General features: G+C 35.2%; 3 protein-coding genes across 3 annotated transcripts; all 3 read right to left on the bottom strand.

The window, feature by feature from the left end:
* Positions 1–41,784: 41,784 nt before the first annotated feature.
* Positions 41,785–43,849, bottom strand: LOC112037303 (protein PIN-LIKES 2). Its single transcript, XM_024070115.2, has one exon. The coding sequence runs from the start codon at positions 43,323–43,325 to the stop codon at positions 41,967–41,969; it is 1,359 nt and encodes a 452-aa protein (XP_023925883.1). The 5' UTR covers positions 43,326–43,849; the 3' UTR covers positions 41,785–41,966.
* A 7,304-nt stretch (positions 43,850–51,153) lies between these two features.
* Positions 51,154–52,440, bottom strand: LOC112026959 (disease resistance protein At4g27190-like). Its single transcript, XM_065774879.1, has one exon. It carries the CDS (start codon positions 52,438–52,440, stop codon positions 51,154–51,156), a length of 1,287 nt encoding a protein of 428 aa, XP_065630951.1.
* LOC112026958 (probable disease resistance protein At1g61190) lies at positions 51,467–53,515 on the bottom strand. The gene is made up of 2 exons (XM_065774915.1): positions 53,417–53,515; positions 51,467–53,335 (listed from the first exon to the last, which is right to left on the bottom strand). Exon 2 carries the CDS (start codon positions 53,328–53,330, stop codon positions 52,581–52,583), a length of 750 nt encoding a protein of 249 aa, XP_065630987.1. The 5' UTR covers positions 53,331–53,335; positions 53,417–53,515; the 3' UTR covers positions 51,467–52,580.
* Positions 53,516–72,089: the final 18,574 nt, after the last annotated feature.

Genomic DNA, 72,089 nt, shown 5'->3' with positions numbered 1-72,089 from the left:
ACATGAAAATGATTAAAGGGAAGAGAGATGTAAATACAAAGACAACATAGTGATGTGTTATAGTAGAGGAAACCAAAGTACTCGGCGTAAAACCTCTCCATTGCACTCCAAGTGGTCAATAATCCACTAAAGAATGAAGTTGGGATACATGAATAGTAGAAGACCCTTCAAGCCTAATCTACCCAGTGTACCTAAGCCCTCCAAGCTTCTTGCTCCAACGAGGTTAAGCCGAACCTTTGTCTTCTCTAGCTTATCGGATCCCGTTATAGCCCATAGCATCAACCAATATCAATTGGTCCCTTCCTAACTACTTTCCAAGCTCCAAATAACCTTCTCACTGATGTGGGTATGGTGAGATAAGGATGTAACAATGGAGATGGTGAGAGTAGAGGAATTTGGAGAATAAAGGATGAGGATTATGGATGAGCCAATCTTGTTTTTCTCTAGGGTTTCTCTCTCAAAATTCTCTTTGGAAGCTCTTTACAATACGCGGGTGTAAGAGGTATTTATGTGTTTGGAATGCGAAAGGTTAGTTTTTCCCAAACAGAGTGGTCTAGCGACTTGGCCTCGCGACTTGATTGAGTCACGAGCTAATTGCCTGGCCAAACTGAAAGTTTTGTCTTGTAGTGCTCCAGCTGGTGTGACTCTTTAGCTCCTCTACATGCTTCACACGTGTGCCTCTTTTGGCGACTTGCCAACTGCGAGATCCAGTCGTGAGGCCCTGCTGAGTGCACACTTTTGAGCTTTTCTTCACACTCTTTCACACACTACCCTTAAATGATTCCCACCTAAATACAGGGTTTCTAAATGCTGAATTACAAGCAAGTTGGCATGGAATAAAGCCAACAAAATGGTTGATTAAATTCAACCTTACAATCTTGCCACTTTAAATACCTCCATTTGATGTTGGATCCCCTCAATAATATTAGCAATAGTTACTGCCCTTAAACACCGCATTACGTATACCAACCTCCTAGGCAAAACAAACTCTGTTTGCCAAGGCCATTGCTTCTGTTTCCAAGGGCCCCAACGGCATGTGCAGAGTCTTACTCATAGCCACTTCAATTCTTCCAGCTGAGTCATGGATAACCACTCCTACTCCTCAGGTGAGTAGCTATGTGAAGACAAACCCATCAACGTTAATCTTGTAGTATGGTGTTGATGGTGGTGTCCATTGTGGTATCTCATCACTGACCAGTGCTACTAGTTTGAAGTTGGCGAACTGAAATTTTGCAATCAAGGCTCTAGCTTTGTGTAACTACTAAGGCTGCTTGTTGCCAATCTTTTCCTTGCCTAACTACATTCCGATTGTACCACAAGCTCCATGCAATGGTGACTATCAAACTTAGGAGCTCAATGTCGACATGCTGGATAAGTGCCAGATCATGTCCACAAACTCATTGAAGTGAGCCCCATGGTTGTCAAAAGGAATCCCAGATAACTGCCATACCTCTCGTGCTTTCTCACAATTCCAAAACACATGACCACTAGTTTCAACTTCCAATCCGCAAGCTTCACAGGTAAAGCTGTCAATGACTCGTTGGTGGTGGAGGTTAGCCTTTGTTGGCAGAATATTCTTGCAAGCTCACCACGTGAAGACCTCAATCTTATTAGGTACATGGAGGCTCCAAACAGTTTTTTAACAGTCTTATGGTGCACTAGTTGCCGAACTAGGGGATGAGGCCATGATACCTTTATAAGCACTACGAACTGTGAGCTCACCCCTGGATGTATATGCCCAGACTAATATGTCCCGAAATAATCGTGGGTTCAATGGAATGTTAAGTATAGCATTTTTATCATCAACAGAGAAAAATAGCTAGATCATAAATGTACGCTAGGTTCCACTTTGAGGGTCAATAAGTGAACTAACCTTTTCATTTGTAAGCAAAACTGGTGAGGTTGTTGTAAGCCAAAATGTAGGCGTTTGATGTAGCCACTTGTCTCTCCATATCTCTATTGATTCACCGTTGCCCACCTGCCATCGATGACCTTTTTGGACAACTTCTTGTGCAGCCATAATGCTTCTCCATGTGTGGATGGTTAGTGACCAATCTTGGCACTTAGGAAATATCCATTGGGAACATAATGTTCTTTAAAGACCTTGTGGACTAGGGAATCTGTGCATTTTGTAAACACCAACCTTGTTTTGTCAAAAGGGCCAAATTGAAAGCTTTCTAGTGTCAGAAGCCCAGTTCACCTTCTTGCTTTAGGGCACACATCTTGTCCCAACTAAGCCAAACCATTTTGTTCTGTTAGTTGGATTGGTCCCAACAAAACTTTCAAACCATGCTTGTAATTTTCTCACACAAAGCATTAGGTAATTGAAAAATACTCATAGTATAAGTTGAAAATGCTTTTGCAACAGTCTTGATGAGGATCTCCTTCCCTGCATTAGATAATAATTTTTATTTCCAACCAGATAATTTCATATCAAGTCTTTCAATTAATTGGCGAAAGATGTTGCATTTGTTCTTACCCACCAAGGATGGAAGGCCAAGATATTTCTCATTTTGTTGAATCACTTATGCTCCAAATTGGGCTTTGATGTCCTCCTAGATAAATTGAGCAATGTTCCGACTAAAGTATAAGGTTGTCTTGTCTCTATTCAATTTTTTGCTTGATGCTTGTTCATAAGCTTCCAAGATTCACATGAGGTTGGAGCACTTCTCCCTTGTAGCTCGACAAAATATGAGACTATCATTAGCAAAGAATAGGTGTGAAATCTCAGGACGTCTTACGCATGCCACAACTCCTTTAAGAGCCCTTGATCAACTGAGGATCGAATAAGTGTATGTTTGGATTACACTAAAAATTGGGGGCTTGCACATCTACATTTTTCTGTGTGGGTCCTGTGCACTGTTCACAGGACCTGCAAGTATGAATTTCAGCAAAATTTTCTTTAGAACTAGGTCCCATGGCACTATTCATACATTTAAAAATTATTTTGCTGCAGTATTTTCAGTTTTCAATTTTTAGCAATAAGCGGTATCCAAACAAACCCTAAATGTCAAAAGACCTTCTGCACAAATTAAGAACAAGTATGGAGATAGTGATCACCTTGGCACAACCCTTTTGGGATAATTTTGCCTCTAGGTTTTCCATTAAGCTTCACTGAGGAAGATACAGATGAAACACACCTCATCATTAAATTCACCCATTGTGTATGAAAACCCATCTTGAGCACAATTTTTTCCAAGCACTCATATTCTACCCGATCATAAGCCTTACTCATATCCAATTTGAGAGCCATCTCTTCCACTTTCCCGGTTCTTTTTTGGCTCATATGATGCATAGTTTCAAAAGCAACAAGAACATTATCCATTATAAGACGTTTAGACATAAAAGCACTTTGATTCTACTAATAATTTATGGGAAAAAAGGACTTTAATCTTATTGGCTAGAACCTTCGAAGCAATCCTAGAAACAACATTACTAAGGCTAATGGGTCTGTATTAAGTAATCTTTGTTGGGTTCTTTACCTTAGGGATAAGGATAATATGTCTCATTGAAGCTAGGGGGAGCAATGCCAAGGTTAAGAAAATCGAGTACAGTTTGTATTAAACAATTACCAACTAAAGACCAATAATACTGATAGAAAAGAGGGAGCATACCATCAGGGCCTGGTACTTTTTTTGGGTGCATCTCCTTCAGTGCTCTTGAGACTTCTTGAGCTCTAAACTCTTGGGTTATGGATCCATTCATCAATTCAAAGACCTTTGGTTTGATAGCCTTTACTACGGTAGTGGCCTCAATGGGGCCTTGGGACCAAAAAATTGAGGAATAATATTTCATCACAATGCCCTCCACGAGACTATCATCCTCCTACCAATTTTCATTCTCATCACATAGGCCATGTATGGTGTTTCTCTGTTGGCGATTAGAAGCTTTTGTATGGGAAAAACTAGTGTTTCGATCCCCGTTGACTAGCCACATATTCCTAGAACGTTGGTTCCACATTGTATTTTCAGCATCCAACCAAGTGTTTAAACTAGTTCGAACCTCCTAGATTTCAGCTTCAATGTCTCTCGTGGTCTCTTGAATTTCTAGCTGCTATAATCTTTTTTGTAGCCCAGCTATGTTGCGGCCAACATGCCCAAACTCCAATTTGTTCCAAGTTATAATCCATTAGTTTGCCCAATGTCACTGTCTCCACTTCTAATTTTTGTCTCTTATCACTCTAAATCCAGTAGCATTTATTGTTCCCCAGACATGCATTTTGACCCCAGAGAAGGCATGCTATAATCCATTGTATGATTGTATCCATAGGCTGCTGTGTGGGGGTCAACCGTTTCCATGTAGGTTTTTTGGGCACCAAATGTGGGGGGTTAAGACTTTTTATAGATATAAATATAAACTATTGAAAAATAAAATCCTGAGAAATAAAGAATAAGTTTCGACTATAGTTTCTAAAACTCAAGATATTGGAGTTTGCTTTCCTTGACATGTAACTTGCATGTCTTTACATACATGTATTACATAAGTATAGTATAATAAAAGTAAGACACAGATATATATATATATATATATATAAACACGCACATATATGTTAGCATGAGGCTAAACTAGTGAAACAATGTGGTAATTGACTTCATCTATGATTATATTTTAGCTTGTATAAAGAAGATTGAAAATCGTTTACATATATATATACACACTAATATCTGTTAATCCTTTCATATATGTCAGCACGAGGCTAAGCTAGTGGACAAATGTAGTTATTGACTTAATCTATGATTATACGTCATTAGCTTGTATAAAGAAGATTGACAATTGCTTAAATTACATAAACCTTTAATTTGTCGGTTTAAAGATGACAATTAGATGAACCATCGCCTACTTAGAAAATAATTAAAAGAATAAATTAGGTAGAAAGAGTTGGGGACATGAAACAAGATGAACCTAACCCAAAAAAACAGATACATTATTAGTTGTAGACAGACATTATTGCAATGGAAACTACGTGTCCAAACTCCAAATGTAGAGCTAAGAGCGAGACTGAGAGAAAATGATCAATGAGAATAATGCTTATGTTTAGATGTGGCATGGCTTTAATTAATTAACTAGTCGCTAACTCGTGCGATGCATCAGAAACTAATAAAAATGAGATCTAAAGAAATAGTGTTAATTTTTTTTTTCTTCTATTTAACTATCACGGATTTCAATAATAACTTTTTCTATTTTATCTACAAAGCAACTATATTGGATTTTCTAGAATTCTCATTTAACTTCATCTAGCGAAGATGCCATGGTTGAAAAACATACAAACACAGATATTAACCCAACATACACTCAATGTTGCAACTCTGACACACAAAACAAATCAAGAATTGAAGTGAAATAAACCAAAATACTCATCTCATCTTCTTCATCACTAGGGTAATATAACCTTGGACTGTACAACTTCTTATGTTATTCAATTTCAATTTCAAAGAGATGGAGAGTCATCATTACATCAACAAAAACCTAAAGAAATTTTTTTTTAGAATTAAGATACAGAAGAAAACAAATAGGGTAGAGACAGAAAGCATGATATCATAACTTAAAGATGGGAAAAAATTAGGTGCTCCGAGAGTAATGCTCCCTCCTCTCACATGAGGGGTAGGCCCCACGTGTGGGTCCCACCCCTCATGTGAGAGAAGAGAGTATTGCTCCTGGAGCATGTAAGAATTACCCCGTAAAGACTACTTCTAGAAAGTTCTATCACCATAGTAAAGTCAGCTACAGAAAGCATAGTGATGTGAAGGTCTATTGGCATTTCAAAGACTTGCAATAACCTTTTTCTTTATGCCTAACAATATAAAGAGAAAAACATGACTTAATATAAAAAAGAAGACAGAAAGAAACTATGTTTGCAAATTTTGGAGGTTATACAATTAGTTTAAAACTTAAAGGTGCCATTCAAATGTAGAGAAGAAACATTTAAGGATTGCTATTAAATTTTGAGTGTTAAAGCCTAAAAGTTCAGTCCAAAACGTAGAAAAGGGTCCTAGTAGTTCACTGATTCTGAATATGAAGGAAACAATGTCAAAGAAATTCAGATTAACATCTGCCAAGATAATACTGAAGTTTTCCTGCACATTATATATTCAGTATGTTCAATGTATTCACTAAGAAGTTTAAATTGTAAGGTTGAATATAATTAACCATCTTGTTGGCTTTATTCCGTGTCAATTTGCTTGTATTTTAGTACTTAGAAACCCTGTATTTAGGTGGGATTCATGTAAGGGTAGTGAGTGAGAGAGTGTGAAGAAATGCTCAAGAAAGTGCAAGAATGCAAGGCTTCGCGGCTGGGACTCGCAGGTTACTCACAACTGGTAAGCCGCCAAATTCAGCACACGAGTGAAGCGTGCAAGAAGATAAACAGTCACGCCAGCTGGAGCACTACAGGACAAAAAGTCCAACCTGGCTGTTCTGTTAGCTCACGACTCAGCCAAGTCGCGAAGCCAAGTCGCCAACCAGCCCTGTTTTGAAAAACCTGACTCTTCGCATTCCTATCTCACCCTAGTATAAATACCCCTCATACCCATGAAATGTAGAGAGCTTCCAGAGAGAATTGTGAGAGAGAAACCCTAGAGAAAAACAAGATTGATTCATCCACAATCTTCACTTAAGAGACTTTTCAAATTCCTCTACTCTATTCCTCTCCATTGATACATCCTTAAGAGGTTCTTAACCAGATCCTTTTCTCACCATACCCATGTCTGTGAGAAGGTTCTTTTGGTGCTAAGGGAAGTATTTTGGAAGGGACCAATAGTTATTGGTTGATGCTATGGGCTACAGCGGAATCCAGTAAGTTAGAGAAGAAAAATGTTCGGCATAACCTCGTTAGAGCAAGAAGCTTTGAGGGTTTAGGTACCTGGGTAGATTATGCTTGGAGGGTCTATTGCTGTTCATGTATCCCAGCTACATTTTCTAGTGGATTATTGATCGCTTGGAGGGCGGCGGAGAGGTTTTACACCGAGGGCTTCGGTTTCCTCTTCAATAAGACATCACCTTGTTGTCTTTGTATTTGCATCTCTCTTCCCTTAATTTTTACCATTTAATTTTTGTTGTGGATGTGATTTTAATTGGTTTAGATTGTTTATCAATTTTGTTATAAGCTTGTTATCATTTTCTGTACATACATTGTCTGATATAAAGCTTGAATTAGGAATTTGTTGTTTAGGGGTCTAAACATTCATAGTGTTTTCAACGCTATTTGAACTTTCAATTGGTATCAGAGCAAGTGCACTTGTTGTAGTTTAAACACCTAAGTGCGATCCTAGACCCCTTTGGATATGGATGTTGCTATGGAAAAGGCCATACTGAATTGTGGTTTAAATGTTTATGACAATGAGTCTATAAGTATGTTTGAAGGGTGTCCTAACAATGAACTCTTAGAGTTGTTAAAAACTAAGAAACATGCAAGGATGTTTGCTCACATGCTGAAATATTTCAAAATTAAGAATTACATCTTACATAATAGTCTATGTGAGTCTAACTCCTTGATTAAGAAGTACAAAAGAAGAAATAGAATTTTGTGTGAAAAGGTTGATAATCTGAAAAAGAAGATTCAATCTAACAGATGAATCAAAGGGTTGATGGTCAAGAATGCTTGTCTCATGCTTGTTTATTTGTGCACACCTCATTGAAGGTTTTCAACTCATGCTTATGGTATCTTGATAGAGGTTGTTCTCGTCACATGATAGGAGATAAATCACTATTTAAGACTCTCAAAAAGAAAGTTGGTGACTATGTGACATTTGGTGATGGGAGTCATGCTCAAGTTCTCGGCAAAGGGACTATTGAAATACCGAGATTACCTTTATTAAAAGATGTGTTATACATCAAAGGGTTGAAGGCAAATCTCTTAAGCATCACTTAAATATGTGATGAGGATTTTCTTGTCCAGTTCTCAAAGAAGGGGTGCTTAATCATTAACGAAGAAGGGATTCATGTCTTGGAGGGAAATAGGACTACCAATAATTGCTATGGAGTAGTTCCTACAGCACCTATTTCGTGTAGAAGTGCTCGTGTTGACATGCTGGAACTTTGGCATCACAAATCTGGGCATGCAAATTTCAAACAAGTAGCTAAAGTTTCTAAACTCAAAATAGTTGAGGGACTTCCAGAGTTTGGAAAGGTGAAGAAGACTATTTGTGGACCAAATGGGAAAACAAACAAAGGCAAGTCATCATAAGGTGAATGTTATTGCTACTTCACGGTGTTTAGAGCTTCTCCATGTTGATCTAATGGGGCCTACAAGAACGGAAAGTCTAGGAGAAAAGAGATACATTATGGTCATTGTTGATGATTTCTCAAGATACAATTGGATTGAATTTCTTAGAGAAAAATCAGAATCATGTGAAAAATTGGAAATTCTACAAAACGAGAAAGGAGTTCCCATTGTCAAGATAAGGAGTGATCATGGCAAGGAGTTTGAGAATGCAAGATTTGAGTCATTTTGTGAAAAGAAAGGAATTAAAAGGGAATTTTCAGCTCCCAAAACTCCTCAGCAAAATGGAGTGGTTGAAAGGAAGAATCGAGTGATTCAAGAAATGCCTAGAGTGATGCTATTCAACAAGCAAATTCTTCAAAAGTTTTGGGGAGAAGCCATGAACACTTCATGCCACATTGGTAATAGAATATTCTTCTGATGGGAACAAAGAAGATCGCTTATGAGATTTGGAATAGAAAGAAGCCGAAAGTAAAGTACTTCCGAGTGTTTGGAAGCAAGTGCTACATTCTAAATGATTGAGAGAACCTTGAGAAATTTGATGCTAAAAGTGATGAAGGTATTTTTCTTAGGTATTCTACTACTAGCCGAGCATATAGGGTCTTCAATAAGAGAACTAAGATGGTAATGGAGTCCATCAATGTGAAAATTGGTGATGCCATAACTAAGGTAGAAATGGTTGATGATGGGGAAGGACAGCACACCAAAGAACCCATTGTTGAGGCAGAAACTCTTGATATAGAAGTTGAAGGAACTACACCAGAAAAGGAATCAACTCCCTTGAACACAAGAATGTAAACGAGATTAATGTCTAGAACATCAAGTCCTCTTACTCCTCTAGAAGTTCATCCTCCTATCTCTCGAAATGATGAAGTCTCCACATCAAAGAAGTCATCTTTAAGAGTGATTAAGAACCATCCTGATAGCAATATCATTGGATCTTTAGATGAAGGTCTTCGTCTTAGAAAAATGAACATACTCCTGGCCAATCATGTAACATATCATTGCTACCTTACCTAATTTGAGCCAAAAAGGGGTAGAAGAAGCTCTCCAGGATGAAAATCGGGTAGAATCAATGCATGAAGAGCTGAATCAATTTGTAAGAAATGATGCATGGGAACTTACTCCAGGGCCTAAAAATGTTTATGTCATCGGCACTAAATGGATATTCAAAAACATGACAGATGAAGATGGAGACATAATCAGGAATAAATCTCGGTTGGTGGCACAATGATACGCTCAAGTAGAAGAAGTAGATTTTGATGAATCCTTCGCTCCTGTGGCAAGACTTGAGTCTATTCGAATTCTTATGTCCATCGCATGCACCATGAACTTCAAACTCTATCAAATGGATGTAAAATGTGCATTTCTAAGTGGATATCTTAATGAAGAAGTGTTTGTTGAACAACCCAAGGGCTTTGAGGATCCTCACTTTCCTGATCATGTGTTGAGATTGAAGAAAGCCCTTTATGGCTTAAAACAACCCCCTAGAGCTTGGTATGATCGGCTTACCCATTATCTCCTGGAAAGAGGATTCAAAAGAGGCTATGCTGATCGAACTTTGTTTGTTAAGAATGATGAAGATTACCTTCTGATGGCTCAAGTATATGTTGATGACATAGTATTTAGAGCTACAATTGATGATTGTGCTATAGAATTTTCTGAGGAGATGAAGAAAGAATTTGAGATGAGTATGGTGGGGGAGCTTACATTTTTCTTGAGGCTTCAAGTCAAACAAACGAAGGAAGGCATCTTTGTTTCACAAGAAAAGTATGCTAGGAATATTGTTAAGAAGTTTGGACTAAACTCCAAAAAGCATGCCTCCACTCCCATGAGTTCTTCCACAAAGCTGAATGTTGATTCTTCTGGGGTGGAAATGAGTCCAACCTTGTATAAGAGCATTATTGGGAGTTTACTCTATCTTACTGCAAGTAGACCGGATATTGCATTTAGTGTTGGTGTTTGTGCTAGATATCAAGCTGCTCCAAAGCAATCTCACCTAATTGCGGTAAAGAGAAATATATGGTATATCAATGGTACTCCAGATTATGGATTGTGGTATTCCAAGGATTCAAATGCTTGTCTTGCTAGTTATTCAGATGCAGATTTGGCTAGTAGTGTGGATGATCGAAAGAGTATCTCAGGAGGTTGCTTCTACCTTGTTAACAATCTTGTCTCTTGGATGAGCAAGAAACAAAATTTCGTGTCCCTCTCTACAACTGAAGCTGAATACATAGCCATTGGAAGTTGCTGCACACAACTCCTTTGGATGAAGAAGCTACTTCATGATTACGGGATTCCTCAAGATACAATGTGTGTCTTCTCTGATAACACCAGTGCCATAAATCTCTCTAAGAATCCAGTTCAGCATTCGAAGTCAAAACACATAGAGATACGTTACCATTTCATTAGGGACTTGGTGGAAGAAAAAGTTGTATGTCTTGAATTCATACACATAGACAATCAAAAGCCAGACATCTTCACCAAACCTCTCGATGGTCCACAGTTTGAATCTCTGTAAGACCATTGGTGTTGGTACAATCCCTTGAATCTCATGTGTGTTGTGTGCTTTACCTCTTTATACAGTATCATCTTGGTTGTAGGGCACACATTACTTTGTTCGTTTATTGCATAGCATTCTTTTTGTTGTTTTAAAATGTTTTTACATTGTTAACATGTTTTTGCCTTGTACCTTTGTACTTATGGCCTTGTGCATCTATGAGCTTAGCTTGTTCCCTATGCACTCATATCTTTGTGGGAGAAATCTTGACTTCAATGTGACTATTGTAAATAGATTTTCAATCTTGTCATGAATGATTAGTGAATGATTTTGCTGATCATGAGACATGCATAGACCTGTGCCTATATATCTTCCCACTCTTTATTTTGTTGTTCTTGCTTAAAGAGCTCATCAAATGTAAATCTCTAAATGAAAAGAAATTTTGAGCTGCAAAAGCCTGTCGCACATACTAGTATTTATCTAGGAAAAAGGAAAAGCGACCAAAATAAAATGTATGATGCCCAAAAAAGCCAAAGGCTAACTCATCAAATTTGAAATATTAAAAATTTCAGACATTGATCTCACAATGAGATGTATTAATTCAAATTGATCAAATGATATGATGTATATGGAGCCAAATGAAAAGCTTCAAAGAAATGTACTCAAGTTTTTGTGGGAGGTTATATATGCATACTTCTATAATCGAGATGGATCACATTATCTAGTGCTAGGTGTGTATGCCTTGGTTGAATTGATCATTGAAGCTTCACATTAGACTAAGGACTATCTCATTTTTGATACCCACATACATCACACAAGTCTATGTTCAATGAATGCCAAATTCATTTGTGTTATTGTACTTGTTTAAACGTGTTTTCACATGATCAATTTTTGTTGATCAAACACAAAAATATTTTTGAGTGTTTTAGTTATTTTTGGAAAGTGTTTTGTTTTTACAAAAATGTCAAAATTTTCAAAAAACAGTGTTGTCCTGTTTTGGTGACTCAGTCATGGGTTGGCCCAATAGCGAGCCCACTCTGAGATTTTTCGCAGCTTACTGGCGAGTCAAGGTGTCATTTCAAGAAAAATACTTAGAATATTTTTCAAAATTTAAGTTTTTATGCTTTTCGTGACTTAGTGTGGCGATTTGTTCGCGGGTAGAAGGTCCAATCGCGAAGGGTACATAGAGATTTTTGCGGCTCACCTGGTGACTGTCTTTCCAGTAGTTCTTCCCGTCGCAAAAAACACTTAGAAAATTTTTCAAAAATCGTAATTTCAAAGTGTTTCATGGCTTACCCTGGCGACTAACTGGCTACTTGAATCAATCGTAAAAAACGCAACTTCGCTTTTTAAAGATAATTTTTAAAACCATTTCAGTTTTCCCTCGATCTATTATGACTATTCATTATCTTCATCATTTGAACTTTTCTCAATCTCAACGTGTTTGTGCATACATCACCATTGTTGTCCATCATTTCTAATTCAATCCTCAAGAAAAGGCATGGGCTTTGTCTCTTACACAGTATTGTTCACATTTACTGCTTATTCCTCTTGATTTGTATGGTTTACTGATATTTGTATATCTCTTATTTGATCTTGTCTCTGATATCATGTTTGAAATTACTTTGTTTTGTTGGTTGTTATGTATGGATCTACTCTATCTTGAGTACACATTATGATGTTTGTGGCACACACACACCCATTTTCATGTTTGGAACCTAAATCCAAATTTTTTAGGGTTTCCCTCATTAACCATATTTTGGAACTTTCCCAATGCTAATATTGTTTGGTACCTTGTTTGGTTTTCTCTTTCGATAAAACATGACACAGGGCGAAAATGTCTCCATTCAAGAGAGTAGCTATAAAAAGGAGAAACAACAAAGGGAAGGAACATGTCATTGATGTTGATGAACTCTCACCTAGAGCAAAAAGGACCCACTCATCATCTCCCAACAAGTTCAAATCCTATGCTGTCTTTCAGAATCATGAAATTTTTTCAAAAATGCTACACCGTTACTCGAAAGGGTCGTTGATCAACCTTCTCTTTTTGACACCAACATTCCTAAATGGTTTGCTCACAAAGATTGGAATTACTTTCTCTCTGGTATTGATGAAGCATATGAGGATTTGGTCAAAGAGTTTTATGCCAATGCAATTGTTGAAGGTGAAGAACTCAAATGCTGGGTTAGATGAAGGAGTTTCTCAGTCTCTCCAGCATATCTAGTTGAGATTCTTCACATCAATCGACCGATGTTTAAAAAATCACCGGTTTACGATGATTTATGCCCAGATGAGGACCTACTCTAGGATGCTCTTGGAAAAGACCTGGAATTCTCATCAAATGGGAACTCCGTCAGTGTTTCCTCTCTTCCTCCGAAATTGAGGGTGCTTACAATCATCATGTTTCACAACTTGTACCCGTTATCTAGCACCAGGTACATGAACCTTGGTTGTGCCTTGTTTCTTCACGATCTAATTTTTGATGTTGAGATTGACATTATGCACACATCTTTCATGTCTTGCGCAAAACAGTTCTTCGAACTGAATCATGGATATGCATTCTGTTTTGCTGCCTTATTTCTAGGATACTAAAGCTCAAAGGTATTCATCCTTTAACAGATGAGTCCCCCTGCACAAAACTGGCACCAATCAACATGCATACGTACAACGCTAGCATTGGTCATAGTCGAAAGGGAATCAAAACAGAGACTTCAGCCTCTCACAGTGGTTCGCGATCTAGCTCATCCACATCTAATGAGAAACTAGACAACATTGTGAAATCTATCCATGAATTGAGTGCCAAGATGTCCGGCCTTACATCTATTTTGCACCATCTCAACATTCGATGGGATATGAAGTTCACCTTTATCCAAACTCAATTGGATCAAATTCAAAGAAAACTAGAAAATGATGAGGACTAGCTATTCCATGACAAAAATGGGGAGATGATGTTGGCAGGGGGAGTACAATGATAGGGGGAGAAATAGCTGGATCAAAGGGGGAGATTTCAGCAAGAAGGACTATGTTTATTTTTTGTTTTATATTAACTTTGTTCAGTGTTTATTTACTCTATTTGTGCCTATTGCTTTTGTAAGCTTTTAAGGGTTTTAGATCTTTGTACCCATGCTATGTATCTTTTGTACTTGATGGTAAATGTCATACATTTCCCTCAGGGGCGGAGCCACATAGTGGCTTGGGGGGGCCGTGGCCCCTGCAAAAAAAAATTGGAGTGATCAAGGGATGATCAAGGAAGGGTAGTTGCTACAATGAGCAAGAAACTGATGCTTCCCTTGGGGGCGTTGGAAGATGAAGCTAAAGCACTTGAAATGGCTGCTGTTTTTGCTAGAGACATTGCTATCCAAAAGGTGGCCTTTGAAAGTGACGATCTACTTGTCTGTTTTGCAATGCAGGGAGTCACTGAACCACCTACAGCCATTGCCAACATTATCTCTGGCACCAACCAATATATGTCACAACTACACCAGTTTAAAGTCCAACACACTCGAAGAGAGGGCAATAAGGCAGCCCATGGTCTCGCACAATATGCTCAATTTATAGATGACAATGTAACATGGTTGGAGGAAACTCCAACCATTATAGAATCTGCAGTTGCTTCAGATGTAAACCAATTGTTTCAGACTTGAATGGTTAATGAAGTGCTGGTTTTTTGTATCAAACAAAAAAAAAAAAAAAAAAAAAATTCTATGATTACGTACTATATAGCTAGCCCATCTTTTTTTGTGGGTAATTACTAATTATAAAGTCCTCCAAGCTTTGTCAAAATGCATGAAAATTGGAAAGAAGAGATGAAAATGTGTCTTTATGACCATTAGGTTAATGACCAAAGAACCTCTTTTGGATATAGGGGCAGAGCCACGTAGTGGCTAGGGGGGGCCGTGGCCCCTACAAAAAAAAAAAAAAAATTCATTAAACTATGAAGAAAAAACAAATGGGCCCCTCCAACATTAGACAGCCGGCCCCCCTACCCATTTCTCACCTATTCTCCCAGCCCACTCCCAGCCCCAGCTTTAGTTTTACGTAACTCCAAATAAAACAAACCTGCTGGCCCACGGAAATACTCATAAGTCCAACATTTAAATACTCTTAAATCCAAATAACAACAAAAATACACTTTCCTTTCATCTCAAAAAGCCCACCCTGACCCACGGAATCCCTTGCCCTTTTTACTTTTTATTCTTTTATTTTGGCTTCTTTGATACACTTTCAAGATTGGTACAACAGCCTACCAGCCCCCAAAACTCCAATCCTTAGTTCTGTTCTCACAGTCCGAAGAAAAAAAAAATTCTGACCAATTTTTTCTTTCTTCATCAGCTGATTCAGCTTCAGTGTTGGAACTTGGTCGTTTTGTCTTCTTTGATACACTTTCAGCACTGGTACCACTACCTACCAGCCCCCAACACTCCAGTCCTTTGTTTTGTCCTCACAATCCAGAAAAAAAAAAAAAAAAAAAATTTGACCAATTTTTTCTTTCTTCATCAACTGATTCGACTTTAGTTTTGGAACTTGGTGATTGCCTGGTGAGTTTTCTTCTCTTTCTTAAGCATTAGACATTCATGATTCATCTCTTTATAGTGTCTTTTTTTTTTTTTTTTTCTCAACTATCTACACCTAAATATTCACATGCTCTTTATATTTTCATAAATTTTTAGAGAAATACGTGATTGAAGGCATGGGGAGATTGTTTGTGATGAGTCTTGAAGTGAAGATCTTTTGGAGGCACAGGCAATAGGCATTGCCACCTGGGTACCCATCTTTGCAAAGTTTCTAAGGTAAAATTGTTTTGATTTATTACCTATTTTTGATTAGTTAGATATCATGTTGCTGTGGGTGTTGTTAAATTGTTTGGTTTATGTTGTATACCAATACTTATGTGTTTAATTTCTGTTTTTGTTTGAGGGGTTATTATTAATTAAAGTCATATTAAAAATGGGTTGACTGTTTAAATTATAGTGGAAATTTTATTTTTTCTTAAGTATGAATAACAATCATATAACTAAGTAAAAATTTCTAATTAAAATTTTATTTTTTAAAGTTCTTTTCAGGTTAATTTTTGAGTCATATTCTTAAAGCTAAAAGAATTATGAGCAAACGAAAAACAACTGATGCATTCTTTAAAAAAAAAAAAGATGTTAGCAATTCAAAAATTAGGACACCTGTGGCAGGAAAATGAAGTTAGACCAACATTGACAATTGATAACATGCGTGGTGTGTTGCGTGTCTTCATTAATGGCAAGCTTATAGGTAATTAGGCGTTGTCTCACAATATTACTTCCTCTTATCTCAGTCTCCTTTTCTCCGTTGAATTCTTCCTCACCATTCATTTGCACATTGGATTATATTTTTGTACTACCTTTTTTTTTAGATATCTCTGACTTAATTGAGTATTGAGAAATGATGAAATTAATATGTTTGTTGAATGTTGACAATGTCATAATTAGCCAAATGCAGAATTAGTACCCAAGAAGAAAAAAAGACTCAAACTGCTTAGGTTATATATCAAAACTACTCTCTCTCTCTCTCTCTCTCTCTCTCTCTCTCTCTCTCTCAAATTTTTGAGTCATATTCTTAAAGCTAAAAGAATTATGAGCAAATGAAAAAAAAAAAAAATTGATGCATTCTTTAAGAAAAAAGATGTTAGCAATTCAGAAATTAAGACACCTGTGGCTGTATAAACAAATGTTAATACTTCAATGCCTGATGAACACCCCTCCAAATGTCCAAAAATTCAATTTGAAGAGATAGATTGTGATCTAGGATCACGTAAACAAATATATGAATTCCTTATCAACAAACAAGATGAAATCCGATGAGCTTATCTTAAAGAATGTCCATATCAACCTAAAAATATAGACTATTCATACAATGATGATACTCATCATCGTCGATTTCAACCTTTATGGTTTGAATCATATAAGGATTGGTTGAAATACTCACCTTCAATGGATGCAATATATTGTCTACCTTTGCTACCTTTTTAGTATATCTTTGTTACAACCCAGTCCCCCCAAGTAATTATTCTTGGCTACACCCCTGATTTCTCTTTCAGTACACCACTCTTGTGCCCTTGTAGGATCATGTTCCTAGTTGCACATATGTTTTGTGCATTGGTTGAGTGTTAGACATGCAAATGATACTTTGCAAATAAGCTTATTAGCTTGCATGTTCGGATGTTCATTCCTTGAGCAAATGACTATTGTGATCACTAGTATATAGTGATTGCTGTTTTGGTCAAGTCATGGTTTATTGTTTTATCCCACTTTTGCTTGATTGTATTGCGCTTGCTCCATATGCATTACAAGTTTTTTGCATACAATGAACTTATTGTGTTATTGTGTTTCAGGAGATTTTTTGGTCTTATGGTTCAAGAGCTTTGCAGATTCTAGAGTTAGGTGTGAGTAAGTTTTCCAAATGTTCCCAACTTACACGTTAAGTCTAAAGTTTGTTGTAGGATTTTGTCACGGAATAGCCAAACAGGGAGATTGAAGTATTTAGATGGGATTCATGTAAGGGTAGTGAGTGAGAGAGTGTGAAGAAACGCTCAAGAAAGTGCAAGAATGTAGGGCTTCGCAGTTGGGACTTGTGATTGGCAAGCTGCCAAATTCAGTACATAAGTGAAGCGTGTGAAAAGATGAATAGTCGCGCCAACTGGAGCACTATAGGACAAAAGTCCAGCCTGGCCGTTATGTTAGCTTGCGGCTTGAACTCAAGACTCAGCCAAGTCGCGAGGCCAAGCCGTCGACTAGCTCTGTTTTGAAAAACCTGACTCTTCGCATTCCTATCTCACCCTGGTATAAATACCCCTCATACCCACAAAATTTGGAGAGCTTCAAGAGATAATTTTGAGAGAGAAACCCTAGAGAAAAACAAGATTGATTTATCCACAATCTTCACCTAAGAGACTCTTCAAATTCCTCTACTCCCTTATTCTCTATTGATACATCCTTGAGAGGTTCTTAACCAAATCATTTTCTCACCACACCCACGTCTGTGAGAAGGTTCTTTTGGTGCTAAAGGAAGCAATTTGGAAGGGACCGATAGTTATTGGTTAATGCTATGGGCTATAGTGGAATCCGATAAGTTAGAGAAAAAAAAGGTTCGGCGTAACCTCGTTAGAGCAAGAAGCTTGGAGGGCTTAGGTACCTAGGTAGATTAGGCTTGGATGGTCTATTGTTGTTCATGTATCCTAACTACATTTTCTAGTGGATTATTGACCGCTTCGGCAGAGCGGTTTTACGCCGAGAGCTTCGGTTTCCTCATCGATAACACATCGTCGTGTTGTCTTTGTGTTTGCATCTCTCTTCCCTTAATCTTTACTATTTAATTTCTATTGTGGATGTGATTTTAATTGATTTAGATTGTTTATTAATTCTGTTATAAGCTTGTTATCATTTTCTGCACATACATTGTTTGATATAAAACTTGAATTGGAAATTTGTTGTTTGGGGGTCTAAACGTTCATAGTGTTTTCAATACTATTTAAACTTTCATAAATAAACAGAAAGACAGCAATATTAATACACCAAGACTTCAAATCCACATTGCTGATCAATACGAAGAATCAAAGGTAGAAAATAGGCTCACGGATCAATGTTTATACAGATTTTTTAAAAAAAAATTGAAAAACAAAGAAGTTATTTGTCAATCGAACTAATTGTGAAAAGGAGAAACAATATATCTCTGTTCTACTTAAATCACTTACTGTTGTGGGGAAGATATAGTGGGGACTCCAAAAGGTCTAGCTAGTAATTTATGTCTAGATTATGCTACTTACATCTAGAACAACATTAACATTGTTCATAGCATTATTTATCATTTGTAGCATGGGTTCTTGGTTCGTGATAGGCAATGTGGGCATGTAAGATATACATTGGTGCATGAAAATCTACAAAATCACCTACATAAAAACAGAAAAAGAGATAGTTTAAAATTAATGATTGTGTAATAATCATAGTTCAGTGTAGGTAGAGATGAATTCTAAAGGTCTATTTGAGATCTGCTTATTTTGTTAAAATTGAAAACTTTTTGGTAAAAGTACTGTAGATAAAGGTTAAAGTTAGCTGAAATAGTATAGTAGGATCCATTAATAGTACCAAAAAGTGCAGTGCGACCCATGAATAGTACCAAAAATAAGCTGAATAGTAAAATAAGTTTATAAAATTAATCATGCCAAACGGACACTAAATGTAGGTTTGGTCTCCTCCTTTTTTAGGTCTATAAAATTTACAAAATCATAGATGCTGCAAACAAATACCAACTAATTTGGTCTTTCTATCATCAAATTAGAATGATGTTTAGATTATGCTATTCTTTTTTATTTATTAAATAAATTAACATTGTTCCTAATACCTAAACAACATAGACTTTAAAAAAAGAAAAAAGTGAGAGGCCAACCACAATAAATTAATTGGTTTCCTGATATTTAGTTTTCTAAAAGTTGGCAATATCTTGCAAAGGTTTGCATTTTGAATTTCTTAGCTCCAAATATTTGCCTTGTTAATGGCCTTTAGTTGTTTTTGTATATAATACAACAATTGCGCTCATTTCTTAAAATTAGGACTCAGATTCATTAACTTAAAATTAGAAGCTTTTTAATGCAGCACCTATCAAAATGAATACTCATGGTAGTCTCCATTTTCAATCAATCTTGTATTCCCAAAATAAGGCTACATTGAACAGAGTGGAAATCTAACTGAAAGTTCAAATAGCGTATAAAACACTATGAACGTTTAGACCCCCAATTACAAAATTATCAATTCAAGCTTAATGTCAAACAGTATATGTATGAAAAATGAACAAAAGCTAATAAAAGAATTTATAAACAGTCTAAACCAATTAAAATCACATCCACAGTAGAAATTAAATGGCAAAGATTAAAGGAATAAAGATGCAAATACAAAGACAACACAACGATTTGTTATCGAAGAGGAAATCGAAGCCCTCGGCGTAAAACCTCTCCGCCACCTTTCAAGCGGTCAATAATCCACTAGAAAATGTAGTTGGGATACATGAACAATAATAGACCCTCCAAGCCTAATCTACCCAGTGTACCTAAACCCTCTAAGCTTCTTGCTCCAACGAGATTATGCCGAACCATTGTCTTTTCTATCATACCGGATTTCGCTATAGCCCATAGCATCAACCAATAACCATTGGTCCCTTCCTAATTGCTTTCCAAAGCACCAAAAAGCCTTCTCACAAATATGGGTATGGTGAGATAAGGATTTGGCTAATGAATCTCTCAAGGATGTAACAATGGAGAGGGCGAGAGTAGAAGAATTTGAAGAGTCTCTATGTAAAGAATGTGGATGAGTTAATCTTGTTTTTCTCTAGGGTTTCTCTCTCAAAATTCTCTCAAGAAGCTCTCTACATTTCGTGGGTATAAGGGATATTTATACTGGGGTGAAAAAGGAATGTGAAGAGTCAGTTTTTCCAAAACAGAGCAGGTTGGTGACTTGGTCTCTGACTTGACTGAGTTGTGAGTTCAAGCCACAAGCTAACTAAATGGCTAGTCTGGACTTTTTGTCCTGTAGTGCTACAGTTGGCAAGACGGTTCGACTTCTTTGCATGCTTCGCTTGTGTGCATCATCTGGTGGCTTACAAGTCGCGAACCACCCGCGAGATCTAGTCTTAAGTCCCTGCTTCACTGCACAGTCTTGAGCATTTCTTCACTCTCTCACACACTACCCTTATATGATTCCCACCTAAATACAGGATTTCTAAGTGCTGAATCTCAAGCAAATTTGGCATAGAATAAAGCCAACAAGATGGTTGATTAAATTCAACCTTACAATCTCTCCCTTTGGCTATTCCGTGACAAAACCCTACAACAAACTCTAGACTTAACGCGTGAGTTGGGAACGGTTGAATAAAACTCACTCACACCTAACTCTAGAATCTGTGAAGCTCTTGAACCATAAGAACAAGTATCTCCTAAAAGACAACAACATAGCATGATCATTGTATGCCGAAAACTTGTAATACATATGGAGCAAGCATAATGCAATCAAGCAAAAAGGAATAAAGCAATAGACCATAGCCTGACCAAAAATGAACAATCACTATAAAAGATGACCACAATGCTCATTTACACATGAAATGAACATCTGGACATGCAAGCTAATAAGCTCATTGCAAAATGTCATTTGCATGTCCAACACTCAACCAATGCATAAACACTAAGTAAATGTATCAAGGATAAAAATCCAACAAGGGCACAAGAGTGATGTATTTAAAGAAAATGCAAAACATTTAATAAGTACTAAAACTACAAAGCACGGGTACAAAACAAGCTACATAAGCAAAGGTACAAAAACAGCATAATATAAATGCACAACATAAGTCCTGATTTTCAACATCAATACTCCCCCTTTGATCAAGCTCTTCCTCCTCCTATCATATCACTCCCTCTATCATGAATCATAGGAGCTGTGATGAACTTGGAACATATATACATGTAACTTGAAATACTTGCACAAAGCATATTAGACCCTCAAGGTAAAGCAAGTAAGGACAAGTATAATGTAACAAGTAAATTGCGATCAAGTGAACATTATGTAAAACATGTAAGCAACTTGATCAAACACCAAAACAGTCATATAGGAATGACAAAACTCTCCGGTATACTCTCGCCCTTTTTGACACAAATAGAAAATGGGGTCAAGAAGAAACAAAGGCAAGAGATAAAGGAATGAACAAGGATAAAGATGCATGAGGGAAGCAAGATGAATGAGAAAATGAAGCTCAAACAAAAGGAAAAAAAAAATGCTACAAAGCATAAAGTAAACATGACATGCTAGGATGAAGAAACAAGGTATAGACCAATGCATGACAAGGGTAGTAAAGGTGTGTACAAGAGGTGACTATGTGCAATGCATGACCAATGCATGGAAAAAGCACATATGGGGCAAGGTGTGTTAAATACACAACCAATGAACGAAACATGTTCCTAGTGAGAAAATATGAGAAACCCCAAAGTTTGATATGTTGGTTAAATCTGGTTTTGTATCTCATACAAAACACGTAGCGGAAGCAATAAACAAAGATCTATTTCATTCATGATTGATAACTTGCATTATGTAAATTTCAGAATTAGTGTACCTTGGTGCGGTAAAATTCAAAACAAAAGATTATAAGTCCTTGGGAACACTTTCAATCTTCACTCCAATTCCACTTTACGCCCAAGAAGTGTGGTCTTTCAATCAATTTCCAAGGGAGAATAATTGAGTGGTTTCACTCGCACATACACACCACTTCACAATGGTGTCTCACTTTTTCTCTAATCTCTAATAAAAATTCTGTATGTCTCTCCCTTTATATATAACTGATTATCTAATTGGGCCGGCCTATTGGACCTTTCATGAAAATATAATGAGATGTTGGTGGTTAATACATATATATTTCAGGAACCAAGATTAATATTCTTTTTTAGTATTTGAAGCATTCGCTCCAACTGGTAAGGCTTTGTTAATGTCACTTTGTCTTGAATCTGCAAGGTTGCTATGTGTAAAACTATAAGTATGTAATTTTTATTTTTTGACGGTCATATATATATATATATATATATGAATTTTTATTTTATTTTTATTCAGCTTGGTTGATAAAGCAAGACTTGGAGAAGTGAATCATCTTCGTTGATAAGACAAAATACAAGGAGGGTGGAAAGTCATGTTCATGATCAAACATTAAAGGTACAAATTATATGATTCATGCGCAATTTAAATTTCAACTTGATGATGGATTTTCAATTTTAGAATTTTGCATGTGTTGCAAATCTATATTTAAAGTGAGAAAATTTTACATGGAAAGATTTTTAGAATGATGATTAATTTTCTATGGTTAAAATGAATCTTTGTATATAGAAGTTTAATAAATTCTTTTGTTTTAATGGCTGCTTAAAATGGTTTAATTGATCTGTTACGTCGTTGACCATTGCTACAAAGTACAAACATATACAAAATAAACAATTTTAGATCTAAAATTATTTGCTAACCAGTAATGTTGGCCTATTATAGTTTATTAGTTGCATATGTGTAGAGTTTAAATATAGTAATTGTCATTGTATATTTAAAACTTTTATGATTGACCTCTTATAGTATGGTTTTCATGTTAAATTATGTATGAACTCGGTACAAACAATCATAATATTCATCCACATGTCTCTTATATTTTAACTTCTTTGTGCTCATGTAGAAAATGAGTATCATCTAATATTCTAGATTACAGAGTATAAGAAATATATTTATTAAATAAAAAATAATATATTTGCCTATCATGATTTGTATAGAGGAAGCATTCATTTATTACATTTTTTTTTCATCTACATATTTTGCAGTAATTGTATACAATTGTTTAATTTTCCTTTAATGTTTGATTATATTTCAAATGTAATTATACTTTTGTAGCATGCTTAAAGTAAATATATATAATTTTTGAAAAACTATCTTGTGTATCACACGGGTTAGCGACTAGTTATTATTATTATTATTATTATTTGAGGGATATTATTATTATTATTAAGAATGTGAAATCATCATAAGTATGAAAAAACCATATATATATAAGTGATATCTATTAACAATATTGTCTATTAACAGTTTTTACCAAACACTTTGCTTTTTAATGAAACCCAATTTCATTAAGCCCTATTCAAAACCGTTATCTTTTAAGAAAGCACAATTTTAAAAAAATGATCAATAATGTAGGTTCATTTATTATGGATGCGGGACCTTAAGTTCTTGGATTAGAATAACCAACACGCATATGATAGACTTGGCATAATCCAATAATCATTCCGTCAATTTTGGCCAAAAAGTAAAAAATGATGCACACCACCACTTGGATAGAAATTACTTGATGCCAAAAAGTAAACGAACAGTCAAGATGATAGAAATAACTTTAATTTATTTATTTGAGAGATTGTATTTATTTATTTATTTTATAACATATAATTCCTTCTTTTTTTTAAGCGGAGCAGAAAATTTTTATTTATTATTTATATAGATACATAAATACAGTAGAATTTAAATTTATAGCGTTCACTCTTAATTATTGTTCTTATTAATAAGTTAAGATACAAGCTATTTTTTGGCACAAGCAAGGAATTTGGAGTAAACAACACATTTAGGTAGTATTTTCCAAGAATCATTCGATTTGATTGGCTAAAAGCAATTAATGATGGGAAATAATATTAATGATGCACCCCTACCACTTGGATAATCGTGTCGAAGAACTGCTAAAGTAGTAGTAAATTGTTTGTCTCTCAAGTTTAAAGAAATTTCTTCTTAAAAAAAAAATTATTACTATTAAGAAGGTGAAATCATCATAAGTATGAAAAAGTCATATATATATATATATATATATAAAAGTGATATCTATTAACAATATTGTCTATTAACAGTTTTTACCAAACATTTTGTTTTTTAAAGTAACCTAATTTCATTAAACCCTTTTCAAAACCGTTATCTTTTAAGAAAGCACAATTTTAAAAAGCTGATGAATAATGCAGGTTCATTATTATGGATGCGGGACCTTAAGTTGTTGGATTAGAATAACCAACACGCCTTTCTCAAAAAAAAAAAAAAAAAGAATAACCAACACGCATATGATAGACTTGGCATAGCAATCATTCCATCAATTTTGGCCAAAAAGTAAAAAATGATGTACACCACCACTTGGATAGAAATTACTTGATGCCAAAAAGTAAAAGAATCGTCAAGTTGGTAGAAATTGCTTTAATTTATTTATTTGATAGATTGTATTTATTTATTTAATCTATAACATGTAATTCTTTTTCTTTTTCATTTTTAAGCAAAGCATAAAATTTTAATTTATTATTTATATAGATAAAAAAAATACGGTTGAATTTAAATTAAATTTATAGTGTTTACTCTTGATAATTGTCCTTATTAATAAGTTAAGATACAGACTAGTTTTTTTGCGTAAGCGAGGGATTTAGAGTAAACAACACGTTTGGGGTAGTATTTTCCAAGAATCATTCGGTTTGATTGGCTAAAAGTAATTAGTGATGGGAAAAACTATTAATGATGCACCCCCACCACTTGAATAGGTGTGTTGAAGAACTGTTAATTAAAGTAGTAGTAAATTGTTCTTGTCTCACAAGTTTACAAAAATTTCTTCTTAGACAGTTTGAAAGAAATTTCTTCTAACAATTTTGAGTAGGCATGGTGGATTTAGCTTTGAAGTAGCTAGATATTCTAGAAATTGGAAAATTTTGCTACTGTAGTGTGAAATTATGCTTACAACGTTTTGAAATCAAAGTTGTGCCACCGCGCACCTTTTGTACGATGGTCACTCTACAAGTATAAACACTCATAGGGTGTGAGGGGCAAGGATTGTGATTCAAGTCTCTAGGAGGGAGTTTCACACACATATACACTTAGATTAGGCTAGAGTAGGAATTCTATCTTGTAAAAAAAAAAAAAAAAATCAAAGTCGTGCCAATGGGACAAATCCGATTTCATTCAAGGCCAGCTCAACAGGTGATGCAAGTGATGCAATCTCCTCAGGCCCCCAAATAAAAAAAGGCCCCCAATTGTAAAAAGAAATTATATATATAATATATTTATTTATACATTTTATTTTTAAAAAAATTTAAGTACTTTTATTAATCAATAAAATACATTAAAAAGACCCCATTATATCCTAAAATGCAAAAGCTTCTCTACCCCTCTTTGTACCTTCTCTGCCATGATAATTGATAGGAGTAGGAGTGTAGGACACGTTTTTTGTTTAAAACTTAGCCATAAGCATAGGATGATAGGACTTAAGAGTAGTGGAGTACAGCTGTACAGGCTGGTCAGCTTCCAGCATTTTTTTTTTTTTTTTTTATCTTACACTTTATCTATTATTATAAATTATTATACCAATTAATAATTTAATGTGTATTATATCAACTCATTTATATTATAGTAATACTAATTTATTAAATCATGTATTAAATTAATTTTTATTTGTGCAAGTTTAAACTTTAAAGTGGTAACGGCTTTAGAAAAATTATAATAACTAGGTTCTACTATGTCAAAAGAAAAATTAAGTGGATTAACTATATTATCAATTGAAAAAAAAATAATATCAACTCATTTATATTATAGTAATACTAATTTATTAAATCATGTATTAAATTAATTTTTATTTGTGCAAGTTTAAACTTTAAAGTGGTAACGGCTTTAGAAAAATTATAATAACTAGGTTCTACTATGTCAAAAGAAAAATTAAGTGGATTAACTATATTATCAATTGAAAAAAAAATGTTAGAGGAATTTAAATACAAAAACTTAATTAGTAATTTTGCATCTCAAAAAGCAAGAAAAATAGATTTTAAATAAAAAAATTCAATATATATATTATTTGATTAATATTTAATTATAAAAATGTCCTATTTAAAATTTTCACCTAAGACCCCAAAAGTTGTTAAGCCGGCCTAGTTTCATCACAGATATTTCATCAGGCCGCTTCTTATGCCACGGAATATAAGAATATGCATCTAGTATTGAAATAGTATTGTCCAGTGGAAGGTGTTTTCAAAGTTAATTTGGTTGTTGTTGCTTATAAAAACTGTACCTTTATCGGTTTTGGCATCTTGCTGTGGGATTATGAAGGGACTGTGGCGGTAGCAAATGCATGAGACTCCAGGGGTGCATCTATTCTATATGATTATGGAGCTTGGCTTCTTGCTGTGTTCAAGCTCTCCAATTTTGTCAATTTCCCCAACTCATATTGCTCATAAGCTTCTTAGACCATTGCTCCGTCATATCAAAAAGTGTAAATTTTATAGGTATTTCCAATTTTAATTACAATCACTTTTTGAGCCACCACTTAGTAATTAAATGAGTGTTGAAAGCACATCCCCATAAAATCAATAAATATGATATGATAATCGAGAGGGAAAAAAAAAAACTATTTTGAGGAGGTGAGAGCAAAACGAATTCATAAATGACAATTAAGGACATGATAAATAATCCCAAGAACAAATACCAACTTGAACAAAGGTTTGGGAAATAAACCTATACTTGCAATACTATTCCTGCGTTCAAACTCACCAAGTTGGAGGCCTCTCCTCTATTTCTTCTGAATGGCATGGTGCAATCCCAAAAGAAATCCCTTAGAATTTATGTTCTGAGTCAATTTTTGGACTGAGGTCTTCATAATTGATCATCTATCCCATTTGTTTCTCTTAAACTTGTAATCATTGTAGGTTATCAATTATCAAAGACAAAGTTCACATTTTATGTACAACACACAACCAGAAAAATAATATTAAAAAACATTTTCTGCCATTTAAATATATCCCAGCAAAATTAAGTGCTTAATAATTTCTGTAAGCACACTATAACCAAATTGTAGATGATCTAGAAATACTAACATAAAAATGTTAGCATTATAATGTGTAAAATTTTCCTTCTATTTTACACTAAAAATCTACCTTTTTTATTTTACACAAATTATTTACAAAAACACCCACGTCAAATTATCTATAATACACCATCTTTTATTTAAATAATACTTTCTTACATTTTTTTTTAATTATTTCACACTTACCCATGCATGGTCCCACCATCTTACCACACACTCCACTTCTCTTCTTTGAACACTCTCTCTCTCTTCTCTCTTTTTTTTTTTTTTCTCCTTCTTTCTTCTCTCTTCTCCTCGTTTCTTCTTCTGCATTTTTCTTCTACGGCATCTTCTTCTTTTTCTTTTTCTATTCTTTTTCATTTCTAAAAAAAAATCTCTTCTCCCCCCCCTTCTCTCTCTCTCTATCAAATCGATGCTCTCTTCAAATCTGAAAAAAAATCTCTCTACCAAGCCTCCATGGCTCAATACACTCACACCTCACACTTTCTCTCTCATGGCAGCAGCAAGCATTCCATGGTAGCAGTGGCTTGGTTTTGAGTTGATTTGTATTTCACCAAATGGGTTTTTTTGTTGTGTTTTATTTTGAGTTGATTTTGAGATTATTTCATAATTTTGGTGTGATTGTGTTTGGATTAAATTGATGTTGTAATGTGGTTGTGGTGTGGTGGTGGTGTGGTTATAATTGTGATGGTGGTGGATGTTGCGGTTGAATGGTGGTTGTTGTGATGATGGGTGGATGTTGGTGGCCATCGTCATCGTCTTCTTCTTCTTCTTCTTCTTAACATTGAAGAGAGGGTGAGAGAGAGGTCTAACAAGCAAGGGAGAGGAGAGAGAAAAAAGTTTAAAATAATAGGATAAAAAGATACAATAACCGTGTAAATTACACAGTTATTGTAGCAATTTGCATATGAACAGAATTATAGATTGACTGATATGGGTAATATTGAGCAAAAATGTGCAAAAATGTGTAAAAATTGAACACTTTTTCTACTTGCACCAACTGATTTAAGTGCTCTTATGTAGCCACAAAAGGATTTTAACATTTAAATAAAATATTAAATAAAAAACCCCACAACTGGCAAGGAGAAATTTAATTCAGTTGAGCAACACATCCTTGTCCCCAAAACACACATTTGTGGGGGAGCATCTGCATCACACCCAATCATGACAGTCAAAATAGGTGCTTAATAATTTCTAAAACACACTAAAACCAAATTGCAAATCATTCAGAAATAATAATAGAAGAATAGTGTAGCCATAAAAAGAGTTTTAACATAAACAGCTACAATCATTTTCACATCATAAACTAATTCCACAGTAAGACAAAACACCACCAAAGCTTTGTCACATCTTTTGTTTTGCTGAGTTAAATTCTATTTCTACATCTCATCACCAATCATGATCGCATAAAGTCCTTCAAGAAATTAAAACCTGTAAGTGCAATTGTGTTTGTGATTAATGTAACAGCACAAGTAGATAAAATAACACCAATTAGTGTAGTAATTAAAAAAAAAAATTAAAAAAAAAACCTAATACTGATATTTGTGTTTTTTGGAATGTACATATTAAAAGCACTCCATGCCGTTACCACATGAACATGTGTACTAGGAGGAATGGGGCACCAAGGTAAATGATCTAAGCATATTCCCATGCCAACAATTACATAATAAGAAGATATCACAGATCTCATTGCTACAAAACTAAAATCATTCTTACGAACCTAAGATTGCTTTCTTCATTAGCATGTTTTCAATTACAGAAAATAAAAGGCTAAAAAGATGTTGAATTCTTATGAACTTCAATAATTTTCCCTTCCAATTGAGGTAATATATTCATCATTGAGCTCAAATGGAGGCAAGATAAGCATACTGATGCCTAGTAACTATACTTGCCAATAATCCTTTATACCCAAATTTTTTAGCATGTATGCACATTTTATGCACGAAAAAAGAAGGTGGAGACAAAGAAAAATACATAGTACGAAAAATAAGAGAACATAAGGATAATACATGAAAGTGAATGGCATTAAAAAATAATAACAACCTTTAAAAGTCCTAACAGATGCTCTAAGTCTTATATTTCATATGATTACTCCATATACCACACACGCAAGATTGTATTTAACCATAATAGTTGGTCATCAAATCAGATCAAACAACCAACTGCAGAGCAACACCAAACCAAAGGTACCATATCAAACACACTAGGGTTTTGAGTTCCATTTGAGACACAAGTGGCACATACACACGTCTGAGCAACCAAAATACAAGCTTAGGCAGACCAACATTCTAGTCCAAGCCAACCCCAAAAACAATTTAACTAAAAAGATTAGGCCAAATGGCACAATAGTACTGTTTACTGAAATATATATCAATCTACCACTGTTTCGAAAATATGTAGGAATCTACCAATTTTTGGGTACTCGAGTTTCCCAAACTCGAGTACCCAAAAAGTGGTAGATCCCTACATATTTTGGAAACTCGAGTACCCAAAATTGGTAGATTCCTACATATTTCCAAAATAGTGATAGATTGATATATATTTCGGTAAACAGTTCTATTTGCCATTTGGCCAAAAAGATTAAACTCTCCAAAAGTTCAGAAACAAATTAAAAATTGATACAGAAAGATTACAAATACTTAACATTTGGTGAAATCTTGAGGTGAAAAAAGGGTGCAACTTGTTTTCAAAAAATGTGAAAAGCACCTCTACATATGAATGATGAGGATATGCATTCAGAAAGCTAAATAATGGCATAAAGAGGCCAGCTGATGCAATAAGCACAACATTATTTCAAAATTTATAAAGAGGTGCTAGAAATAGTTCGAGGCATTGCATTTTGAATAACAATTTTCTGGTCAAGAATTTTCTCAACTAAGTGGTGATACACTCATGTCGATAAAATGATTTGAAACCTTTATATTTTAATATTTTATATTATAATATTTTATTTTTTTCAATATTTATTGAAAAATCAAGCACCCTTAGGTGGTAAACCTAGTAACCCTAAGGTTTTCCTTTCTGTTAATTATTTTTACTTTCCTTCACTACGTTCTGCATTATTTAAGTTAACATATTAATGCTTCATATTATTATCAGAAGTGACAGAAGACAGCCCTTATCCTCAGTATTGAGCAATCCAGTTCTTATCATCCTTATTTCACACAGCTACATAGAATTTCATGGCACTTCCACCACGGGTGACCTCATCCATTCCAAAACATTGCCTTGATTTCAGGCTTGATCCAACATGGAAATAAAAGGTAATATGGGAGACCATAACTGATAAGATACAATTTAGATTATGTAACAAAGGCATTAAAACTACTCATTGAAATTGGCACAAGAAGCAATGAAATTTTTTGCAAGTGCTTGGGTTATTATTCATGAGTGAACAAACAAGCAAACAAAATGATTAAGGCTTGCATTGGACCTTGTGCAGCAGGCTGGCCAAAGATCGCTCACCCCTCATTAATACACTCTTATGCAAGAATTTGGGGTTTAGTTTTACATTAGCTTTTATGGGAATAGAAAATACCAACTCATTCACAAGAGATTAAGATAGGGAAAAGAGATAGGATGGAATGAAAGGAGACAAAACAAAACACCTAAACATAACTACTTTATTGGGAATAAAAATAAAATAACGCAAGTCATGCTAGGGAAGGAAAAAATAACAAAATAGATCCAGAGGAGTATAAACAGTCATTTTTAATTCTTATTTCTTAACCACCCAAAGCAAGCAATACTGTCTGCTGAGCTGCTTTCTCTATGAACATGGAAGGTTTTATATGTACAAGCAAATCCTTTGGCATAAACAGATCACATTGGACAGAATGAGAAACTTTTAAGATAAATAATACAAGGAGAATATGAAGAACATTTAGAATGAGTGTGAAAACATGATGTTAAAAGTGGTCACCATAAAATTGCCAACATAGAAAAGTTGAGCACTTCTATATGCTATGTAAATAGAAGCGGCACAAAACATGAAATTTGCTTGATAAATAAGATTGCTCAAAGATGACGGCCAACACTAACCACTTTTTTAATGCAAGTAATAAATAAGAGTATGTGTATTAAAGAAAATTTGAAATGACGACAAACAATTTTATGTATAAATGCTACATAGACAACTATCAACTCAATATAACCGAAAGCAACTACAATCTTGATAAGCTCATAATCCTGAAGACAAAGCCATTTAATTAAGGATCAACAATGATAAGAATTTATAGGACGACGCCATATCAAACAGTATCTACTCATATCGAATATATGATATGATCAATACCAAGTATATGTAAAGAACAAAATGAAAAAACAATTAAAAAAAAAAACATGAAATAAACTTAGTCTGTACTCTGTATTTTACTAGTCTTGCCTTAAAAACTGTTTTAAGGTAATTTGTGCATATGAATAATAAATAAACTGTTTTAACCAAATAATTGTGGATGGAACAGCCCAAGTAGAAAGAAATGGAATTAGGTATCTGTAGGGAATATATTAACCTGAAATTCCCAACCTGTGAGAAACAAAAAAAAAAAAAAAAAAAAAAAAAAAAACAATCACATGCACAAGACAATATTTACGTGGTTCGGTAATTTGCCTACGTTCACGGAGTTGCAGGGATTTCACTATTATCAGAAAAAAATACAAAGTATAGCAGTACAGTGTTTCAATCTCTCAAGAACGACGACAATGACAACAAACCCTCTGCTACACGGACTAAGCCTCAAAAAATCTCTCATTAAAAATCATGTAACATTATTTGGGTTGGGTCGGGTCGTCAATCGGATCAAACATAACTAGGCTCCACAAAGCCCAACAAATCTCCCACTTGGAGACTAGTTCAATTACCAACATTAACCGCAATCCTCCAAAAACAATCCCTCATCCCTGCAACTCATCCTCCTGTACTCAAGCTAGAAGGCCAACTAAAGCTGCAAACATCTTCAGCTTCTCAATAGTGACACCCTTAGTCAACATGTTTGCAGGGTTCTTAGATCCATAAATCTTCTCAAGTGTTACCAACTTATCTTTAACAAGGTAACAGATAAAGTTGTATTTTGTTTGTATATGCTTCGACTTTGAATGAAAAGCCGAATTTTTAACAAGAAAAATTTCACTCTGACTGTCACTGTGTAGAATGCCTATCTCTTGCTTCTTGCCCAATTCATCTAAGAAACCATGTAGTCAAATCATCTCCTTTGCAGCTTCAATTGCTACAACATACTCAACTTTTGTAGTAGACAAAGTAACAATTTTTTGTAGATTTGAAACCCATGATATAGCTGTACCACCCAGAGTAAATACAAACCCAGTAGTACTCTTTCTACTATCAATATTACCAGCAAAATCAGCATCTACATAACCTTGCAGTTTCAAACTTGCACTTGTGAAGTAGAGACATATATCTGATGAACTCTTCAAATATCTCAAAATCCACTTGACTGCCTCCCAATGCTACTTTCCAGGCCTACTCATGAATCTGCTCACAACTCTCATTACATATGCAATGTCTAGCCTTGTATACACCATAGCATACATCAAGCTGCCAATAGTTGAGGCATAGGGCACCTTACTCATATGGTCCATTTCTTCTTCTGTCTTCGGTGATTGTTCTTTGCTTAGTTTGAATTGACTACCCAAGGGTGTGCTTACTGGTTTAGCTTCATTCATGTTGAACTTGCTGAGAACTTTCTTCACATACTCTGATTATGAAAGCTTCAATGTACTATTAGCCTTGTCTCTAATGATTCTCATACCAAGGATTTGCTTTGCAGTTCCCAAATCCTTTAATGCAAACTGTTTTGACAATTGCTTCTTTAGATTATTAATCTCCTCAATGCTAGGCCCTGCAATGAGTATATCATCCACATACAACAATAAAATGATATAAGAATTGTCAAAGAACTTAACATAGCAACAGTGATCAGTTTCACATCTCTTGAACCCAATTCTATGCATAAAACTATCAAATTTCTTGTACCACTGTCTTGGAGCTTGTTTTAGGCCATACAAGCTCTTTCTCATTTTGCAGACTAGATTCTCTTGTCCTTGAACAATAAACCCTTCTAGCTGAATCATGTAAATGTCTTCCTCCAAGTCACTATGAATTAATGCTGTCTTCACATCTAACTGCTTAAGATGTAAGTGTTTTGCAGCCACCATTCCCAGTACCAGTCTTGTTAGGACATATGTAATTCATGTTAGGAACATATGTCACTATTTTATGTAATTGGTTAATCCTTTGACAAAACGCACTTTACTTGTAATTGGGTAGATCTATGATGTGTTTAATACTTCAAAGAACAAGAGTTCAAGTCTAGTATTGAAGCCATGCAAATCTGTCCAAGGAATAAGTGAAGAAGTGTTGATTCATTAAAACTCGACAGCTGTTCGACAGATAGCTATCTATCGAGGTTTAATAAGGCTAGACAGATACTATCTATCGAGAATTACGAAAATCAGTTTTTCAGATCTTATTTTCGGCCCATGTTTATGTATTTGTGTAAGGTTTCTTTTCTCACAACCCTAGATATATATAAGGCTTATTTTAGAGGCCGTCATATAAGAGAATACAAGGAGAACACATGCAAAAAGTAACCAATGCCTTATTCTCTCTGAAAGAAGCTATTGCGTCTTTGCGCCTTAGGGTTTTGTAACCAAGTGCTTCTTGATCTTCATTGTTGATGAAATGAAGAACTTTGCAACCAACATCTTCTTCAAGTTAGTGTGTTAGTCACATACTAGGAGCCATGCATCTTTTGATTAATCACGTACTGGGATCCGTGCAAAAAGGGTGGCATTCATATATTGAAGAGTTCAGAGGTTCTAAAGCAGTAGAAAATTTCTGCTGTAAGTTCATCTGGGGGATTGTAGAGTTTAGGGATAAAGGTTTTGTACTAGATCTGAAACTTCTCTTTACTATAGTGGATTGCTTTTCGGGAAGGTTTCCTCTCAGTTTTTTTATTGTGAAACTAGTTTGTTTCATTGGTTTTCCTGGGTCATCATATCTTGTCTTATTTACTTTTTCGCTGTGCATGATATTGATATGATATTGATGTTTGTTTGTTTTAACAAGTTTTATTTATAATAAATTTAATTAACAACTTGGGTTTAAAACTTGTTAATTTTATCAACCGGGGTCTAAATTTTCCAACAAGTCTAATGGTTGACATTTTCACAACTGGAGAAAATATCTCTGAGTAGTCAATGCCCTTCTTCTGCTGGAATCCTTTGACAACTAATCTGGCCTTGTAATGTTTGTTGCCACTCATTCTTTATTATGTATACCTACTTGTTGTGCAAAGCCTTCTTTCCTACTGGCAATTCAGTAAATTCTCATGTCTGATTCCCTAACAAGGAATCCATCTCATCCTTCATGGCGAACTCCCACTTACTTGAATTTTCATCTTGCAAGGCTTCTTCATAACACTCTAGCTCACCACCATTAGTCAACAGGAGATAATTTAGAGTGGGTGAATAACACTGTGGAGGTCTGATGGTTCTAGAAGATCTATAGACTTCAGCTATAGGTTTACTCTGATCTACCTGTGAATCTACATTCTCCTTATCTTTTTCACCCTTTTTCTGGACAGTACTTTTAGTTAATTCATCTAAGTTAACAAACTCAGATTTCTTTTTATCTATCTCTGTAACATCTGACACTACAGTTGACCTGTCCTTGTACATAACCTGTTCATTAAATATCACATTTCTACTTCTGATGATTTTCCTATTTTGTTCATCCAAAAACCTATAGCCAAATTGCTCAACAATATAGCCAATGAAAAAACATATTTTAGACTTTGTATCAAGTTTACTATGAGCATCAAAATCAATATGAACATAAGAAACACAACCAAAAACTTTTAAATGTAAAAATTTTACCTCTTTACCGCTCCAAACCTCCTCAGGAAGTTTGAACTCAATGAGAATTGATGGTCCTCGGTTTATCAGGTAAGCTGCAGTGCTAATAGCATCAGTCTAGAAAGTTTTTGGTAGTTCAACATGCAACCTCATACTCCTAGCACGCTCATTAGGAGTTCTGTTCACGCGCTTAGACACATCTTTTTGCTGTGGTGTCCCAAGAATGGTCTTCTCCATTCTAATTCCTTGTTCAGCACAACACTCACTAAACCCTCCATCTATGTACTCTCCTTCATTATCTGACCTCAAACATTTTACTTTCAGACCTGTTTCTATCTCAACTATGGCCTTCCACTTCTTAAAAGTTTCAAACACATTAGATTTATTTTTCAGAAAATAAACTCATACCTTTTTGCTTAAGTCATTAATGAAAGTGATGTAGTACCTTGAACCTCCAAGGGTCGCAACTGGAGAAGGCCCCCACAAATCAGTGTGTACTAACTCTAATTTTTCAGCCTTCGGTGTCCTGCTAGTTTTTAAGAAGCTCATGATGAATCAAGAAAATTCACCAATGAGTCGCACGGTGCTCCTTTCACTTCGTATCTAAACTTGCACGAAACAAAAGAGAAAACCTATCGAAGGACACCGGTGTGGTGCCGGCCAAACACCCTCCGAAGGTTAAGTCAGAAAGTATTCTCACAACTCTAGTGTGCTAGAGAGGGGTTAATTATGTGTACCTTGGCTTGTGAGAGTGTTGGGGTTTTTATAGTGGCTTGAGGTTGACATCCCTTTCTTGGCGCGGAAGTCTTTTCCTTATAGGACTCTCCTTGTAGAATCCTAGACGTGATGAATAAATCTCCTCCTTATGCGGAAGATCTTTACCAAATATATAAGATTTTCGGAGTCCTACTAGCGCAAGGACTCTATTTGGGCCCTTATGAGAGTGGGTCAAAATATCCCCCATTAGGGGCTCAACAGGCCCATGGACAACTAGCCCACCATCCTTCACTCCGTCCATATCCGGCCCGTTCACATCAGGTCCGTCCATTGGAGGCCCGTGCAAATGATGGATTCGTTTATTCGGGCGTAAGCGGACCATATTCGGTCCGTTCAGTCACATAAGACATTCCAAGGTATTTTGTCCTTTTCAGTTGCCCCCTCACCCGATGGGTCCGTCAGCAATAATGAACGGACCCATGGGTTGACGGATCTAAAACTCGATCAGGCATACAGGACACCTATGTCCGTAAATTTTCATCCGTACATTGCTGGATCAGGAGCTGATGCATTAATGTGTTGTGCCAAGTGTCATCCTGTCAATGGCTGTTGTTTTGGAACGAGGCGTCGCTTCGTCTTCCGTGCACTCCCAGTATAAATATCAGTCCTCCGCCCCTCATTTCCCCACTTGCTGCTAGAAGAGATTGTCAGAGCGAGTCTGTCACGTCTGTCAGAGCACAATCCGTTCACTCACGCGTCCGTCGCCCGTCGCATCTTACTCCAAGCTTCTGGTGAGTTATTTTATATCCGTCATTTCTTTTTCCTTTTGCTCTTATTTGTACTCTATGTGTCTGTCGTTATTTCCAACCCCATCAGAGTCTTAGGTTTTGTAATTACATGTAGGCCATGTCTAGTGCGTCAAGTAACCAGTTGGTCGTTCCCGACGGGGCGGATTACGAAGGGGTATACCCGTCAGGTCCCAAAGACCACGACGTCCCGAGCGAGAGTAGTCCATCATCATCTTCCTCATCCTCAACACATGAGGGCCTGGAGATGATCGAAGTCCAAGAGGTATCAGACGACGAAGAGAAACTAGTGAGGTCCGTCGTGGGGGTTGATGGACTTAGGGAGTTCATCTTGCCCCCAAAATGGATGGTCCATGCTTTTATGTCGACCATCAAGGAGGGTCACTTCAATACACTAAGGGACCGCTACCAAATTCCTGACCACATCCCACTCCGTCTACCTTATATATCAGAAAAATGTTATTACGAAGGAGTGGACAGAGTGGGCGTGTACGAGCAAGTGCTTAAGGCTGGGTTGAGGTTCTCATTGAGCTCGCTACACCGCGAACTCTTAAGCTACCTAGGCATATCCGTCAGCCAGGTGTCCCCCAACGCTTGGAGAGTCTTTATCGCCATGGAGGTCCTGTACGGAGCCATGTCGGACGGAGCAAGGAGGCTTTCAATAAAAGAGTTCCTCCATTGCTACCGTCCGGACGAGATAGACAAGTCGAGGGGTATGTACAGCTTTGTCCCTAGGAGTCCCGTCCTGAAAGTCATTTATGAGACCCCGGACTCAAACAGGGACTGGAAGAGTCGTTACTTCTTTATGGAAGGAGAGGATTGGATGTGTCGTCCAGGGGAGACGGACTTCATGCTCGTCGACATAGTTTGGGGCATTTTGAACTCATCTGGTATGGTCCGTCATATATTACTCCGTACATCTTAGTAATTTGTACTGTTTCTAACCTCCGTCTTCTATGGTGCAGTTCGACGGCGTCCCCAAATTACACTCGAGGAGTTCAGTTTCCTTGAGAGAATTTTTTCCAAGACAACACCAGAGGAGAGGACGTGGGCCAAGCTCGTCAACCTCAATACTATTCATTGGTATTGTGACAGTCCCGAGCCCACCACAGCGGCTTTAAAGTACGAGAAACAGACCCGTCTTCGTAAGTCCGTCTACCTCATGCCCTTTCACTTCTTTTTTGTATCATTATTATTGTTCCTTAGTCCGTCATCCTTTTTCAGAGATGGAGGATGCGAAAAGACGAGCGGCCATAAGACTTCAAGCTGCGAAGAACAAGCAAGCCGGGACGGACCCCATGGGGACGGGCTCTAGTAAACTATCTTTAAAGCGGAAGCTGCCCATGAAAAGCGACCGTTCGCCTAAGCAGCCCAAGGTCCCCTTGGACCCGGTCCTCGGCTTGATGGCTGAGGGGAGTAAGTCAGTTCCTTCGGCCAAACATGGCAAAGGCAAGGGGCTGATGACGGGTCAGCCAGGTGAGCAGAAAAAACCACTCGTCTTACTCTGCGAGGATTCCAAGTATGCCTTGGAAAGGTTGTCGTCGATCATTACTACTGACGACTACGAGGATCTTGGGAATCACTCGACGGAGGCGATGGGGGAGACGGGCCTCTTCAGCATTGCCCAGGTAATGTTCCGTCATCCTTAATCCATCCGTTCATCAATTTTTGACTTATATTTTGCTAACTTATTTTCGTCGACCTCAGGCTATGATCATGACGAAAGGCCTCATGGGACGGTGTCTCAACCATGAGACGACCATTGGCCGACTTCGTGAGAAGGCCAAGATGACGGAGGGGGAGCTGCTTGACCTGAAGGCCTGGAAGGTCACCCAGGAAAAGAAACTGAGGATGGCCGAGACGGCCCGGGATGAGGCCGTTCAGCTGGTGGAAAGTCTGAAAAAAGACTTGGTGGACAAAGACAATGAAGCCCGTCAGGCCAAGGAGGACGCTGTACGCGAGTACCGTGACTCCGACGACGTTATTGCGGAGCTGAGTCTAGTTTATAACGACGGGTTCGACGATGCACTCCGTCAGGTGAGGAGGTTGTACCCGGAGTTAGACTTATCCACCGTCACCGTCTCTGCCCCCGAGCCGTCCACTGCCCAGCTCGCTCAGACGGAGGATACTGATGCTCTCTTTGATGAGGACGGCCTCGTCCGTGAAGCTTCAATGGATCACACTGCTGCGAACAGCAAGGCCAAAGACGCTGGGGACCGTCCAGATGAAGGAGGAGACGGAGCTTGAGTATGTTAATTCACTTTGTAATAACTTAGTTTTTTTTTTTTTTTTTTTTTTTTTTTTTTTTTTTTTTTTTTTTTTTTTTTTTTTAGAAACAATTTCAGCTTCTGATTTCACTGTTTCATGTAATGAAGCAAGGAAGAACTCCATTCTTTATGCTTTTTAAGAAATTAGAATAATTCTAGGAGACTCCTAAAATGTTTCACACTCTACCTTTGAATCCAGAAAATCTAAGAATTGAAATTCAGATCCCTTAACAAGTATGGAAGTCATAAGAATTTTATGAAATATACAGAAAACTAAAACATGGTAGAGTTGAAGAGGATATCAATATCTGTCAGTCACCAAGTTCTACAAGAACTTGAAAACATAGGAATAGAATTTCTCTCAGAACTATATGGAACAAACAATGTTGTTAGCCAGGAAATCTGAAAGCTACCCTGAGCCGAACAATCCCATCCCAACCCAATAGTCATGAAACTAATATAACATTCCTATAATATCATTGAGACATGGGACAAGACAACATGGGTTTTCCAGAGCTAGAAATATAACAATTAGCAGAAAGCTGACAATCCTAATAAGTAGGTTCTTCCGGAGGAAAAAGACTTACAGATTTGTCAAACTTGGGAAATCTAGAACAGTTTGGAAGTGAAGTGATTAATTTGAAAGTTTGTTGGTGGCCTAATTGGGTGACGTTGGTGTAATAAAAAAAAAAAAAAAGTATTCAACTATATGTCTACATGTCATTGAATTGTAATTAGGTGATGACTTTTTTTTGGCTGAGAAATTAGGTGATGACTTTTTCTTTTTTTTCTGAGAAATTCGGTGAGGACTTTTGAGACTACTAAATATTTTAACACATGAAAAAAGTGAAGAAGATCTTAAAGAAATTAACAGTAATGTATATTCAAAAGGGTCTAACTCTTACAAATATAACACATGCTTTAAATTTCTTTAACTCACACTTATTTTTCAATATGAGATTAATCTACTATTTTTTTAAAATATTAAATATTTTAACATACACAACAAAAAGAAAAAAGAGAGAAGGTTATACTAGGCGATTACTTTAGTTGTGAGGGATTTCAATTTACAACCTCATCTTGACTGACAGTCATGCATCAGTGAATATCAGCTCCTTCATGACTGACCGTCAATCGGGTGCCTATTCAAATAATCTGTCCCAACCTCCTTACTTTATTTATGTCACAAAGACTTAGAGCAAGCCACATGTCTCCCAACAAGTACTGTACCCTTACTGTTATTTATGTTGCCGTAAATTTATGCTATATATTGAAAAAACTAAAATAAAGCAACGTAGAAATAGGACATAAACAATGTTTGTTGAGAGATTAAAATTGATTACTTAATATATTTAACTCTTATTATTTTTATTATGTTTTTAAAAAAATATATAAATAAAAAATAATTCACTCTTCTTTTTCTTCTTCTTCTTTTTATTATTATTTCATATCGTACTTTACTCACTTGTGGATACTTTTTCTTTTTTTCTTTTTTAACATACTTACACATGTATACCTAATAAATAAATAAGGAAGTCACATTTTTTTTTGTTTGTAAAATTTTGTCATTTTATATAGAACTAGTTAGGAAGGCACATGCTACCTCTTAAATGAGAAAATTAAAATAAAATTAATATTTGAAGAAGTATGAAACTGTATACATAAAAAAAGTATGTCATACAAAGTTAAGCTTATTCGTATAATAATTTTGATAATTNGGATTTTTTTTTTTTTTTTACTTGTATTTTCCACATATGCGTTTATGTGTTTGTTAAGTGTTACAGGAATATACAGGTTGATTCAGTCGTGCTGTTGTCTACACTTGCAACAAATAGATAGTAGTTAGGGTGAATTTTTTTTTTTTTTTTTGGGAAATTATATTGTAATGGACTATTTTTGTAACATTGAGCATTTTGTTTATTATGTGTTTTGTCACGGATTTCCAAAGGGGGAGTTTGTTAGGTTCTAAGGATTTAGGATCTAAATGCATTAGAACTTTAATGTGTAATGTTGGCAAATCATAATCAAAACGTAGAGTCTAGAATTAGGTTGCTCAAAGTATGTTTATTTGTTAAGTTGGAATCGAGTGTACTGTAGGATTTATTGTGTAAATCTGTCAAACTTGATCGATCAAAAATTAGACTCAATCGATCGAAGCTCGTGCAAATTATTTTTTTGCAGAATTTTCAACTTAGCCCAAGCCCGTATGACGTGCAGGGTTTTATGTTTTGTCTTAAGTATAAAAGGAAAAACCCTAGCCACATTTTATGTTGTTGTTTATGTTGTGTGTATGAATCTCTTGTGAGATCTAGATGTGTTTGCCTTCATACATACTTAGGGTTTCCAATCTCAAGATGGATGTCGAGAGTTTGGTGATCATCTCAGTTGCTGCATAAAGATCTTAAAGAAAACTCAAGTGGGAGTACTTGTGATTGCTGTGAATCTAAGAAAGAAGTAGTCCATGAACTCGGAGCTGTCACGTGATCGTAGTAATAAGTTTCCTACTTGAGGTAGTAATAGGATGTTAGTGGTCTAAGTCGCTATTGTGTAAACTTCAATTCTTTCATAGTGAATCTGTTTTATCTTGAGGATAGCAAGGTTAAATCATCCTCAGGCTTTTTACCAGTTTGGTTTTCTTTGATTATCATATCATTGTGTTATTTATTTTCCGCACTGTTTTAATGATATGATTTATTTGTGTTAACTTAGATCTGAATAATTTACCTAAGTTAATCACTTGACTAAATAACTAGGTTAATCTGTTTATGTTTAAGGGATCTAAAAACGTACATGGAACATTCCTTAGATAGGTTATCATGCCCAAAATAAGAATCAGAAACATAATGAAGACTGAAGTAAATAAATTGCCGGTGGTTTTGGAAACCTCCATGGGCAGGTCAAGAGCATTTCCTAATGTCGCTCTTTTTTGTTCCATGGCAGGGAAATCATGAATCTCTTTTCATAGATTGTTCATCACAAATATGGTTTCTTAAATTTGGAATTGAGGAAAACCAAAGAACAACAAGTAAATTACATCTGATTGTTACGGGTACAACCTTTCAACTTAATCACATTCAGAATAGAAATATACTATTTGAAATCAGCATGTCAAATGGCTATTACATGCTTTTCATTAAGTTTATAAAAAAAAAAAAAAAAAAAAAAAAAAAAAGGAGGCAGACGACCAGACCTTAGACATAAGAAAGCAGCACATTGAAGTACAGAATTATATACAACGAAAGGGAGAACAGAGCAAACACATGCTGCCAGAAGAGGAGTGCTGATGCCTCCTTCACTGCATAACCCCTCAAGCTTGCAATTGCCCCCAACAAAATGGCACTTGGCGTTGTGTATTGCAGCAACAGCACAAACCGGTACATTTGATCCCCATAGACCAAAAAATTTAACTTATCAGCCAACATGATGACCCCAATTCCAAACAATGGAAGTACTAAAAGCCTTGCTACAATGATTCCAATTGTAGTTCGGATCCCTAAATTAGATTCTTTGGGACCCTCAGCTAGCATTCCACCAAGAATAAGCATAGTTGAAGGCACCATTGCCTCAGCCATAAAATCTAAACTGTCTGTGATGAAAGAGACTATAGAATCATCATTAAAAACAAAAGATTTGAGCTGAGGGACAAGTCCTATAATAATAGCTAACAGAGAAGCAATTGTTGGTGGCTGAAGAATGTGATGAATTGGAGTTTTCTCAGCTACAATTCTGATTTTTCTAACCATCCTAGGCTCAGCCAAACACGTAATAGACTTGGGACTACTTGGACTTTCCCCCACTGAATCAAGATCCTGAATAGTTGATTGTGAGATGCCAGAGATGCTATTGAAAAGCCTTGCTATAAAGGGTGTCTTGCAATGTTCTGTTTCCTTATCTTCAATTCCTGGCCATTCAGCTTCAACAAGAAGTGGCCTACCGAGATCATCAGCAGGTACTTGCTCAATTTCAGCGGGCCCTTCTTCAACTTCAACAATCTCATAAGACTCCAATGGGGGCTCCATCATATGATAAACAAGAGTGTATACAAGAATAACAGAAACCCATTGAGAAAAGGATACATATGCCACACCAGCTGCATAACATTCCTCGCCAAATGGGTTATCAGTACTGTGGCAAACTGATGAAACAATTGCAAGAGGGATATTCCCCGTGTTTCCAAATGCGGTCATGGTGATGGTGAATCGAAAGTATTCAGGTGGTGGCCTGCAAATTATAGCCACCAATAACCCCAACACACAACCAATGGCAGTACTGAGAACAACATTTACAGGGATGAACCACCAATGAATGAAATTTTTTAGACTAATGCATGGACCAAGGTGAGTGAAGATCAGGCAGGGCAAAAATAGAGCAAAAACAAGTTCACTTAGTATCTTGAAAGTCTCTTTTGGGATAGTTTGGATTTTCTTGTGAGCTAGAACTAAACCAATGACAGTTATAGAGAGGAGTTTCAATAAAGGTACTATTGACGTTAGAACAATTTCAGCTTCTGATTTCACTGTTTCATGTAATGAAGCAAGGAAGAACTCCATTCTTTATGCTTTTTAAGAAATTAGAATAATTCTAGGAGACTCCTAAAATGTTTCACACTCTACCTTTGAATCCAGAAAATCTAAGAATTGAAATTCAGATCCCTTAACAAGTATGGAAGTCATAAGAATTTTATGAAATATACAGAAAACTAAAACATGGTAGAGTTGAAGAGGATATCAATATCTGTCAGTCACCAAGTTCTACAAGAACTTGAAAACATAGGAATAGAATTTCTCTCAGAACTATATGGAACAAACAATGTTGTTAGCCAGGAAATCTGAAAGCTACCCTGAGCCGAACAATCCCATCCCAACCCAATAGTCATGAAACTAATATAACATTCCTATAATATCATTGAGACATGGGACAAGACAACATGGGTTTTCCAGAGCTAGAAATATAACAATTAGCAGAAAGCTGACAATCCTAATAAGTAGGTTCTTCCGGAGGAAAAAGACTTACAGATTTGTCAAACTTGGGAAATCTAGAACAGTTTGGAAGTGAAGTGATTAATTTGAAAGTTTGTTGGTGGCCTAATTGGGTGACGTTGGTGTAATAAAAAAAAAAAAAAAAAGTATTCAACTATATGTCTACATGTCATTGAATTGTAATTAGGTGATGACTTTTTTTTGGCTGAGAAATTAGGTGATGACTTTTTCTTTTTTTTCTGAGAAATTCGGTGAGGACTTTTGAGACTACTAAATATTTTAACACATGAAAAAAGTGAAGAAGATCTTAAAGAAATTAACAGTAATGTATATTCAAAAGGGTCTAACTCTTACAAATATAACACATGCTTTAAATTTCTTTAACTCACACTTATTTTTCAATATGAGATTAATCTACTATTTTTTTAAAATATTAAATATTTTAACAAACACAACAAAAAGAAAAAAGAGAGAAGGTTATACTAGGCGATTACTTTAGTTGTGAGGGATTTCAATTTACAACCTCATCTTGACTGACAGTCATGCATCAGTGAATATCAGCTCCTTCATGACTGACCGTCAATCGGGTGCCTATTCAAATAATCTGTCCCAACCTCCTTACTTTATTTATGTCACAAAGACTTAGAGCAAGCCACATGTCTCCCAACAAGTACTGTACCCTTACTGTTATTTATGTTGCCGTAAATTTATGCTATATATTGAAAAAACTAAAATAAAGCAACGTAGAAATAGGACATAAACAATGTTTGTTGAGAGATTAAAATTGATTACTTAATATATTTAACTCTTATTATTTTTATTATGTTTTTAAAAAAATATATAAATAAAAAATAATTCACTCTTCTTTTTCTTCTTCTTCTTTTTATTATTATTTCATATCGTACTTTACTCACTTGTGGATACTTTTTCTTTTTTTCTTTTTTAACATACTTACACATGTATACCTAATAAATAAATAAGGAAGTCACATTTTTTTTTGTTTGTAAAATTTTGTCATTTTATATAGAACTAGTTAGGAAGGCACATGCTACCTCTTAAATGAGAAAATTAAAATAAAATTAATATTTGAAGAAGTATGAAACTGTATACATAAAAAAAGTATGTCATACAAAGTTAAGCTTATTCGTATAATAATTTTGATAATTAATCACACACAAAGTTATAGTAGCTATTTAACATATGAATATTTATTTCACTATAATGGTTTCTTAGTACTTATTTGCTAAAAGCAATATCCACCCACTAAAAGTTTCTAAGAATGATAACGAATATCATCATCTTCCAACAATAAATGACTATTTTGTGCTAAGAAATTGTCATAGTATATAAATTTCCGTTTTCCATAATGAATGATGTTATATGCTACAATTGAAACTCCATCAAATACCTTCACTCATACACAATGAAAAATTTGGCATTCATACTTTTTTCTTTATCATTCTACATGAGTCTAGGTGCAATGTTTAGCTTAGTTTTTAATGAACACCCATTTTAGGCAAGAGAAAAAAAGAAAAAAAGAAAAAAAAGATAACAAAAAGCATGTGTCATCAAATTTTCCATTAGATAAATTGTAAGTTTTGAAGATTTAAACCTAGAAAATCAATGCTCTTTAAGTTGATGATGTTATAAAATAGTTTAACTATTTAATTCGTCCATATGGTTCGTCCACAGGAAAGGGATGAGTTGGCTATAAGCTTGTCCATCCGTCTATCCGGATGGACGTTCATCCAAGTATTGACTCGTCCATCAATCTAGAAAGATGGATGAGTGTACTGGACATTCCCCTTTAAGTAGACTCCATTTTCCTATCAGACTAACTGTTCCTTCCAATAAAACGATTATAGTCAATATACCCCAAATAATGTAACTTCCATGGCGGTTATGGAAGTTATCTCCAAATCCTCCGAAACCCACAACAGTAGGAAATATAACTGTCTCAAGCGAACACTATATAAAGGCTCTTCTACAGGAAGGTAAGATTCATTCAGAGATTTCCATAGGAAAAATATTTCCCTTTACTGAGAATTACAAACTCACTGACTTAATCATTGGAGGATCTTTGGCCGGCCTCCACCGGTCTCCTCTGACTTCTTGTTTGTTATTTTTAGGATTCAGCCTGTAGATCGTTAACGCCCGAGACTTTCAGCCTACTGATGCATGAATACCATCATAGGTAATAAATAAAACACCTTATATCACAATTCAAACTTTATAATTTTTATAACCATCTAAAACTCAAAATATGTGAACAAATTTTTTGGGATGTTAAAATTTAGTTGGAGTATTTTAAACATTACACAATGGATATATTTTCAGAATCATAAGCCTTTATTAGGGTTTAATTGAGAAAATAACAACATGACATATTTGCTCTTTTCCAAAATCTTAATGAAAAAATTGCTTGATTTTAAAGTTTATGCAGGAATTGTGAATTACCCCAAACATAAAGGATGAAAAGTGTTTTTATCCTAAGTTTTTTATTTTATTTTTTGGTGTAAAACTATGTGTTTTCCCTCAAAATGGTGTGTAGAGATAAAAATACAATAAAAAAAGAAATACAAAAAGTCAACCCAAGAAACTGTATGTAAAATAGTGAATTGTGGCTCAATGAAGTTAACTAAACCAAAAAAATAAACTGCTGTGAAGTTCTAGGACCCTAAAGATCATGTGTTCCTATTTAAAACTGTTGAACTCTGCCCCACAATTGAATAATTTTCAACTACTCTTGGTTATGATTTGAGCAAGAAAAGGATTTGGCCAAGAACCTCTCAAGGATGTAACAATGGAGAGGGTGAGAGTAGAGGAATTTGAAGAGTCTCTATGTAAAGATTGTGGATGAGTCAAACTTGTTTTTCTCTAGGGTTTCTCTTTCAAAATTCTCTCTAGAAACTCTCTACATTTCGTGGATATAAGGGGTATTTATACTAGTGTGTGTTTGAAATGCGAAAAGTCAATTTTTTCCAAACAAAGTGGTCTGGCGACTTGGCCTCACGACTTGACTGAGTCACGAGTCTATGTCGCGAATTAACAGAATGGCCTGACTGGAAGTTTTGCCTTGTAGTGCTCTAGTTGGCGTGACTCTTCAGCTCCTCTGAATGCTTCACATGTGTGCTCCTTTGACGACTTGCAAGCCGCGAGATCCAGTCGTGAGGCCCTGCTGAGTTGCACACTTTTGAGCTTTTCTTCACACTCTCTCACACGCTACCCTTACATAATTTCCACATAAATACAAGGTTTCTAAATGCTGAATTACAAGCAAATTGGCACGGAATAAATCCAACAAAATGGTTGATAAAATTCAACCTTACACATATGGACCCGTAATACAAAATGATTTATAAATCATGTGAAACCTTCGATGTTTTGAATTTTGAATTTTAAATTAATATTCTAAGTTTTATTTATTTATTTATTATTAGTTATGTGAACTCACGTCATTTAGGTATATATATATAGTCAAAGTTTAGAGAAAATTTAATTAAATCTCAAATTGTTCTCTAATTTTATGACGTGTTACATCCAATTTTCTTAACTTTTGGGCAATAATTTACCGCACTAGTATGTAACCTATGTTTACACACAGGAATGACAAATTGTAACGGTGCTATTGATGTTAACTTGAATTAATAAACATAATTAATTTTATTTATTTATTATTATTTGGCTGTCAGTTATTTATTATTATTATTATTATTTGGCTGTCAATCTGTCGGCAGCCCAAATCCTCTAAAAAAACAAAAAATGGTTATTAGTTGTTTAAACCATTTGAGACTCGACTGGATTTCAACCTTTTTTTTTGTATGCAATGATATACATTCGCCATGAAGTTAAACCATGTTTATAATCAGTGAGTGAAAAAATATACAGAAAGTTAGAAAAATGATATGATCAAAATTTTAGTTGACTAAATGTACGCCATTAGGTGAGCAAAATCTTAATAATCACCCATAAAACAAATTTAATTATAATGAACCTTTGTTATGTTGCAGAACCATAATATTTCTGTTTCAGCCAAAGTCCAATATACCTAAACCAATAATAGAGAATGCACACTCTTATCAAATATTACACACGCACTTTCTCAAAAAAAAAATAATATATATATATATATATTAATCTGCATGTGAACAATTCTTTTCTTAAAATAAAAAAAAAAAAAAAACAAATCTGCATCTTTCTTAGATGTAGATCTAAATTTTTCTCAAATTAAAATGGTTTTGTATCTTTCTTAGATACAAATCTGGTTTTTCTTTAACATATGCAAAATTTTGAAATAAAGAAAAAGATTAAACATGATTGTGCTTGTGTTTTTAGCATAAATTTAAATTATGAGTGAAATTCTCTTCTGAAAGAAAAATCCTTTTCATTTTTTTAAACATATAAAAACAGATCTGATTTTTCTATTATTAAAAATCATTTTTTTAATCATCACAAAACAGATCTGATATTTTTCAAACCAAAAGACTTTATTTCATGTGATAAACACAAATCTGAATTTTCTATCTCCAAAAACCACTTTTTTTGCATACTACAAAACAAATATGGTATTTTGACAAATCCAAAATCAATTTTTTTACCAATCCAAACAAATCTAAATTTTTTAAAAACAAAAGAAGAGACTCCAATCACAAATAATTTTGTGTGATTTGATACTTTTCACATATTCAACATATCATACATGACATGCATAAAAAGGTACATTAGTCACAAGAGTCTAGAAGACTAGACTCTGTCTAAGTGGAATGGGTACCTAACACCTTCCCATTCCGTAACCTAGCCTTCGGATTTAGATCTTTGGCTAAGTAGATCTAGCCTTGTCTTTATTTATTTTGGGTAGAATGTAACTAGGACAAAAAGCCATGTAATTATTTGGTAGTTTGTGACCAAGACCCAAATCCATGTAAGTTTTCAATTTTCCAAATATGTAATATTTTATTCAATCAATGAAGAGAATAATTCAGTCTTGTATTTATTTTTTTCTTTAAAAAAAAAAAAAAAGTGGCGACTCCACATCACTTGCCCAAAAATAAAGGAGCCCTAAAAAGCACTCCCAAAATTCTCTCTCTTGTTTGAGAGGCCTAATTTTCCCTGTCTCTCACATATGTAACTAAAAGTTTTCTTGATTTCGCTATCAATCGTAAAAACCAAAGAGACTACAACTTTTACACCAATGAAATGCACTGAATTCAGTATTCATTTTTTAAGAAAATACTGAGAATGAGAGACAGGGAAGAGAGATTTAAGGGCACTATGAAAGAGAGAGAGATTTGAGGGCCGTAACCATCTTCAACCTAGCCTTCTGCCACCATTATATACCAACATAAACCACTACCGGTAGAGGTATTATTAAACATCAAAAAATAGTATCAAATATGTTTTAGCTTTTGTTATTTATTGGGTTGATTCCTGTTATTAATTTAGGTATCCGAGTTACTGGTTTTGCTTAAGGTTTGAGTGATGAAGAAAAGAAGGGCACGATCCAAGAACACATCTAAAACCCATTTTATCTCAAATTTGACAGCCATTAAAGGTATTACCTCTCTCTATTCCTCTTGCCTTCATTTTCTTTATTTAATGGTTGAACTTACGACCATGGAAGGTACTATATTTCTTTGTATTATTCTGCTTTCTTTTTTTCATTTGGTTAAGTTTCGTTTGGTTGCCAAGAAACAATGAATTTTCTTTTGCTTAAACGTTGTTTGGTTGTTGATAAGACAAGATGAGAAAAAAGTGAATGTTTATATTTTTTGTTTGGGTCATATTTCACCTTTCTTCTGTTGGTTAAAGCTTGGTTGGCTGGTTGCTGAGAAAACAGAGAAGAGAAAAGGAGATTCTTTTTTTTTTTTTTTTTTTTTTTTTTTTTTTTAAGATTTTGTGTGGTATTTGTGCAAATTGATAAGATGTAGAGTTCTGATAACCTGGATTAACTTTTGGGAAAAACTAATGATAATGACTATTTGCACGCGCGTTGTGCATGCTTAAAGGCTCTTCTATTCTTTTTTTTTTTTTTTTTTTTTTTTTTTTTTTCTAAAGGAAAAAACTTTTCATGTATACTAATTCGGGGTTGTTGCATTTTTCAATCACCAAAAAATATTAGGGGAGAGATGAGATTTATGCGTTTGTAAGTGAAATAATTTTTTTTGTGCTACAACTTATCACTGCCCCAAGAATTTTTGTATTTGGAAAATTAACAACTCCGAATTAGTATACATAAATTTTTTTCCATTATAAAAAAATAAAATAAATAGGAGAGCCTCCAAGCACGCGCAATGCACGTGCAAAGAGGCCAAATATATGGTCATTATATCAGATATCAACACATAGATATACATCAATCTATTTATATCAGATATAAATTCTGATATTTGAATATTGAAAATGTAATCTTAAAAATTAGTAAATTCAAATCAGGTCATTACAATTTATGACTCTTGCTAATGGATTTGTCACATGGCCTATGTGCAAGGTTTTAGTAAGTTCACTAATGAGCGTGTGTANTCACGTGCTGCCTCTCCGGCCTGCTTGGGGCGTGGCTGCCCTCAGGTCTCTCCTGATTCCTGTTTGGAGCGCTAGTCCCTTCCTGATCTTCTGGCCGGTTATTTAGTGCTGCATTCTTCTGGCGCAGCTGTTCCTCCAAGTCGAGGTTCTGTTTGGTGAGACGCTCCACGGCGGTACTGAGGGTCCGAACTTGTCTCTCGAGGGCAGTCGTGGGTGGTTCTTCTCCTTGCACGTCATTAGTAGTTGCCATTGAGCGAGTGAGTACCATGCAACCTTTTAGTCCGGGAAACAATAGTATGACTTAATTACTCGATTTCCCACAGACGGCGCCAACTGGTGAATCAAGGAAATTCACTAATGAGTCGCACGATGCTCCTTTCGCTCGTATACTAACCTGCACGAAACAAAAGAGAAAACCTTTCGAAGGACACCGGTGTGGTGCCGGCCAAACACCCTCTGAAGGTTAAGTCAGAAAGTATTCTCACAACTCTAGAGTGCTAGAGAGGGTTTAATTATGCGTACCTTGGCTTGTGAGGGTATTGGGGCTTTTATAGTGGCGTAAGGTTGACATCCCTTTTTTGGCGCGGAAGTCTTTTCCTTATAGGACTCTCCTTGTAGAATCCTAAACGTGATGAATAGATCTCCTCCTTACACGGAAGATCTTCACCAAATATGTAAGATTTTTGGAGTCCCACTAGCGCAAGGATTCTATTTAGGCCCTTGTGAGAATGGGCCAAAATATCCCCCATGAGGGGCCCAACAGGCCCATGGACAACCAGCCCACCTTCCTTCACTCCGTCCATATCCAGCCCGTTCACATCAGATCCGTCCAATGGAGGCCCGTGCAAATGACGGACTCACTTATTCGGACGTCCGCGGATCATATTCGGCCCGTCCAATTACATAAGACATTCCAAGGTATTTTGTCCCTTTCAGATATGAAATATCTATGCAAGTCAGGGAAAACAAAGCCTTTGGGTAAATGATTCGAGTTCAACTTTAGAGAGAGAATAACCAAGCGGGGTAATGAGTTCAACTCAGATAAGTTAGCGTTGCTTATTTCTGAGGTTGTCCCTTCAACATCCCAATTCTTGAAACTCTCTTTAATGATTAGTTCTTCTAATTGGGATAATCTTCCTATCACATTTGACGGAATCTGTTTCAGTTTATCACAATTCGTCAAATTTAGCATTTTTAAACTCGCCATTTCCCCTAATTCACTTGGCAATGCAACCATTCCACATCTACAAAAGCTTAAAGTCTCAAGTCTCTTTAACTTTCCCAATGAAGAGAGGTCATCACTGAAATCGCAATCTTTCAAAAATAAGGTTCGAAGGTTTGTCAATAATTCAAGTGATTGCGATGATAAGATTATGTCATGTAGTTTTAAAACCTTGAGACAATTCATCCCTTCAAACAATGTGTTAGATATTTCTTTGGAACAATTTTGAATTCCACCCAATAACAAAATGTTGAGTCTTGGACATACCAATTTATCAGGAAGTTGTTCAGTGTTGAAATCAATCAAGGAGATTGCTGTGGCTCTTTCAAAGTTTGTGTTTCTCTCTAAACGAGTGCAGGCTCTTAGCTCGAATTCATTTTCCCCTTTTGATGTTATCCATAAGCAAATATCACGAACCATGTCATGCATCTTCACACATTCTTTATCAAAACCTTCTAGTAGTAAAGAAGAATCTTTGAGGCTATTGACTGCTGCATGCACTTGGCACCTTGCGTCTTCAAGTACGTGAAAATCTTCATCTTCCTCTAATCCCATGACATATCTAGTCAATTCTTCAATAGGAATATTATAATCTTCTGGAAATAAAGAACACAACAGAAAGCATAACTTGGTTTTGCGTTTTAATTGATCAAAACTCCACTTAAGACATGCATAAGCATTTTTATCTTCATCAACACCTTCAATATCAACAAGTCTAGACTTTCTTAGTTGATGCATTGCCACATTCCAATCATTGAGAGATTTTCCTGTAAGAGCCTTTCCCACTGTAATGATTGCTATAGGCAAACCTTTGCATTCTTTAACAACTTCTAGTACCACATCATTCAAGCCTGGGCAATCATCAACTATAGCGGTTTTTTTCATCAAAGCCAATGATTCTTCCTCCACTAAGAAATTTAATGGAATTTTACCTTGACAACGCATTAAATTGCATACATGCACACTTCGTGTAGTCAAAAGCATCTTGCAACCCCTGTGATCATCACAAGATGGAATTCCAATAGCTTCTAAGTTGACATCTTTCCAAACATCATCAAGGATTATGAGGATCTTCTTTACACTCTTTATCTTAAGCATATTTGACTTGCCCTTGCCATATCGCTCTCATCATCAAGTTTCAAATTTAAACAGCCTGCAATTTCACCTTGAATTCTTCTAACGTTTGGAGTCAATGACACAACAGTCATCACAATTTCATCGAAAATATTTAGTTCTTTGGTTTTCTTGTGCACTTCTTTCACCAGTGTTGTTTTACCAACCCCCCCTATTCCGTGCATTCCAATCCTTTTATTGTTATCATCATGCAATGCCTCCATAATTTGTTGGAAAGCCAATTTTCTAGATTCAAACACCTCGAAATCACTAGATGAAAAGATCTCTATGCCAGGAGTCGGAGCACGATGGGTCAATTCAGAAAATTTGCCCTTATCTTGGAGCTCTTTGACAACATTTGTCTTCTGTATGGCTTCCTTACATAACTTGTATTGCCGAATCCAATCAGGACACCAGCCGTTACAGAACCTCAAGTTTACTTGTACTTTATTTTCCAAAGCCTGTACTTCTTCCATGAGTTGATTCACATTTGTCAACCACCTTTCTACATCCTTCTCAGCAATCTCATTGTTCATTGCAGCTCGCTCGATAGCCTCTTGCACCTTTTGCTGCTCTAATTGCAGGTCTGTTTTTGCTTTGATAAGATCATCAACAATTTTCTTGAAACGGAACAAATAACCAACATGACGTATGACTGGCTTTGCTGTGCATTTTACAACTTCAGCTGCAATGGAGCCCGTGCATCCCGTCAATATGTCCATCCTATCTGAAAATAAAAGACTGTTATACTTCTTAAACAGGGAACACGATTAAAGATAGAGTGAAATTTTCAAAATTTAAGGTATACCTCGTTGACACGCTTGTGGGTGAATGACAAGGGAAACAATGGCCACTAACTGCGTAATAAAGTAAATTGAGGAATTAATTGCACTCGCTTTCAAATCTCCTTGCTATTCACCTGTAAAGATAAAAAAAAGATGGTAAGAGATTCTTTCTTCCTTTTTTTGGGTTTAATTGTAGCTGTCTATCTTAAAGGACCTAAACTATAGGGATACATGTAATGTGCAACCTAAACTTTCATATTACGCGACAATAAATTGCGATTTCCACTCACCATTGAAATTAGAGTCTACAAATGCTATTATAGTTTAGGTTGCACACTAGTACAAATGCTCTCATATTTTGGCGTGGATAATACTTTTCTACTAAATTGTCAATTTTTAGGCTAATTTAAAAGTTGGGATGAATATTGCAAAAACATCCAATCAGAGTGTTGATCGTAATTTTTGTAAATAATATTTCTTTTCCCTATTGCCTGGGTAAAAGATGGATGCATCATGCATGAGAGAGAAATTCACATCTTTGTGAATTAAAAAAATAAAAATAAAAATAAATCTATTTAATAGCTGCTAAGCCAGAGACTACCTACATCCAATCTATGATGATTACTTTTTATCATTAAGATAAGACATTGATTGATTTTTTGTATAGATGAGGTCAATAGCGGCTCCACATTCAAAATAAACTCTTNAGGAATGAGGAGATTATCATAATAGTCAAAACTCATCACAAAATTACAGCATTATTTTAACCAAAATTAAAATGAAACCAAAGAAATAAAAGATGGACTTCATAATAATTTATTACTCAAACAATTGGTAGGCATATTCAATTTCATAGCCATGTAGATTGTGTTCTGATATAAAGTCAATTTTTTTATTTCCAAAAAAAAACTAAGTATGAACCCAAACTAAAATTCAACCAAAACTATAAAACGGGGAAAAAAGATTTTGAGATGGAAAATTAAAAAAAAAAAAACAAAATACCAAAACACATATTTATAAAATAAAATAAAAAACTATCAAACCTAATTAGAGTTAAAAGAAAGAACAAAAATCCACTAAGAGAGAGAGAGAATACTCTCAGTTTGTTGTGCGAAAATAATGAATCAAATTTATAAAAAAAAAAAAATGGGAAGAAGAAGTGTTAAAATATAAGAAAGAGAATATGATGAAGTGTAATGGTAAAGTAGAAAGTAGTTGAAAGATAAAGAGACAAAGATGGAGATGAAAGATTGAAGGAAGTGTAATAGTAGGTGTGGACTAACATGGAGAAGATAGGCATTTTTTTTTTTTTTTGAATAGGGAGAAGAAAAGTTTAAAAAGAGAAAAGAAGAGGTAGAAAATAAGTGAATGATGTGGCTGCTGATATGGTTCAACGGAAACGTAATAATAATAAATGCTACTCTTCAGTCTTCACAAAAAAATCCCTCTCAAGAAAATTTCATCAATCTCTCTAGAGGATTTTTTTTGCTATTTAACATGATTTTTGGAATAATTTCGTTAGTTAGCATGTTTATAAAACATATTTGTAAACTAGAATCTCGAGTTTGTGGAACCTAAGATTGCTTATCAAACTTGAGCCTTTAAGGTTCAAGTTCCATGTGCTGGTAAGAGATGATGTGGAAAATTATCCACATGGAACTTGAGTTCCCTAAAGCACAACACTACATTTCATCCTAAACTGTAAAACCAAATACAAGCCCAAGCTGAGAGAGAGAGAGAGAGAGAGAGAGAGAGAGAGAGAGAGAGAGAGAGAGAGAGAGAGAGAGAGAGAGAGAGAGAGAGAGAGAGAGAGAGAGAGAGAGAGAGAGAGAGAGAGAGAAGAGAGAGAGAGAGAGAGAGAGAGAGAGCAAAAAGACCAAAAAGACCAAAAAGACAAAAACAAACCCAAGCTACATACATCAATGTTGGTTGCCGCCGCTCTGGTGCTAAGATCGAAACCTCAAAAAGAGGTCTGTCGCTTCGTACCATGGGGTTATGTTTTGATTTGGGTCTAGAGAAATGATTATTTCTCTAATTTTTGGGTTTGGGTGTTTGAGAAATGGGTTTGGATGTTTGAGAAAGGAGAAGAAGAAGATCTGGAGAAAGAAGAAAGCAGATTGAAGAAGGAGAAGAAGAGATCTGGAGAAAGAAGAAAGATGGAAGAAGAAAGTTGGAGGAAGAAGAAAGCAGTACACATGGATTTTTATGTTCACCTCATTTTTTCCACACTTAGAACTCGAGTCTTAAAGACTCGACTTCCTTCAAGGAACTTGAGCACCTAAGGCTTGAGATGCTAGTTTGCTAAAATGTTTAAAAAACATGCCAACTAACAAAATAGTTGCTAAAATAATTCTAAATGGCAAATTTCTCCCTTTCTTGAGGTATAAAGAAACATCGATCCTCAAATTATCTCCTTGAGCTCTATAATAAATATAACGTATATTGTAAAATCTCGTTTTCACCCTTGGACTATCCTATTTTACTCAACTCTTTCTAATTTTTTGGAAAAATCAAGTAACCTAGGGATGAATAATTATTTCGTCAATAAGTCAAAGACAAATTAAAAATTATTAATTAGCAAAGAAAAATAGTCAACAAAAATAGGATAAGTCAAAGACGAATCACAGATTTTGATCAAAAATGTTAATAATACTTATCACAGAGTTGAGGGGTGAGACTCTCATTTCCTAAAATTTTGAGATTAATGTCAAATTTTTTTTTTTTTTTTTTATAAAGACTGGTGCCAATAACGACTTATGTGCAAATATACAGAAGGCAACTACATCCACAAGCAGAGCCTAAAGTTAAGAGGTCTATAAGTATATATAGACCATCAGGCATCAACGGGAAAAATATGTTTGATGCCTATTTATTGCTTTTATAGTTTATATATGTGTAGCAAAACATGGTGGATCTAAACCAGGATTAGAACATGATTTCATCGTTGGTGTCAAAACATTCGGTGTAAATAGTTTTCAATTAGGGACCAACACGCCCCATTTCCTTCATATTTTGCTTTTGGTGACAAAATGGTTTTACCCTTTTGGATTAAAATGACCTTGCTTAGCAGTGCAAGATAAGAGTTGTAGTCTTGTAAATAAAGAGAAGATATTTAATGCTCCAATAGAACAATTAATGCCTCAAATTATCCATTCTTCATTGTAGAAGTTGAATATATCTAATATTATATATAAGAGAATCACACCCCCCCCCCCCCCCCCCTCCTTTTTTTTTTTTGAGATAAAGGGTTCTCCTTTTTAAACTGGACTTTTATGTAATTCAAAAATACATTCATTAATGAATGGTAACTTCTCTTAAAAATAGGATTATAAATGTCAAATAACAAATTTCATTTTGAATTCAAAAAGAAAACTCCTAAAATTTATGATTTTTTTTTTCATGTTCATCTTTTATTCCCTAAAATTTAGCATTTTTATTCCTTTTTTCATCCGAATAAAAGTGAAACACCTCAATATAAAAAATAAAGAGAACTCCTAAAATTTAGTTTTCTTTTCCATCTTTTTTTTTTTTTTTTTTTTTTAATTTCTAAAGTTTATCATTTTTATTTGATTGAAAAATAAAAAATAAAAATATTTCCAAATTATAATAGATGCAATTTATTAACCTTTACCCTAAAAATTAAAAGAGCCTTTGAGCACTCGTAACACGCGTGCGCGCGCGCGCACGCACACACACTAGACTTGTCACATGTGCTTTGCATGTGCAATAATACTCTTTTTTATTTATTTGTTTTTTGGTTTTCAGTTTTTTAATTTAATCGGATAGAGATAGTGTCCTAAGTTTTAGGTTGAATGGAGAAAATAAAGAAAAAAAATCCTAAAATTTAGGAACACTAAATTACTTTTTTAACCAATTTGTGTTTTTTAATTTAAAATTATTTAACTAAAAGATAAGGGTTATTTTAGAGAGTTTAAGAATTTGTGTGAGGGTATTTTAGTACGCAAAATATTAAAACTTAAATAGAGAATCTTGTTATTAATAGTAAAATAAATGAAGGGCTTCAACATTGTAAATCTGGTTATTTTAGTACGTAAAATGTTGAAACCCAATCAGAGAATCTTATTGTTAATAGAATAAATGTTGAAACCCAAATTGGGAATCCAGTTATTTTAGTACGCAAAATGTTGAAACCAAACAGGGAACCCATCATAGAAGTTGAATCTATACTTTCTATAAGAGGATTTTCCTCTTTGAACTGAACTTTTATGTGGTTCAAAAATACTTCTAAACCTTATGTTTAACAGGAAAAAAAACTTGAGAACAATCCGGTAAAAATATATCTCCAACTCCACTTAAAATGCCTATAAAATAGGACACTCTCCTACTAATCCATGTCTTTAAAACAAATTTATCTTTTTTTTTTTTTTTTTTTAAAAAAAAGGGAAAATTATAACACTAGAAAAAAAACTCATTGCACGTGCTAAGTGCATGTAATGAGGCTAGCATGTGCGTATGTGTATGTGTGTGTGTGTGTGTGTGTGTGTATATGTTGTGTTGAGAGAATCCAACTTATCAATAGTTCCAATGCACCATCACCTTCACCGTAATACATTTTTTATGAAGTAAAGAATCCTAAAAAACTAAATGAAGGGCTTTAAGAAGTTGGAATCTTTGACCTCACATGGAAGTTTTTATTTTTTGGTTTTTATGAGCTTCACACATGGCAGTTTATAGATCTAAAATGTATCTTGTACATATATCATATATTGTTAGAGAATAAAAATAATTTATAAATGTTTAAAGCATTTGCTGTTTTTGTATAAGGTGTATATATATAATTTGGTTATTTAAAAAATTTTAGGGTATTTTGGCATTTTGTAGCTTTTGAGGAGAGGTATTTTAGGTATCTCGGAGTTATTTTTTTCATTTTAGAGATTTTAGGAGTATCTTGGAGGTTTGAAGATATTTTGGTAATTTTAAAGGTTTGTGGGCGTATTTTTGGAGATCTTAGGGATATTTTAGAGATTTTGGTATCTAGAGGATATTTTGGCTATTTGGAGACTTCATGAATATTTGGTTATTTTGGAGGGTTTTTGTTATTTTGCAGATTTGGTAGATATTTTGTTTTATTTTCATGTTTTTTAGGTAGTTGAGGGGGAGAATTTTGATCATTTTGAAAATTTCATAGATATTTTGTTTAGTTTGGAAGTTTTGGAGTATTTGTGTCATTTAAAGATTTCAAGAGGATTTATTTTCATTTTGGAGATTGAGTTATTTTGATTAGTTTTGTGGTCACAAGGTTATTTTGGTCAATTTAATGGTTTACAGATATTTTTGTCAAAGATTCCAACGTCATATGAGTAGGACATGGTTTGAGTTTAGTAATCTAATGCACTAGACCCAAGCTTTGCCAATATGAGTAAAAAACCAAATGTGATAATCTTATATTCTTAAATACTTAGGATGTGATTCCATGGAAATTTTTTTTCACAAACTAGACTCCAATATAGAGATAAGTGTATGACTTTATTATGCATAAGGCTCTCCATGGGTCAATTGAAGTTGGTTTTAGGGTCAACCAAGCAATAGACCCGTTCATGGCACATTTAGATTTATCCAATTGGTACCGCATGTATACGAGTCATCAATTACCACAACTTAGGTGTTCTGACAATTGGATCCGTTCAAATTGTCTCAAACTTGGTGGCATGGACTAATCGTGGCAAAGCTGCCATATTTGATGGAGACTCGTTAAATCTGGCTAAGATCTGGCTATGATCTCACCATACTTGACAAAAATCTCACCATATATGCGAAGAATGGCACTATTTTGGTCAAAGGTGGAGTTGGAGTCAAAATTGAAGTTGGATTTCAGAGGAGGAAACCCTACATTGATTCAAGATAGTTGAGTTTGCTTGGGACAGACCCACCATCGATCGACCAAGTGATCGGATCGAACAACCTGGATAGGATATCACTAACTAGGCATAATCAAAATTTATTGTTTCACGAGAATAAATAAACAATTTGATGCACCTTCTTGAATTAAATTAAATTGACAAGTGTAATAACTTAGAGAAGGCATATTATTATCGTTTTCCTAAGAGCAATGAGATGGCTTAGATCTGTCACTTTTCATTTACTTCCTTTGATCTTTAACATGGCTGAATATGTCTACCTTTTTTTTACTGTCAAAAAATAAATAAATTGGATGAATATAATTCCAATAATTACCTTATTTGATCTTCAATGTCCCCTTTCTTGTTTTACCTGTATTTTTTCTTCCCTTTCTGTATAGACAAAAATAAAATGAAATGAGTTTGGAGTACAACATACGATCGAGTTAATTCAGGGCCATGGCACCAGAGGAAATTACGTAATATGATTAAAGAAAGTAGAATAACTTTGTCAAAATTAGTTGCTATTTAGCATACCTTTAGCCTTGTCTTTCATAATCTTGCATATTCTCCAACCACTTTGAAAGATGGATATACGTACTAGCAGTAAACTCAGTCACAGCGACAACATTTCAACTAAAAATACTTATACAAGGAAGAAGAAAACTTTTCACTACTTCAGCCTTCAAACTTCTCAGGAAAGAAACCAAAATGCCAGGTGGATTAATGCTTTAGGAATATTCAGCCAAAACAAAAGGCTTTTAGAGAATGCCTTTTATTTATGTGTAAGCCTATTTTTCTAAAGTAAAAGCGAAAATTGGTGGCCCACTCTTCATAGTGGATTGCCACCAGCACATGGTTTGGAGGTCGTCTTGTCAGTTATCTACAAATAGCCTGTTTGGATAGCATTTATTTTGCTGAAAACTGAAAACTGAAAATATTGTAGCAAAATAATTTTTAAATGTGTGAATAGTATCATAGGACCAATTTTTAATATTTTTAAATGCATGAACAGTACTGCTATAAACAGTGATTTTTGTCTCTGAACAGTACATTCATGTGATTTTACTGTTCATGCGCTGAAAAAAAAAAACACTGAACTAAAACGCGCAAAACACGCAATCTAAACGGCCTCAAAAAGTCAAAAACAACTCTTACATATGTTGTCATTAATTAACATAGAAATTTATAAAACAAAGCAAAACGATGCAAATATAAATAATATAATTAATTTGAAATTAAAATTATTAATCCATCAAATATATTCTTCTTTCTTTTGTGTGCTAAATATCAAATATATTCTTTTTTCTGGCCTATACAATGTGTCAATGAATACTTGATAAACTAATATTTAGTGAAAGATTATTAGTTCTATGATTTCTTTAATTTCTCATTTCCATTCTAATAAATAAATAAATAAATAAATAAATTTATTTTAGAGAAGATGTGGAGAAGTTTCCATTTTTACATTAACAACGATGATAAAAATTACTATTAGGGTCCTGACTTCTGATAATAATAAGCAAATTAACACTTGGTAGGAAACGGTGACATTATTTCCCACTTGATTTTCAAACGTTTTCACACGGTTTCATTATTATTCAACACAACTTTACAGGATTCTTTTGCCAACAGTGTAATTGACTGACAATGTCATGTCAAGTGAAGATCCATGTTCCGTGCAATATCTAGGGTATTGCATGGTGTACAATGTTTTAAGCCATTAGATTAAATCTACAGCTGAGAAAAGAGGTATTGCACATCGGGTATTGCATAGAATATGGATCCTCAAGTAAAACTACCTTACACCTTCGTTCGTACTTAGAAATAATTAATAGACTGAGCTATGCATGTGGAAATAGAGGGAGTGGGGACTTGAAAAAATCACCCACAAAGTGCATTATTCATAGTACAACTGGTAATTTTTATTTAGGGTCCGTTTAGATATCATTTATTATGAAAAATTAAAAACTGAAAATTAAAAATACTGTAATAAAATAATTTTTAAATGTGTAAATAGTGCCGTGAGACCCAAGTTAGAAGTTATATTTGCTGAAAAATAGTAAGAATCTGTTTGAATACCGCTTATTTTGCTGAAAACTAAAAACTAAAAACTGAAAACACTGTAATAAAATATTTTAAAACGAGAACAGTAGCCGTGAGTCCCAATTTTAAAACACTGCCATAGGTCTTCATCTGTTGGCTGAATAGTAGCCGTTGGTCCTAGTTTTAAAACACTGTCGTGAGTCTTTATTTTAAAATGTGAACAGTAACCATGGGTCCCACTGTTTCAAATGCCAAACGTAGACGTGGGCAAGGAAATGTGCTTTCCAAATGCACACTAAGTTCTTGTTTGGATATAGCTTTTAATCCCCAGCGTCTGTGTTTTGGCGTTTTACTTTTTTTTTTTTTTTTTTTTTTAGAGGCTCGTTTCACTTGATTATGCAAAGTTCAGTGAGTCCCGTACGCTGTTCACAGGACCCACAAGTACTTTATTCAAAAAAAAAAAAAATTAAACTGGATCTCACAATACTATTCGCACATTTAAAAATTATTTTGCTACAGTGTTTTTAGTTTTTAGCAAAATAAACGGTATCTAAACAGACCCTAAGTATAAGTTATTTCCCTATGAGAATTCTTGGACTCCTGCCAAATGGGAAATATTGTTCTGCATGGGCTATAAAAACACCATTCAACATGGACCTAAAAGTGAATGGTAAATACAGCCCTCAAAATTTTGAAAATTTTCTTAATATATATATATATATACATATATAATTATTTTAATGTTTTAAAAATTTGGCCTACAAAAATAAGAGTTAGCTCCTTCAAATATTTGAATTAGTCAATGATACTTTAAAAAGAAATAATTGGTCTAATATTTATAGAAACTTAACTTTATTTTTTGCAACTTTACTTTTTATTGTAAAATATGCATTTATATCTTATCTCTTAAATATTTTATAAAGTTTGGCACCAAACATATTTGGATCTATTGTTTTCAACTCATTATGTGACAATTAACAAGTCGTTAACTCATAAAAAAATATTGTCACTAAAACTACACAAAAAATGTCTCTTTAGTGCCACATAATGAGTTAAAGCAAGATAGTTTCAAATATGTTTTGAGTATAACTTATTCTTCTAAGTTTTGGAACATTCATGTTTTTGAAAATTTCATTAGTTCAACTGAAAGATTTTTTTAAGAAATTAAAGAGAATTTTGCTAATAATGGTAAAAATGAAATTTAATTTATGAAAGATTGTCATCAAACATAATTTTGATTGAAAATACTAAGCTTTTTTTTTTTTTGGTTCGGTGTGTATATATATGACTTATCAAATAAGAAAGTGTGTATTTATGTATGTATATAACAAAAAAGCGCGTGTGTGTATATATATATATATATATTGTGTGGGGAGTTGTCTTGATAAATATATTAGTGCCACAACTTGGCCCCCAAATAAAAGTTTTTGGCTCCGCCTCTAGGTAAATAGTAAATATATACTACCATAATTCAGTACAAAATAGTAATAATAATAATAATAGCTAGGTCTACAAAAGCATGGCATTCCACTGACTACATCTTGGAAGGTTTACAAGATCTCTTTGATAGTGGAAAGTTTTTTGAGATAGTTTATAGGAGAGGCTTGATTCTTTTAGCATTAGGGGAGATTTATTCTTTTTTTTTTTTTTTGAAAGGGAAATATATTGACATTAAAACCAAAAAGCAAAACACATAAAGATTCCTGCATAAGCAGGTCAAAAACAGTAAAGTTACAAGCCGTTTACATTCAAATCAAATTGCCAAAAGGAAGAAATATAGTGGGGAGCAACTCCTTTCTAGAGGCGATGGAGACCAGATCTTCGAGCATGTTGATCAAGCTCGTGAGCCACGGTGTTGAAGCTTCTATTGATGTGCTTAAAGGGGCAAGACTCAAAAGAAACACTCACCTGGAGAATTCCTTGAATGATTAGCCCCAAGCTACTCCCCGTGGCACCTTCATTGATTGCTTGGATGGTATTTAGGGAGTCAGATTCAACAATGACCCATGCCAGATGAAGCCCTTAAGCTAATAGAATACCATGCTCCAAAGCAAAAACCTCTGTTAGTTCAGTAGAGAAGCAAGTCTGAAGGGCTTTACACAGAGCACCCACAACATCACCTTTGCAGTCTCTAATGACAACTCCAACACTAGAGAAACTATCTAGCTCAGAAGAGGCCCCATCAACATTTATCTTGTGGAATCCTGAGGAAGGAGGAACCCAGCTGGATGGGGTGGTTCTAGGTTGGCCAAGATCCCAAGTTGCCGAACTAACAAAATCCTCAGAAACATTTTTTGCCAATTGCCACACTTGAAGAGGAAGTAGACTAGAATCCTTGTGCACAATCTTATTTCTGTTAAACCAAATAGCCCAAGCGATGGCAAAGAAAAGCTCCAAGTCCTGAAGAGTTGCATGGGAGAGAATGAATATTGTGGAATCAAGAAAGGATTTGTTGATGCCATAGGTGCAAAGAGGATTATCTGACCAAAGCCACCAAACTGATGCTGAAAAGGCACAATGAAGAAGGGCATGGTCAAGACTTTCAACTTCACTACCACAAATAGGGCAGTCCTTAGATTAAGTAATCCCATGGCAACAAATGGCTTCCATTGTAGGGAGACCATTGACACAAGCTCTCCAAGCAAAAATTTTAATTTTTGCTAGGAGATTAAGGTGCCACAACTTCCTCCAAACCAGCTTGCAAGGATCTCCATTTGAGCATTCTTCTTTCTCCATATGGATTAACTTCCCATTTCCCACTCTCCATCGAGATCCCTTCCTTTTTACATCAAGGCTACTGTGGATGCTTCTCCAAGAATATGAGGAGGAACTTTCAAGGTTAGCATCTAGAATATCTCCAGTAGGGAAGTATTTAGCCTTGAGAACCCTTGCCACTAGAGAGTTTGGGTTTTGGAGGATTCACCATAATTGCTTTGTTGAAAGCTTGCAAATTCTTGAAACCCATGCCTCTTTGAGCTTTAGGCATACACATTGTTTTCCAGCTGACCTAATTCATTTTAGATTCTTGCTGCCTTTCGCCCCACCAGAAGTTCCTCACCATGCTTTCAATATCATCACATAAGCCTTGCGAAAGAAGGAAGCAATTCATAGTGTAAGTGGGAATTGCTGGGGCTACCGCTTTTGTAAGGATTTCCTTCCCCCGCAAAGAGAGGAGCTTGCCTTTCCAGCCAACTAGCTTCTACCCAATCCTCTCTTTTAGGATAGAGAACACTTGCATCTTCGATCTTCCAATGAAAGAAGGAAGGCCAAGGTATTTTGAGTGTCTAGAGTCTTGCATAGGACCTAGGGTAGCAAATATCTCCTCCCTGACTTCTAGAGCAATATTGGGGCTAAAGAAAATTGAGGACTTATCAGTATTGATCTTCTGACCCAAAGCATCCTTATATTTCTGGAGTAAATACTTTAACTCCTCGCTTTCCCCCGCATTGGCTTTGCAGAAAAGGATGCTATCATCCGCAAAGAGAAGATAGGTAACTCTTGGACAGCCCCTACCAATGGAAATGCCTGTCAAAAGCTAGTTCCAAGTTGCCTCATTGATAAGAGCTGAAAGCCCTTCAGTTCAAATAAGGAAAAGAGTCAGGGAGAGGGAGTCCCCTTGCCTAAGCCCCCGTGTAGGCACAATGTTATCACCAGTAGCCCCATTTATAATAACTGAGTATGAGACTGAAGTGATACACTTTTACCCACCTTGAGTTGAATCCCAGTTTCTCCATAACCCCTGTATAAAGCCCCACTCGACTCTGTCAAAAGTTTTACTCATATCTAATTTGGTAGCCATAAAGCCATCATTCCCTACATTTTAGTGATTCAGAAAGTGCATTAACTCAAAAGCCACAAGTACATTGTCAGTGATTAATCTGTTAGGAGTGAAAGCACTTTGATTCTCTGAGATGATATAAGGGAGAATAGCTTTAAATCTATTTGCAATAGTTTTAGATATGAGTTTGTATACTACATTACACAGACTTATGGATCGAAAATCAGACATCTTTTTGGGGTTATTTACTTTAGGGATGAGGACAATATTGGTTTTATTGAGACAAGCAAGAGACATATCACTATTAAGAACATTTAGAACCATATTAGTAATGATACATCCCAAAATACTCCAATATTTTTGGTAGAAAATGGTAGACATACCATCGGGGCAGGGTGCTTTTGTGGGGTGGATTTGTTTGAGAGCGATGGTGACCTCCTCCCTAGTGAAACACCTGTTAAGGCTTTCATTCATATCTTCCGTCACCTGTGTGGGAATAGCTACAATTACTTCATCAATCTGTGATGGGGAAGTCGTTGTATAAATGCTGACAAAGTAGTTAATGGATGCTTGAGCAATACTATCTTTTTCATCACACCATCTGCCTTGGCTCTCCCAAATTCCCAAAATAGTGTTCTGCTTGCGCCGCTCAGAAGCTTGGGCATGGAAAAACCTAGTATTTTTGTCGCCCTCCTTGAGCCAATGAGGACAATATTGGTTTTATTGAGACAAGCAAGAGACATATCACTATTAAGAACATTTAGAACCATATTAGTAATGATACATCCCAAAATACTCCAATATTTTTGGTAGAAAATGGTAGACATACCATCAGGGCCGAGTGCTTTTGTGGGGTGGATTTGTTTAAGAGCGATGGTAACCTCCTCCCTAGTGAAACACCTGTTAAGGCTTTCATTCATATCTTCTGTCACCTGTGTGGGAATAGCTACAATTACTTCATCAATCCATGATGGGGAAGCCGTTGTATAAATGCTGACAAAGTAGTCAATGGATGCTTGAGCAATACTATCTTTTTCATCACACCATCTGCCTTGGCTGTCCTAAATTTCCAAAATAGTGTTCTGCTTGCGCCGCTCAGAAGCTTGGGCATGGAAAAACCTAGTATTTTTGTCGCCCTCCTTTAGCCAATGAGCTTTGGCTCTTTGCCCCCAATAAATTTCCTTATCATGCAAAAGGTCATTGATTTCCCTTCTTAATCTGTTAATCTCAGTACTAAGTGTTCCACCCTTGTCTTGTAAAGTCAGAGAGTTCAAGGCATTTCTTTTTGTCTAGATCTTCTTTGGAATCTGCCCATATACATTAGAGCTCCAACTCTTCAGGTCTGCAGCACATCTATTAAGATTATCCATAACCCCTTCCGGAGTACTGAGGTCAAACCCCATCCCCCAAGAATTTTCGATAATGGCCTTACAATTTGTATTTTTTGTCCACATTGCTTCAAAATGAAAACGATTTATGTGGGTTTAGTGATGGACAGTTGAGTCAAATAGGAGCAAGGCACTGTGATTAGAAGTTGAGTCTACCAAATGATACACTTTCATTCCCCCAAATTTTTCAGTCCACTCAAGGTTGGATAAGGCTCTATCTAATCTCAAATATATTTTGTTTTCATCTCTTTGCATATTACACCAAGTAAACTTAGAACCACAGTATCCCAAATCCAAAAAAGCACAATAATCAACCACCTTTCTAAACCCATCCATTTGTTGTTGAGTCTGGATAGCCCCCCCAAAATTTTCAGAATTAGACAACATTTCATTAAAATCTCCTAAGCATAACCATTGTTTTGAAACCCGGACCGGACCATACGGTCCGACCAGGTTAACCGGAAACCGTCTACCAAAACGGTTCTTTTAGCCTTAAAAATTGGAATACATGAAAAACTCAGTAAACCGTGTGAACTGCGGTTGAACCTCCCGGGTTTAGAAACCGTGGACGGTTCTCACGGTTTTGCAGGTTCGATTCAGAGTTTTTTTTTTTTTGGTACTTACTGGTCAGCCATTGTTGAAGCTTCAACCTCAGACCTTGAGATCGCACCAACATTTCTTCTTATTCTTCTCCTCAGTCTCGCTCACCCCTTTTCTCTCTGTATTTTTTCCGACTGTCGTTTTTGCATTTTATCTTTCTCTGCGTTGTTTTTGTTTGTTTCTGCATTTTGCTCTCATCCTGCGTTTTCCTTTGCACTCTAGAATCTTCTAGACTAGTTTGAAGATGAGTAAACTTGCTTTTTGTCACACACTAAGTACAGGCTGTCATCCACTCTTTTTTTAACTTTATTGAGTTTAATCAATTTTTTAATGGTTTTTCCGGTCCTTCTTCTGGTTGTTGTTTATTTTTCATTTTTAAAATTTAAATAAATGTATGCCGTCAAGTGTCAATGTGTCATTCACTCCTTTAAAAAATTTATTGGGCTTTTGTTCTTTATTTTATCAATTTTTTAATGCTTTGTACTGTCACTCTTCTAGCTTTTATTTATTTTTTATGTTTAAAATTTTCATAAATGGTTGAATATTCAAATGGGTTTCAGCATAAAACAATTTACTAGGTAGTCAAATGGGCTTGAGCATGATTTAAGATAATTTAGACATAAGCTCTCATAAAAAAAAAAAAATTAAAAGAGTAAAATATTGAGCATTAACAAAAAATGATTTAGGTTTGCTTAGGATTTAATATTTCTTATTTGCTTTATAAAAGTTATGGTATAAAAAAGACATTTGAAAAATAGATCTTTATATTTATTTGTACTATTTTAGTTCATTTTTCTACTTTTATTAATTTAATATATTTATTTATATTTTAAATAATTATTAAATTAATTATGACATCATCACGGTTCGACTCCGATTCAATCTCGGTTCGACCTCAAAAACCTTGAACCTCTTCTCTTTACGATTCAATGAACGGTCCAAGTTTAAAAACTTTGATTTCACTTAGTAACAAAAAAGACAGAAGTCCCAAACAAATGGCAGAGAGAGAAAGTACAGAATTAAACACACCTAACTCAACTCAACTCCAACTCAAACTCACGGCTAAAAACCATTCCCATCCGATGATAAAATAAGAAATATGCCAAGAACACAAACAATCACACAATTTTTATCATAATTTGTAACGTAATACGTTATGAGTAGTTGAAATGTAATACCTAGAAAGACTCACAAATTTTTATACACCGTTTACAACTTTCCATATTTCGAGTTCTGTCAAAAGTTACCTGATTGTTTATGTCACAACTCACAAGCATTGCTCATAAAATAACACAAACTCAACTGTTCTTCTTCTATTCTTCTATCTAAACTTCTAAGCCCGCCACGACTATCATATCAACAGCCACCAACATTTACAACGTGTACCTTCTTCGTAGTAGTATCAACAAGTAACAACACCCCGTACCGTACGAGACAAAACAAAAGCCACCGAACCCAAAATAGTGAATACATTCACACTCTCTGATCTCTCTCATTGCCACACGGCGAGCATCAGAAAGCATCAACGGTCATTACCAACAAAATCAACGGTCTATATCCAAACAATATCCACTGGGGGCAATTTCGGTAATCAACAGAAAGAAAAAAAAGTACAAAACGACTCCGTCTTCAAATTTCCCGTTTCTTTTTTTTTTTTTTTTTTTCTTCCACAACTCTCTCTCTCTCTCCAACAGAAAGTCTCTGATTTAATATTTCTTATTTGCTTTATAAAAGTTATGGTATAAAAAAGACATTTGAAAAATAGATCTTTATATTTATTTGTACTATTTTAGTTCATTTTTCTACTTTTATTAATTTAATATATTTATTTATATTTTAAATAATTATTAAATTAATTATGACATCATCACGGTTCGACCCCGATTCGACCTTGGTTCGACCTCAAAAACCTTGAACCTCTTCTCTTTACGGTTCAATGAACGGTCCGGGTTTGAAAACCTTGAGCATAACCAAGGGAGGTGCAGTTGATTATTCAGAAAAGCTAAAGGTGCAAGGATTCGTACCTTCGATGCGTCTCTGGAGGGCCATAGAAGCTTGTCAACTCCATTTAATGCTTTTCTTTGCATCATTGATCACATCATCAATGTGGTTCTGCGAGTAACTCTTGATTTCCAAATCTATCTCCCTAGTCCACAGTAAGGGAAGTCCTCCTTTTCTGCCTACACAAGGAACAATAAGCCCATTTGCCAGCCCAATACTATTCTTTATTCTTTCCATTCGTCTAGTTTTTGCTTTTGTCTTAATTAGAAACACCACTTTGGGATTCCACTGTCGCACCATGTTGTGCAACGCTCGAACTAACTGGGGATTCCCTAGCCCCCGGTAGTTCCAACTTATAACCCTTATTGCTCCCGCCATTATAGCAATTTTTCCATACCATACTCCATACAAAGTATATCCAAAAAAGAATAAAAAAATCCAGGGGTACAAACAGAGCATCAAGCAGAACCGAATACAAGGGGAAAGACCTGAAATCAAACCCTTAAAAAGCAATAAGGATAACCTAAATCAAATAAAACTACTCACTGATGTCTTAGAGTAGCCACCCTTGGCCAAAACACACCAAATCTGGAAATGCCCTCACTCATCGGAGATTCATCCCACAAAAAAACTTCTGGCGAACTTGAAAAAGAACACCCAAATTGAGACTTTGCAGATGACAAAGATAGCACCACTGATAGGGCAGAGAAAATGACCCACATAGGGGTAGAGAAGTAACCCACACCGGCCAAGAAAAAGTCCAATGACAGGGCAGAGAAAGCCCACAATGGTGAAGGAAGACCCGCAACTGGGCAGAGCAACCAAACGGCGTGTGACCCACAGCAAGGTGAAATCCGGCACACCAAGGAGGCAGATAAGGCCACACTTAGGAGCAGAGCTCGCGAACGCAGTAGAGATCAACTCAAGCGTACGATAGTAGGAGTCTTTCTATCATGCGTCGAGAGAGAACACTCCTACGAGGGAGAGAACTTTTTGTAGAATATTCTTTCCAAGGTTATTAACCATTCTTTTCAGAGTCAATAAAAGCAGAGGGGAGATTTATTCTTTTTCGCCGTTAGAGAAATCTACTAATTACTTCAATTTGGCGATTGTGAAACAAGGAATGAGAGGAAGAGAATACAAAAGGTGGCATCCAAAAAACACAGTAATTTTAGTCACAATTTTTTTCAAGGTGGTGAGTCGCCAATGGTGACAACTCAACAATAATAGGCCTGAGTTGCGACATATGGGTCAAATCTAATTAATAAAAGTTGTGAGCTAGAGAGCGTTTGGTCTATGTTTTGGATCCAAATGTTAAATGTTGGACAACTAGTTGGCTTGCTAATAGAATCGAAAGAACAAATAAAGGCTTGAATTCTTTTGCGTTCTTACCAAACAAAAGCTTGAATTCTTTTACTTGTTCCGTATTTTATTCAATAAGATTAGAGATGGCTCGTATTTCTCATAAGATTGTGGAGCATCTAGTGAAACCAATTCATAAGCAGTTTGGTTCTCTCAGCAACTACAATGACAATGTTGAAGATCTTACCAAGCAAAGCAAGTGGAAAAACAAGAGGCTATAAATTAACCTCAAGGTAAAAGCAATTGGGTGAGGTTTCAAGAAGGAATGCAGTAGACATCTATCCGGATGTTGAAAGGTGGCTATCAAATGTAGATAAGATCATACAACGAGTGGGGAGGATTCAAGACGAAATAAAATTGAAGAAGAACAATTGTATCAACCGTAGTTATTCTTACTAGGCTTCTAAGTTGTAGAAGTTTTACCATCATCTTGGAATTTCATGCTTTATGAGTCTACAAAATCAGCTATGGATCAGATTATCGATTCACTGAAAGGATGATGAGTGTAATGCTATTGGCCTCTATATATGGCATGAAAAGAATCGGCAAGACTACCACTTTGGTGAACGTGGTAGGTAAGAAAGCCAAAGGCCTCAAACTGTTTGATCAGGTCATTATGGGTGTTGTTTCTTAGACTCCTAACTTGAGACAGATTTCATGATCAACTTGCGGACATGTTAGGTATGAGATTTCCTGTGCAGTGCTATTTCAATAAAGCACGTAGTCTCTATTCATGGCTGAAGGATGAGAATAAGATTTTGATAATTTTGGATGATGTTTATTTGGTCAAGACTTGACTTGAAAGATATGGGTATTCCTTCTGCGGTTGCACTAAGACCCGCAAAATTTTATTTACAACACCGAATGAATGGTTTATATAGATGTTGTTTGTTCATAGACCTGAATCCATTGCTTGTTGTATATGAAAGTAGAATTATTAGATTATTAAGATCATAAACTTTTTACACCTTTTAAAATAATAATGCTAAATACACTTTTTTTTTTTCCCAATAATGGTTAAGGTGACAAATTATGATTAGTGTAACATTATTTTTATATAAGACTATTACTAATATCACTTTTATTGCAAATTAATGGAAAAAATATCCACACACACCCCTAAACTTTGAAGCAGTAGCAAATACACCCCCTAAATTTTTTTATTTGCCAATTTACTTCATAAACTTTACCTACCTGCCAAATACCCTAGTTAATTTACCGTTAAAAAACTAACAAAATGATCACGTGTGAGGCACATGAGCTTTAAAAAACAAACTATGCCTTTTTCATTTGAAACCCTATGGATTGATGAAAGGAAAAGAAACTTATCGCCTGTTTGGAAGTTTAGAGAGGGAGGAGAGTAAAGGAGAGTAGTGGGGAGGAGAGTAGAGGGGAATGGTTCCCCTCCACCTTGTTTGGATGTTTTTAAAATTAGTAAAAGGGAAGGAAGTAATTAGGTCTTCCCCTTGTTTTGATGTTTTAAAAATTAGGATAGAGAGGAGAGGAAATGATTAAAATAGACAAATTTACCCTTATTTGAAAATGAACTTGCAACATTAGTCAATGATTAATTTGTTAGAAAGGCTAAATTAGAAAATTTACTTGGACAATAATTTATCTACTCTACTCTCCCTCCAAATCTCTCCAATTTGGGGGAATTAAA

This window comes from Quercus suber, unplaced genomic scaffold (genome assembly GCF_002906115.3).
Source record: "Quercus suber isolate HL8 unplaced genomic scaffold, Cork oak 2.0 scaffold_101, whole genome shotgun sequence".
NCBI classification, from domain to species: Eukaryota; Viridiplantae; Streptophyta; class Magnoliopsida; order Fagales; family Fagaceae; genus Quercus; species Quercus suber.
Note: the sequence above shows the minus strand (reverse complement) of the source record. Positions and strands in the feature narration are given on the sequence as shown.

Excerpts from the sequence above, each read along its gene's own strand:
- LOC112037303 (XM_024070115.2), bottom strand. The coding sequence starts at position 43,325 with ATGGAGTTCTTCCTTGCTTCATTACATGAAACAGTGAAATCAGAAGCT.
- LOC112026959 (XM_065774879.1), bottom strand. The coding sequence starts at position 52,440 with ATGCGTTGTCAAGGTAAAATTCCATTAAATTTCTTAGTGGAGGAAGAA.
- LOC112026958 (XM_065774915.1), bottom strand. The coding sequence starts at position 53,330 with ATGGACATATTGACGGGATGCACGGGCTCCATTGCAGCTGAAGTTGTA.